Source organism: Spinacia oleracea, chromosome 4 (genome assembly GCF_020520425.1).
Source record: "Spinacia oleracea cultivar Varoflay chromosome 4, BTI_SOV_V1, whole genome shotgun sequence".
NCBI lineage: Eukaryota > Viridiplantae > Streptophyta > Magnoliopsida > Caryophyllales > Amaranthaceae > Spinacia > Spinacia oleracea.
This window is the reverse complement of record NC_079490.1, coordinates 80,246,356-80,318,444: the sequence shown is the minus strand read 5'-3', so window position 1 is coordinate 80,318,444 and position 72,089 is coordinate 80,246,356. Positions and strand designations below refer to the sequence as shown.

The window sequence follows — 72,089 nt, the reverse complement described above, 5'->3', positions numbered from 1 at the left end:
AAGAACTATTCCTATGTACCTTTTCAAGTACCATAAGTATTCTTGATCTCAATCCAGTTGATCTTCACTTAGATCAATAGAGATTGGTATATGTTCGTCATGCCTAAAGTCATACGATACGTTTTTGGCGATCCTCATATTATATCATACATGATAAATTCTTTTGCAGAATAATTCCCAATTGAATTCTATTCATGTAACTTTAGCTCATTCAATTTCAGCAGATACTGAATCCAGCTAAATTCTTTGACATATAATATAGGTTAAGAATCTCATTTAGACTCTTTGATGTTTAACTTAGTAAATGCTTATACATAGTTCAAACATCCTTTACTTAGATTTATTCACATGGGTCGAATATCTCCAATGGAGACTTTCGTGTTTGATTTAGTAAATGCCATTACTTAATCCAATATCATAAGATTTTTGTAAATAGATCTTAATACCCAGTATGTACTAAGTTTCGCCATGGTCCATCATTGATGAATAATTTCAAATCTAAGTCATTAGCATTTGAATGTTATTTCACAATAGAGAGATATGTGTGTAATACACATAGGACCAATTAAGTTTTAAGTACTCCCACTAAACTTCTTATATATCTATAAGAATCATGTATATTTTATGAAACTAAAATACTTATTAGCTTCACTAAAATACAGTTCTAATTCCCAATTGCTTGCTTAAATCTGGACTTAGATTTCATAAGCTAGCTTTCCTTTTCAAGCATTTATTTGGATCCACAAATCCTATGACATACCATGTACATAGTTTATTCCAACATTTGATTGAGGAATACGTTTTGTCATCCAATTGCCATATGTACCAATATGCAATCATTGCTTGAATTATAGACTTAAGCATTTCGATTTTGCATGAGGTTTCAACACAATCCATGCCATGAATTTGCTTGTAACCTTTAGCAACTAATCTAGCTTTGTGTGTGAACACAATTCCATGTTTGATGGTTTTTATCCTTAAAACAAACTTGCAACCAATAGGTGTGAAACTATTCTTGCAAATCAACAAAATTTCAATTTTGTCATCAAAACATTGAGTATGTTTTATGGCCTCTAACCATTTAAAACATTTGAGTCTATATATGGCCTCTAACCATTTTAGGGAATCTAGGTTTCGTCATAGCTTTCTTACAAGTCATAAACTCATTAATCTACATGATAATAGTTTGACTGCAAGTTGTAGGTTTCTTCACTATCGAATAGAAGAATCTCATAGTTTCATTGACCAGAACTCTATGTTTCCTTACTATCTAATAGAAGAATCTCATAGTTCCAGTGACTTGAACTCTATGCCTACTTGGGTATAGAACATCAAACAATAGAATATCAACAGGCACTTTGAGAGTCCTTTGAATATTCTATTCTCCTTGAAGCACTTGTAAAGTCTTCTAAGAGATGTCTATTCTTTAAAAGCTACTTCTAAAGTCCTTTCAGAATAAGTTCGGATTTTCTGAAGCACTTCGAAAAGCCTCCGGAATGTCCGTTTATGTTTGTTGTTCGCCTCGAAAACTTTCGAGGTCTATTTTCTCCCACTTGTCATTTTGGAAACGAATCTCCAAAAGGACATTATTTCGAGCAAACAAACATTATGTTCTCAAAAATTCGTGGTAGAAACAATACCCTTGTGTCTCATTTGAATAAATCACAATGAAACATATATCTAGACTTGGGCCTTAGTTTGTTGAATAACAAACACTAAGCTCCCACTGAGTTTAGCAACTCTTTAGATATATATAATTGAAAAGATATCCTGAAATTACTTTTCAATAGCTTTGACGAATTTGGTTTAGTTTGGTGGTAGTTGAGCATTTTGTTTTAGAAATTATAGGAAAAGTCTTTATGATTCATCATTGATCGTATCAAGTACTAATTGACTTCGATCATTCCAACGTAGATATGCCATATCTTATGGAGCTAGATTGTGAAATTACAACACACAATCATTGATGATCATATTTGGTCTCAAGTAATCATCAACATGATCTAACCTAGATCTTTATGATTTCTTGCCGAGTGGATTTTATACTTCTGAATCTTTGAACTAGCCAAACAGATTCAACTTATATCACATTTGAGTAAATAAACCTATATTCACTCAAATCCATGTGAAATAATAAAGTCATAAAACCTTTCTTTAGCTTTGAACTCTATCGTCTAGGCGTTCTAACAATAGTTCATATTCTTTGTTACTTTCAACAAGTAAGACTAGCTAGTCTTAAGTTGATCTAGAAATCAACCAACTTTCAAAAGTCCATCAAAATAGAGCTTATGAATGTTAACTTGTTGATATGGTCTAAGCAACAATGCCAAAAATTTAATGGAACTCAAATCAAGGGTTTGATTTGAACCTAGTAAAGTTCTTTAAAGAGTTGTTTGTTTTAATCAAGCATATTGACTCAACCAGTAATTGACCATTTCATTCAAATAAACAAACAAACAAGCATTGTTTTTGTTCTTCTGAATGTGAGTCTTTCTGTGTTTGAAGCAGAAATTTAGGTATGCTGATTATGGAACAAAATAGCCATTAAGTTCCAGCCTTTGAAAGGACTTAAAACAAACTTGATGACCCTACAACTAATGTAGCATTGCCATGCTTCATTTCCCACTTGTAGGTCATTAGTGTATCCTAGCTTCCATTATTTGAGTTATTACCGAAGTAAGAACCTCAAGCGGTATATGATACCAAGGAAGTTTGATTGCTAGGTCACTTCTCTTTAAACATAAATTTATAGGTAGAAACGGAATCGTAAATTCCTTTCATTTGTTCCTCGTTTTCCTATTTCTTGTACCCTTTCTTATAGTCTTAAGAATTGAATTCTTTAGTGTTGACTTTTATACTTTGTTAGACATGTCCAATGTCACCAACAAGGTTCTTTACCATTTATGTTGAATATTTTGTTTCAACTAGATGATCTTACCAGAAGTTTCTAAAGTTCTCTAAGCATCGATCTATTCGAATGTCTAGGGACTAGACTCATTCGAGAATTAAATGGAAAAGGATATTAGGTTGTTAACCATTGGTAAAGCTGAGCGTGTTAAACTCAATGCTTCATGATCTCAAAACTACAGTGTATTTTGAATTCACAAGCACCAATTGGTTTGCCATTCGATTTTGATATTCGAAAACAACCATAAAAGTCGCTATAAGAAACGTACATTTTAAATTGCTCACTTTCTCTCATTTCCGTGAATCGTTCTTGGATTCACTACCAATCGAGGAAATTTACTGTTACCTTTCTAAAAGGATTTATTGCAGTGCAAGATATTTAATTATAAACAATAATTAAAACATACATTGAAGCATGCAAAGTCTAAACATTTATCATGAATAATAACTTGAAATTAAAGCAACCATGCAATTCAAACAAGTTATTAGCATTTTATTCGATTTTATTGTTCCGGCAGGTGTGAATAAAATGATTCCAAGATCCTAAAATCATTGAAGAACTAAGCACAGTTTGTCGACTTAATCCTAGAACATCTTAGGTAAGCAAAAGCCTTTTGCTAATAGTCTAGAAACTATTCTTGGTTGATAGGTACGTCTAAGAACTTATTAGGTAAACCTATCGAATTTGCCACGACATAAAAGGACTCCTTACTTATATCGTTGAGTTTCACCAAAACTAACATGTACTCACAATTATTTGTGTACCTTGCCCCTTTAGGACCAATAAGTAACACCTCGCTGAGCGAAAACTATTACTAGATTGATGTAAAGGATATCCAAGCAAGTGTATATTTTGGCATGGCACCTTTTAACTCAATTTTTAAGTTTGGAACTTAAGGCTCTTACTATGTTGGTTAGATTTTAAGTGAACTAAAATCCTTAATCATGCAACATAATCAAGCTTTTGATCTCATGCATTTTAAGACATATTTAAAACAATAAATAACTTAAAACATGCATAAGATATTTGTGATCTAGTATGGCCCGACTTCATCTTGAAGCTTTGACTTCAAAGTCCGTCTTGAAAATCTCCGTGGGAGGCACCATTTTCTTCAAATAGGATAAACTATAACTAATTACAACTATTTGATGGTTCGCAGACCATATTTGAATTGAAAAATAACTTTGGTACTTTAGACCAATTACATTCAAATTAATGGTACGCAGACCATATTTTCTATCCTATTTGGGCCATACTAGTCACTTCATAACCTGCAAAACAGTACATATACAATATATACCATTCACCCATTCATTATCATGAATGGCCCACATAGCTGGTTAGTAAAACACATTATGCATCACGTAAACATTTGCAGCAATTAATCAAGGGCACCAATAATCTACCAATTATTCAGTCCTTATTAATTCTAATCAAGTTGTTTTAACCTTAAGGATTTGTAGACCTAATCAAGAGTTTATGACTAAAAAGCGCTCCCACTTAAACCAATAAATTCATATGCTTTACCAATTTTAAACATAAAAATGTATTTCTAGTCCAACCGGAAACATACAAATTTAATTAAAATTTAAAGCTCATATCAATTTATAATTGAATCCAAAAATTTAATTTAATTTCAGTCGTATTTAAATTAATTCATGATTTTAATTTTAGTAAAATAATTAGAATAAATAACATTTATTATAATTATAATATTCAAAATTAAAATCCAAGAAAATAATTCAAATTATTAATTTTAAAATTAATTAAAATTACGTGAACTGAAAATTTTCAAATTAAACATTCAAAACGATCTAATCGTAACGCAAACACCCTACGCGTTGCACGCCCATGGACCGTACGCACACAGCCATTGCTGGCCATGTGCGCGCAGCCCATGCGCTCGTCGCATAGCTGCTGCTTCCCTATCGCAAGCCTCCGCACACATTGTGCTCGCTGCGCGCGCCAGCGCTCATCGCACGCGAGCTATCGCTCGCAGTGCGCGCGCGCAACATCGCTCGCTGGGCGCGCGACATCGCGCGCTGTGCGCGCGAGCCATCGCTCGCTGGGCGCGCGACATCGCTCGCTGCGCGCGCGAGCCATCGCTCGCTGGCGCGAGCCATCGCTCGCTGGGGCGCGACATCGCTCGCTGGGCGGGCGACATCGCGCGCTGTGCGCGCGAGTAATGCTGGGCGCAGCGCTCGTGGCACGCGAGCTTGCGCTCGCTGCGCGCGAGGCTGCGCGCTCTTGTGCGAGGCAGCGCGCGCTGTGGCGCAGCTCGCTTGCTGCCCACACGCGACTGCCTTGGCTCGCCCTTCGCCCATGCCCATTCGTTCATTGCTCGTGGCACACGACACAAGGCAGGGCTGCTGCCTTGTGCTCGTGCACTACGCCCTTGCTCATTGCATTCGTGCCGCACGGGCGACGAGCTCCCTTGCTCGTCGTCGCATGCCCGCATTATACAACACCCCTTAAGGGTAACACGAAGCGTCCATTGCTTCGTGCGTGCAAGTTATATGAACGAATCGCATAAAAAATTTAAAATTTATATTTAAAATTAATGACAAATTAATAAATAATATTAATTTCATAATTTTAGGGCGAAAAAATCGAAAATTTATTATCCAATTGATTTCCGATTGTTATGGATTCAAGTCTAGGTCATAAAAATTTAAAATTTATCGTAAATTTACAATTTTTATGGTGGTTTTTAATCATAGGTTTCTAATTAAATTACAATTAATTATGAAAATCAAATTAATTCTAAATTATTCTAATTTTCAACAAATTAATCATAATTACAAATTAGATTGCATAATTAACAAGACTAGGCATTCAAACTTGTTAAACATATGCAGTAGGTCAATCAAAAATTCAAGATTTATCAACAAGAATCGCAAATATTTAATTTAACATCTTAAATTTACGAAATTTTGCATTCGAAAAACTAAAACCTTCGAAAAGTCATAGTTAGGCTTCGAATTTGAGAATTCTGGGTTCGGCAGAAAAATAATATTTTTGTCAAAATTTTAGAATGCCTTTTACATGCGGAATTGACCCAAAAATCACTCAATTCGGATGAGTAATGAAGAAACTGCCGAAAAACTGCGTACGTATAATTAAATAAACGCAATTTGCAATTAATTATCAATTACGAAAATTAATCACCCCTTTTAATTCTTGCAAATTTGTAATATTTAACCATGTTCATGCAATTTAGATTATGAAAATAATAAGGGGCTCGTGATACCACTGTTAGGTTATGATACATATGACAATTCATAAATCATGCGGAAAAACCATAAACCCAGGAATACATATTATTTACACATAATCATTTAGCATAGTTTAGATGCATACTCTTTGTTGCGTGCCTTCCCTAGCTGCGCCCGAACCGAACAAGAACAAGTCTTTAGGACTCCAAGTGTCGTCCCTCCGTAGATAGTCCACAGCACGTCCGGATCCGCCTTAAGATTGACCAACTAGAATCGCCCTTAAGGTTCTAATATTTTCGGTTAGGTAGGCAAGAATATTGGCTGATTTTTCTGCTTAAAAATCTTAGTTTTTGAATACTTAAAACTTGTTGTATAAATAATGACCCCTAGGCCTTTATTTATAGAGTTATGGAAAAGGAATCGTAATCCTAGTAGGATACGAATTAATTGAAATTAGAATCCTACATGAATTCTATTTAATTAATTTATCCAATTAGGAATAGAAATTTAATCATACACTGACTCTTGTAGATTTAGGAATCACGCATGAGCACAAACTCACACACACACGGCAGCCACAAGGGCTGCCCATGCGCGTGCGAGCAGCAGCCCACGCAGCGCGGCCCACGCATCCGTGGCCTTGGCGCGCGCTGGGCCTGCCTTGCGGTAGGCCTGGGCGCTGCCTTGGCTGGGCTTGTGGCGTGCGTGCTTGCTGGGCGATGGCCCGGCTTCGTGCTGGGCCTTCGTCCGGCAGGCCTCGTCCGATGCTAATTCGTACGATACGCTTCCGATTAAATTTCCATTTCCGGAATCTATTTCCGATACGAACAATATTTAATATTTCCGATTCCGGAATTAATTTCCGTTTCGAACAAATATTTAATATTTCCGTTTCCGGAATTATTTTCCGATTCCGGTAATATTTCCGATTCTGACAATATTTCCGTTTCCGGCAATATTTCCGATTCTGGTAATATTTCCATTTCCAATAATATTTTCCGATACGTACCATGTTTCCGTTTCCGGTAACATCTACGACTTGGATAATATTCATATTTCCGATACGATCCATATTTCCGTTTCCGGCAATATCATCGTTTCCGGAGTATTCATTTCTTGCCTGTGACGATCTTAGCTCCCACTGAAACCAAGGTCCGTCGGTTCCGAATATTCATAGATGGAGTATTTAATGCCATTAAATACTTGATCCGTTTACGTACTATTTGTGTGACCCTACGGGTTCAGTCAAGAGTAAGCTGTGGATTAATATCATTAATTCCACTTGAACTGAAGCGGCCTCTAGCTAGGCATTCAGCTCACTTGATCTCACTGAATTATTAACTTGTTAATTAATACTGAACCGCATTTATTAGACTTAACATAGAATGCATACTTGGACCAAGGGCATTATTTCCTTCAAGATTGGGTCATCACAGGATCAATAAGGCATAGCCATGATCAACATGCACAAGCAGAAGCACGTAATCAGCAAAGCTGAGTACTACATACTGAAACAATAATAATCCTAGCATGATACTATTGAACGAACGAACCTAACATGATACTAATAAAACACGAGTAAGGGCAGACAAAGCATGTTAATTTGACGACCACACTTGACTAGACTAGGCTAGATTGGACTAGACTTTTATAACAGTAACATTATTTTAATTGAAATAGTCAATGGACCGAGTTGCTACTAGAAACTTCTTCTTCTTCACTAAGGAAGACGAGGTACGGGCGCGACTCCGTAAACCCCAATGACCTGCGATATCGAGGGACTTTTGAATAAAATAGAACTGGTGATCAATCCGGCCCCAGAAAAATCCATAGGCTACCCATGACCCCAACTCCTGATTGTCCGTCACTTTAGACGTGCACAGTCTAAAGCTATTGCTACTCAGTTTCACTTTGCATGATTTATAAATTAAACTCTGTTATGACTCAACAATCACATAAGTCATACAATCAACGATTATTCACAACTGTTTTTATCTTGGAATTAAGTATGTGATCACAAGGCATCAAGCATGACTCATTCCAATTAAATCCAACCTTTCCTTTATACTGATCAACCCCTCTATATGGGTATAAGGTTTCAACTTACTAAACAAGGTCCACAGCCCTCATAAAGTAGTGAAAAGCTAAAAGGGAACAATGAACAATCGATCTGAATTAATATATAATAATCTAATGTTCCCAACCAACATGTTCGCATCAATCATCCATACAAAACATGCTATAATTCTCATAACGAAATATATGTGCTTAACATGTCCATCCAACAATATTAAACATGCACTTTCAACATAACCTAGTTCATCAACAATTTCAACATAACCAAGTTCCTCAATCATTTCAACATAACGAAGTTCATCAATCATTTCAATATGGTTTCAACAAATCACACACATTCCAAGCACATAGGTATGTACGTACCTTGTGTAAACAAACTGATAGGCCACTTTAACGAATTCAAAAGTCGTCTACAAAGAATTCTCCGCCTAAAAACAACCAATAAAATTCCCAATCAATATCCAACCATTTACAGCAATACTAAAGTACTCTAAATACATCCTAAACATATTTTGAACCATCCCAAATATCGAAACTTAACTAAATAAGTTCCAAGCATAATAACTATTAAACTAATGATCCCAAAACGTTCTAAACTCCAATAAAACATCCCTTTTAAAATTTCCAGCAATATATAATAATTTCAAACGTCCACAAAACATAATCAACGTTCTTAAAATCATAAAAATAATAGCTTTAATAATATATAGTCATTCTATTATGATTTTAGAATATTAAAACCTTAAAAATCCATGCTTTAATAATTAAATTCCTTATTTCAATTTAATTACATAATCTGAAAATTAAATTTATTATTTAGACATAATATATAAGCTGAAAATATAATTTAATCATAATTACTTATAATTTACATTCAATAATCATGAATTAAATCACTAAACTAATTAAAACCCTAACTTATATATTAATCAACCAAAACCGAAAATAATTAATTAATAACATCAACACCAAATCTGAAAATTATAATTTAATTATAAAGATTAATAATTTAATTTCAAGAAATATAATTTCAAATTAATAAACTTAATTAAAAGATTTAAATAACTTAGGGTTTAAGAAATAACCAAAAGTGAGGGAGAGAGAGAGAGCTGGCCGGCGGCAGGGGCGGCGGCAGCGAGGAAGTTGAGCGGCGGAGGAAGCTGGGCGGCGACGGCTGTGATCAAGGTGGTTGCGCGGCTCCGGCTGTGGAGCAACGACATCACTCAACAATGGTTGAAAAATCAAGAACGAAGAGCAAGTAATTTTAAAACGAAAAAGGAACGAAAGAGAACTACCGTGCTCGGCGGTGGTCGAGGTTGCGCTGGTGGTTGCGCTGGCCGAGGGAAGCTCACGGAGTAGCGGTTGCTGCGTAAAAACCGAGCAAGGGGAGGGGGAGTAAACGGTAAGGAAAGACGCAAAGAAAAGGTAATGAAAGAGAAGAAGGAGGACGAAGGAGAAGAGAGGTTACCCGGTGGCGAGGAGGTCCGGCGGTGGTGGCGGCGACTGGGACAGCGACGGTCGTGAAGGGAGGAGAGAAAAACGGCAGTGAGGGAGGAGGGTTTGAGTCCACGTGAATTTGAATGAGGGAGAGGAGGGTTTTGTTTTCTTGCTTTTGTTTTTCACGTAAATCAGTTTTGGGTAAGGGTTTGGGTTCCTTTTTGGGTTTAATGGTTTGGGCTTTACCCAATTGGGCTAGGAGTAGGATTTGGGTTGTTGAATCCAAAATGGTTAGGATTGCTTCCTAATTTCAATCGAACGGAATTTCGTAATTCGAATTCGTTTTAACTTAAAATTCTAAAATCATTTTCAATTTCGTAAACCGTTGAAAATATTAAAATGTAATAAATAAATATACGTTAATTATATATTTATTACTAAAATTCATAAATTCTATTTAAATATAAATAATATACGTTAAAATATATTAATAAAATTTATAAATTTACAGGGGATTACAATCTACCCCGCTTAAAAGAAGTTTCGTCCCGAAACTTGACACGAAATTTCCCACATTTTCTTTCCACCTTTTCCCCAAAAGCTTTTAACTTATTCTCACTAGAGAAGTACTTGTGCCACCTATGTGCACTCTTTTGCCAACTCAAAGCTGTTTGTGTTACTAATGAACACCTTTTCTTATGCGGAGAGTCTATTTGCTTTGCCTAAACTTGTAAAATATGCTAAAATAAGCATAAAAATGCATAAAAGTGCCATAAAATAGGTAAAAAGCGCGAATTCCTATCGCATTCTACCCCCCTTAAAGAAAATGAGTTACGCCCTCGTAACTCACCTCAGGGAATAGCTAACCAAAATTCTCTTTCGACGAATTCTATCCTCAAAATTCATATTTCAACAAAACTACCAACTTTAGACTTTTCACAACAGATGACGAAACAAAAGAATAAGTCACCACGAATTAAATAATGCTTAACTTGCGCGGAGTTAATAGAAAAGTACCAGAATCTATATCGGCAGATCGTTCATTCTCATTCTGATTCATTATGTACAACTTTCCTGGAGCCTTATTCGGGTTGTTGTTATCATTTGCATGCTTATTATAGTTCTCTTGATTGCTTTGTGCCCCTCCAGGCTTTGAATTTTGACCTCCAGATTGGTTAAACCTCACTTGGTTTCCACTTCCATTACTATTTTGTTCCTTTCTGTGTTTAGTGAAGCACTCATACTCCCTATGTCCCCTTTTCTGACAATAGTTGCAGGTCACTAATTCTCCTTTGCAGTTCTTACCAGGGTGATTGTTACTGCACATCTTGCAATGATGCACTCTCTCAGATGGGTTCGAGTTGTTGTGGTGCCCCTGATTGTTTCCTCTTTGGAAATTTCCATTTCCATTCCCATTTCCGTTTCTATTCCTTTTAAAGTTTTCTTGGTTACCCCCAGCATTAAAATCCTTTCTCTTTTCCCCAATTATTACAGTTTTCTTGTCCTTTCTAGACTGCGGACCATAAATATGAGCAGCTCTCCCATACACTATGTCTAAGGAAGTAAAAGTTTCCCCACCTAATCCCAGTTGAATTTCATCAGTCAGCCCTTGCTCGAACCTTTGAGCTTTCAGCTCCTCAGTAGCTACAACCTCAGGTGCAAACCTCGATAAAGCTATAAACTTGCTATAGTATTCAGCAATAGTCATATTCCCCATCCTAAGGTTGATGAACTCCTGCGCTTTCTGCTTTCTCATAAAAGGAGGATAAAACTTCCCCCTCAAGGCAACAATAAATGAATCCCAATTGAATCCCTCAGCAGCACTTAGTCTATTTCCATTTTCCCTCCACCAAAGGTCGGCCTCATCTTTCAGGTAAATGACAGCTTGACTTACTCTCATACTCTCAGGGCAACTCACAGCCTCAAATAGTTTCTCAAATTCCCTAATCCAGTTTTCCAAGAAGGTAGGGTCTGCTTGCCCCTTGAAATACGGTGGCTTAACCTTAGAAAGTCTTTCAAACATTTCCCCTGCAGAATCAGGGCGCTCAGTTCTCTCCTGGGTTAGCTTTTCCGCCAAGAGGCGAATCGCAGCAGCTAGATCATTGTTGTTGGCCATTCTAGAACGCGACCTGCAATTAGTATACTCTACTTTAGGTTTGAAACACCACTTATACGTTATCCCATACAATTTAATATTTGAATTGACCATAAAGATCGCCTCAACCAACAATGTTCACATTAATACACATCATTTACGAAGGCACGACAATCGTTTACGAAGGTGCAACGATCGTCTACAAGATGCAATAATCATTGAAAAATAATCATCCTCGATAATTCACGAAAGACATTCACACACTGCACATAAGGCATAACATTTTGAATCATATTGGTCATGAGGGTCTAGATTGGCCCTCACTTCCTCTATGTACTCAAATCATTTAATATTTTTGTGGCGATTAAATTGATCCACAATTCACACTGAGTATGCAACCAATAGAAAAATTAATCCATGACGTACTACCAAGAGGTTGGGGTATTATGGAATCCTCAAAATAGAATAAAGAACAATTCTTTGAAAACTTTAACTTTTATTGCTAACTCCATAGAGGTTTATTACATCCTTGAAAATAATAAAGAATATTTCAAACTTCAATAAACTTAAACCTTAAACAGTTGTAGCTTTGCTACTTATTCTTTAAAACATAATAAAGCTAATTAACTATTTATGACTTCAAAATATTTGTGGCCTCTTGCCTATCCATTGCTCCTGAAACTTGCGAAGTGAAATTTAGATCTCAAGATTATCGAACTCTTCTTCAGGGTCTTCATCGGGGTCTTCCTCAGGGTTTGCATCTTCACCCATGTCTTCATCTTGATTAGGCTCACTTGCCATCTCCTGTTCACTTTCGAGCTCTGCATCCGAATCACTAGAGATCTCAATGGTTGGCTCATGAGCCGCTGGGTTAGGATTCTCTGCCTCAACACCTACATTCTCATTCTCCACAGCTACATCATTTTCCTCTAGGTCATTATTTACACTAATTCCCATAGGTTCTTCTATAACTGAATCCCCAACATGACTCCCTACGATTTTACCGTCTCTAAACCCACTTTCTGCCGCTTCAATAATGGTGGTCAGAATTTCTGAATCATATTTCCATCTACCATCCCAAGTTCCATACTTAGCCAAGTTTGGAGTTCCATTATCAGAATGCATGTCTTTAAACTTTTCCTTGAGTTCTAGGTATGGAAATTTATTAGGTAAGCAATTAATGATAGTGGCTGCTATGATATCCTTTCTCATTAAGATAGGTTGCCCTTGAACTTTAGCATAATATTCACATCCAAACACAATTTTCTTCACGTAAATATCAGGGGTTTCTATATCAAATTTCTCGAAGGATCCTATGTTGGTATACTTGGAAAGAAACATTTTATTCGTGAAATAAACAATTCAAGGTCTCACTAACGATTTTCCAGCCAAAACATAAACAAGGTTCAATAATCAATAAGTTTGGTGGAATCAAACAATTCTTTATGCACATGTAAATGTAACACTTAAACAATTAGCACATGCACATACAAAACAATCAATTTCTTATCGTTGACTAGCTACTAATGCACATATAATTCTATCTTATATGCCCTTCTTATATTACCCATCTCTCATAAACTAAAGCAATAGAATAATTTAAATAGCAAAGTAAAAGGACGATAATATAAGAAAATTATAACATAGAATAATAACATAAATAAAAATATAAAATAAATAAAGTAAAATGAGTTAAGGAAATGCGTAGCGAATAAATTCGAAAATAAAGTTATTAATTCGAAAAAGATTTTATATTTCCTAACTAACGAATTCTAACTTTTGAAACAACTAAAAAAAAAATTGAACTCCTTTTTTTAAAAAAAAAATGTATTCATATTATTTTTATTTATTTGTTTGAATAATAAATAATACGAAAAATAAAATGTCGAAAGTATCACTTTAACTTGGAAAAATAATTTGATTTCGAACGTAAATAAGGAATATCGTATACTTTCAAACAAGATAAAAGGAAATCGGCCCCCCAAAAAAAAGTACCAATTTTTGAACACTATAATACGTAGAATCTCGATTTTTAAGAAATTTATTTTAAATAACTAGATAGTTAGGAGCCTAAAAATTTATTAAAGTAAAACCTTAGCTTCTAAATACCACTTTGTAACACCCCGACAATTCTCTCTTTTCTAAAATAATCTTTTAATATAAAACGTAGAGAATTATCAAGGCATTATCGCCTGTGTGAAAACGTAACGGCTTATTCAGAATTTTGCAGCGGAAAACATAAAACTAACTTTAGGTTTATAAATAATCGATTACAGGTTTAGTCCCAAAAACCCACCAACGAAAATAAGGGAATATAAATAGTACGATAAGTTTAAAGTCCAAATTAACAAACCAAGTCACTTAGCAAAACAAAACTAAATACAAGCTCTCTATTCCCGATCCCAATGATGCAACATCTTCAAACCTGCAGATGGACAATGCTTATTGATCCTTAGAGACTGCTCACCAAAGATTGGGTCATCACATGATCAATAAGGCATAGCCATGATCAACATGCACAAGCAGAAGCACGTAATCAGCAAAGCTGAGTACTACATACTGAAACAATAATAATCCTAGCATGATACTATTGAACGAACGAACCTAACATGATACTAATAAAACACGAGTAAGGGCAGACAAAACATGTTAATTTGACGACCACACTTGACTAGATTAGGCTAGACTGGACTAGACTTTTATAACAATAACATTATTTTAATTGAAATAATCAATGGACCGAGTTGCTACTAGAAACTTCTTCTTCTTCACTAAGGAAGACGAGGTACGGGCGCGACTCCGTAAACCCCAATGACCTGCGATATCGAGGGACTTTTGAATAAAATAGAACCGGTGATCAATCCGGCCCCAGAAAAATCCATAGGCTACCCATGACCCCAACTCCTGATTGTCCGTCACTTTAGACGTGCACAGTCTAAAGCTATTGCTACTCAGTTTCACTTTACATGATTTATAAATTAAACTCTGTTATGACTCAACAATCACATAAGTCATACAATCAACGATTATTCACAACTGTTTTTATCTTGGAATTAAGTATGTGATCACAAGGCATCAAGCATGACTCATTCCAATTAAATCCAACCTTTCCTTTAATACTGATCAACCCCTCTATATGGGTATAAGGTTTCAACTTACTAAACAAGGTCCACAGCCCTCATAAAGTAGTGAAAAGCTAAAAGGGAACAATGAACAATCGATCTGAATTAATATATAATAATCTAATGTTCCCAACCAACATGTTCGCATCAATCATCCATACAAAACATGCTATAATTCTCATAACGAAATATATGTGCTTAACATGTCCATCCAACAATATTAAACATGCACTTTCAACATAACCTAGTTCATCAACAATTTCAACATAACCAAGTTCCTCAATCATTTCAACATAACGAAGTTCATCAATCATTTCAATATGGTTTCAACAAATCACACACATTCCAAGCACATAGGTATGTACGTACCTTGTGTAAACAAACTGATAGGCCACTTTAACGAATTCAAAAGTCGCCTACAAAGAATTCTCCGCCTAAAAACAACCAATAAAATTCCCAATCAATATCCAACCATTTACAGCAATACTAAAGTACTCTAAATACATCCTAAACATATTTTGAACCATCCCAAATATCGAAACTTAACTAAATAAGTTCCAAGCATAATAACTATTAAACTAATGATCCCAAAACGTTCTAAACTCCAATAAAACATCCCTTTTAAAATTTCCAGCAATATATAATAATTTCAAACGTCCACAAAACATAATCAACGTTCTTAAAATCATAAAAATAATAGCTTTAATAATATATAGTCATTCTATTATGATTTTAGAATATTAAAACCTTAAAAATCCATGCTTTAATAATTAAATTCCTTATTTCAATTTAATTACATAATCTGAAAATTAAATTTATTATTTAGACATAATATATAAGCTGAAAATATAATTTAATCATAATTACTTATAATTTACATTCAATAATCATGAATTAAATCACTAAACTAATTAAAACCCTAACTTATATATTAATCAACCAAAACCGAAAATAATTAATTAATAACATCAACACCAAATCTGAAAATTATAATTTAATTATAAAGATTAATAATTTAATTTCAAGAAATATAATTTCAAATTAATAAACTTAATTAAAAGATTTAAATAACTTAGGGTTTAAGAAATAACCAAAAGTGAGGGAGAGAGAGAGAGCTGGCCGGCGGCAGGGGCGGCGGCAGCGAGGAAGTTGAGCGGCGGAGGAAGCTGGGCGGCGACGGCTGTGATCAAGGTGGTTGCGCGGCTCCGGCTGTGGAGCAACGACATCACTCAACAATGGTTGAAAAATCAAGAACGAAGAGCAAGTAATTTTAAAACGAAAAAGGAACGAAAGAGAACTACCGTGCTCGGCGGTGGTCGAGGTTGCGCTGGTGGTTGCGCTGGCCGAGGGAAGCTCACGGAGTAGCGGTTGCTGCGTAAAAACCGAGCAAGGGGAGGGGGAGTAAACGGTAAGGAAAGACGCAAAGAAAAGGTAATGAAAGAGAAGAAGGAGGACGAAGGAGAAGAGAGGTTACCCGGTGGCGAGGAGGTCCGGCGGTGGTGGCGGCGACTGGGACAGCGACGGTCGTGAAGGGAGGAGAGAAAAACGGCAGTGAGGGAGGAGGGTTTGAGTCCACGTGAATTTGAATGAGGGAGAGGAGGGTTTTATTTTCTTGCTTTTGTTTTTCACATAAATCAGTTTTGGGTAAGGGTTTGGGTTCCTTTTTGGGTTTTAATGGTTTGGGCTTTATCCAATTGGGCTAGGAGTAGGATTTGGGTTGTTGAATCCAAAATGGTTAGGATTGCTTCCTAATTTCAATCGAACGGAATTTCGTAATTCGAATTCGTTTTAACTTAAAATTCTAAAATCATTTTCAATTTCGTAAACCGTTTAAAATATTAAAATGTAATAAATAAATATACGTTAATTATATATTTATTACTAAAATTCATAAATTCTATTTAAATAAAAATAATATACGTTAAAATATATTAATAAAATTTATAAATTTACGGGGGATTACAAGCATGGTCGAATTTAGATGACAAATTAATGAATTAAGGATGTTAACCTGCCTCCGTGCGCTACTGCAAACGGTTAAGTAGGAGCGTCCACCCCCCGGTGTTCACAATGGAAGTGATACGGGGCCACTTGATTAATATTTCCCTTAAACTGACCTACGAGGGGCAACAACGTCTTGAGGAACTACTCCCACTGGCTCTTCTGAAGGCCTTGGAGGTTCTTCACCTTGAACTGCTTCTAAAAAGTTCTTGGTTTGTTGTATGTCTCGAATCTCTTCGAGGTCTATTATTCTCCCACTTGTCAATTTGGAAATATGATTTATTTCCAAAAAGACACCGTCACGAGCAACGAATACTTTGTTCTCTAACTTGTTGTAGAAGTAATACCCCTTTGTTTCTTTTGGATACCCAACGAAGAAACATTTATCAGATTTAGGTTCGAGCTTGTCCGAAATTAATCCCTTTACATATACTTCGCAACCCCAAATCTTCAGAAAAGACAACTTTAGAAGTTTCCCAGTCCATAATTCGTATGGAGTCTTTTCAACAGCTTTTGACGGAGCACGATTCAGTGTGAGTGCTGCTGTTTGCAACGCATGTCCCCAAAATTGTAAAGGAATTTCGGCTTGACCCATCATTGACCTGACCATATCTAGTAAGGTCTTGTTTCTCCGTTCCGACACTCCATTCCATTGAGGTGTCCCCAGAGCAGTCAATTCAGAAAGAATATTGCATTCTTTTAGATGGTCATCAAACTCGTGGCTAAGATATTCACCTCCTCGATCTGATCTTAGAGATTTGATTTTCTTGCCATGTTGATTCTCTACTTCATTTTAAAATTCTCGAAATGTCTCAAACGATTCAGACTTGTGTTTCATTAAGTAAATATAGCCATATCTACTGAAATCGTCCGTAAACGTTATGAAATAGCTGAAATCACCTCTATCTTTCGTACTCATATGCCCACATACGTCCGTATGTATTAGCCCTAGTAGTCCGCTTGCTCTTTCTCCCACCTTTGAGAAAGGTCGCTTTGTCATTTTGCCAAGTAAACAAGATTCGCATTGATCAATCTTCTCTAAGTTGAATTATTCTAGAATGCCCTTCCTTTGAAGTAATTCCATGCATTTTGTGTTTATATGGCCTAATCGACAATGCCACAGATGTGTGAGATCGGAATCACCAGTTTTATCCTTTTTAGTATTTATGTATAAATGTGTTTGCTCGTATCTAGCACATATAGACCATTTTCTTGTTATGCTGAACCATAAAACATTCCATTCAAAGAAAAAGAAAAACTATTGTCTTTAAATTGAAAACTAAAACCTTTAGAATCCAAACTTGAAACGAAAATGATGTTTCTGGTGATACTAGGAACATAGTAATAATTTTCTAGTTCCAAAACAAAACCACTAGGCAAAGAAATAAAATAAGATCATACGGCTAATGCAACAATCCGTGCTCCATTTCCCGCGCGTAGATCCATCTCGCCTTTATCAAGCTTTCTACTTCTCCTTAGTCCCTGCGAATTGGAACATAAGTGTGATCCACAGCCAGTATCTAATACCCAAGAAGTAGAATTAGCAAGATTACAGTGTATAACATACATACCTGAAGGAGAAGCAACGTTTCCGTCCTTCTTCTCTTCCTTTAGTTTGGGGAAATCTCGTTTGCAATGACCAATTTCATTACAATTAAAGCATTGCGATGTTGAAAGAGAAGCGTGCTTCCTCATCTTGCTCTTGGAAGGCGCCAGTTGCCCTCCAGGAGTGGATGAAGATGCAGCCTTGCTTTTCTTCCCCTTGCACACTTTCTTGAATTTAGTGCACTTCACATTCAAAGGGTCTTGCTTGAACTTAAGGATTCTCTCGAATTTCTCGAGCAATACCATAAGTTTACTGAATGTGTTCTCTTTCTGGTTAAAGAGATATTGCATCTTAAAACCTTCATAATCCCTATGAAGAGAATTCAGCACAAGTGCAATAGCTATTGGCTCTCTGATGGAACAACCAAGTCTCTCAATTGTGAAGAATAATCCAGTCATTATATTCACATGAGACCGAATTGGTGTGTTTCTGTCCATCTTAGTTGAGTAAATGTGCTTTTGTGCCTCTAGAAGCTCGTTCTCTAGACACGACTTGTGTGGGGTAATGAGTTTGAGATTGCTCATTGAATTAGCCAATTCATCAACCCTGTTGCCACCAATTTGGCCCTTGGGTTGATACCTCACACGACATCTATCCCTAAGTTGACTTAGGAGAGCATGAGGCTCAAAGGTAATGAACCTCCCTCTCCAATTTTCGGGAATAGACTTTAGGATAAACTCCAAGACAAGGTACTTGTGAAGTGCCCAATTTCTGTACTTTTCTGGAGTCATACCCCGCACATAATGGCTAGGAAAAGGTTGTTCGATGACATAGCGCATGTCGTTAACATTTAAAACTTCAATAAGTTTCCTTTCCCATTCAAGAAAGTTAGTCAAGTTTAACTCGACATCCAGAATTTCCGATGATTTGATTGTTGTTTTGTTTGCGGCCATTTGATTACTACATTTGAAAAGAATTTGCAATAAATAACCATTCATAACTTAATAACTTTAAAATAAATGCTAACATGCAATCATTAAAGCTATTAAACATTTCATTCATGCAAAAGCAAAATATGGTCGAAAAATGAATGAAACGATTCCAAGACCATAAAAGTCCTAAATCCTTAAGAAGCTTTGGCATGTCTTAAGTCTTTTAAGATTCTAGGTAAGCAAAACCTATTGCTAGTAATCTCCAAATTACTCTTGGTTAATAAATTAATACCATAATTTATCCCATTGCCACAACATATGCCATTGCTGTTTGAGTTAAAACCACAATCAACGTGTTCCTTTGGGATACCTTACCACCTAAGTCAACTAAAATAGCACCTCGCTTTGGCGGAAACCTACTACCTTAGATCCTTAGATTTTTGTAAGTGCCTGATTTGGAAGGCAATTTTAAACTCAATATTACGTTGGACCTAGTTGTTTCTATGTTGGTTCGATTATTTAGTGAACTAAAACTAATCGAGCATACAAACAACATTCATGCATAATATTTTCATACATTCACAATATATAGTGCATAAATAAAATTGGTGAACTAGTATGGCCCAAAACTCTTGTCTTGAAGCATCCAATCTTCTTCACCATCTTGTTAGCTTGGCATCGTCTTGAATCTCATTCAATGCTAACTTAAAGTTCTAAACTAGAAATACTTGAAATAATTAAAAATTACATCAAAATTTCAATGGTACGCATACCATATTTAAAACTTTACATTCAAAGATAAAACGGTTCGTAGACCGTATTTAACTATCCTAGATTGGCCATACTAGTCACTTTGAGTACCTGCATTACATAAAATATACATTCTATGCATTCATCCATTCATCCATTCGTATCCTAAAACGAATGGCCCAGTTAAATATGCAAGTATTTACGTTATTTATTTAAAAATCACGTTCACATAAACGCGTCCTAAAAGATTAATCAATTCCGAATTATTAATCCTTAGAATTTATTCTAATCAAATTTAATTTAATTAAAATAAAGTGCCCTACGAAAATAATTAAAATAATTATTTCATTTTAATTTCATTAAGCGGCTCCCACTCAAACCAATATTTCATTTCGGATAATTTAATATTAAATATTTGATTAAACTCACGGCCCGGCCCAAGTTAAATAAAATAATTAATTAATTATCCCCGTTAGCCATTTTAATGCAAATATTAAATTTTAAAGCCCAACGAACAAAATTAGCCAAAATTGTGCAATGCGGGCTAGTCTTGCGCCCAGCCCAGCATTTCCATCTGCGTTGTGGCCTACGAGGCCACGAGCTCATCGCCCATGCCCTGCAAGCCCATCGCACAGCACGCAGCCATCGCTGCTCGTGGCTCGTTGTGCTCGTTGCTCGTCGTATAAGGCAAGGCAGCAGCGCCCCTTGCTTGCTCGGAGCTCGCAAGCCAAGGCCTGCCTGCCTTGCTCGCTCTCTCGGCCAGTGCGCGCGGCACGCCAGCTCGCTTGCTGGCTGCCCGCGTTGTGTGCCTGTACTGCGGGGAGGCAGCACGCATGGGCTATGACGAGCCACACGCACCGCACACCCCTTGTTCGTGCCTTTGGTTCGTGCCATACGAACCAACTAATTAAAAAAAGAAATCAATTTCACGAACCATATTTGCATTAGTTATTTTTCACGAAATTAACAAATTAATCGTTTTTATTTTCGAAAAATAGATTTAATTAATTTTTACAACAATCCAATTTTGCAAAATTTATTAAATCTAGGCTAACAATATTCAAATTTAATGAACGAACAATGTCAACAAAAATTTGAAGATTTTTGATAATCGAATCTACAATTTTAAATCGTTCTAAACATTCAAAATTCAGATTTTTACCAATTTGGTTTAAGTAACGATTAAAATTAACGAATCTAATCAAAATTTTAATCCAATAATTTTTAAAATCTGCCACTTTATATGAAATTATATTCCATTTCCCAATTAACCAAATTTCCAAATCTAAATTATTTAAAAAATCAATTAGCGATCTAAAAATTACAAATTTGGGGAAAGTGAAATTAGGGTTTATACTTAACATTTATGGCCGAAAATTTTACCATAATTTTAAAATATACCCAAGAACAGTAGGAAAAATTTTCAATCAATTCCTAGTAGTTTAGGTTGACCAATTAATTGAAAAACTTTCCCAATTTGTTAATTTTAATTCGTTAATTAACAAAAACGCACAAAAACTCATACTTCGAGGCCTGTTTTTGCGATTTTGTTCTCATGAGTTGATCTTAGAAAATCGTTTTCAATCAGATTAGGGTCAAAAAAAATTGAAATTTCGACAATTTTAATACATAAGTCTCATGATACCACTATAGGGGACTACAGTTAAATACATATAACATGTGCGGAACAATCCCCAAAGCCAGGAAACATGTATAAAGCACAGATTAAGCAAACTTACATTCAAAGCGTGTTTCCCTGAGTTTATGAGTCACGAACACGAACAAAGAACTCCTCTTCGTTCCTCCATTTGGTTCACTGACACGTTCAGATCCGTCTTGGTAATCATAGGTTAGACAATATTCAAGAGTGTTTGCTTTTTGGGAAGAACAGTTTTGTGTAGAGAGCAAAACTGAAACTACGTAATATTAGAATTAGGTTTCAGATTGGGAAAACAACTAGGGAGTGTGTGGAATATAACCTAACCCTAAGGTTATATTTGTGTAACCGGCCAAGGCACAAGGCCTTAACCGGCCACACGCATGCCCACACTCACACGCAAGCCGAGCAGCAGCCGGAGCCCACAGTAGCCGAGCAGCAGCAATGAGCCGCGGGCCTTGCTTTCTATGCTCGCTGCGCTGCTGCCCCTTGTGCGCGCACATGCTGTGCCGCGGGCTGGCTTGCTTGCTGCACGCGAGCTTGCTGGCTCGTTGGGCCTTGCGCGCATGTGCGCTTGGCTCGATGGGCCGACAGCTCCGTTGTGGCTCGTATTCGCGACTAACGCCTTACGGCTATTATTTATCGTATCGTACACGACGAATCACCGTCGTACGATACGATATTTGTTTCGCCTAGCTTACGAATATTCGCAATACGATATACGATTCCGATGCAAGGTCGTATCGTATATTATGTTTTTCCGAACTAATTCCTTAAAAGCTATTAAATAAATTTCCAATTCATTTAATCCAGTGATCTGTTACATGCCATTGGTGTGACCTTATAGGTTCAGTCAAGAGTAAGCTATGAGCCTAATATAGATTAGAACTCACTGATCGGAAGCATTGCTCCAGCTAGTTGTTTCGATTAATGTTGTTAGAATCGCGATCCGGATCGTAGGAATATGAGTGATCCATTTTTTGCAAAACGATCCAGATCGCAAGCAGAATCGCAGGGATGGTGGGATCGTAGCAGGATCGGTCAGGATCGTAGCAGGATCGGTAGGATCGTATAGGATCGGTGGGATCGTAATAGGATCATAATAGGATCGTAAGATCCTACTTTTCACTAAGATTGGTGCAGGATCGGTCAGGATCATACAGGATCGGAGCAGGATCGTATAGGATTGTACAGGATCGTGTTGGATCGGTCGATCCTACTTTTATACTTATTAAAATGAACCTTAAAGCAACTAATTTTCTATTTAAGCCTAAAAATTGATAACCCAACTTCATAAACGAAAATATTTCTCTTCTCTAATCTATGTAACTATTACAACGCCATATTGGCTTTATAGTATCAATATTATGTGAGAAAAAATATGTATTTAACATCCATGCTGTTTTAAAGATATGTATTTATTCATTTAGCAACATTTTTCTTACTCTTTTTTACAATTTGGTAGGATCTTACGATCCTACGATCCGATTCTACCGATTCGATCCTACCCCCCTCATCGATCCAAGGTGGGATCCCGATCCTAACAACCTTGGTTCCGATCACTTGATCTCACTGAATTAATTGTTCGTAATTAATCTGAACCTTGGTATTAGACTTAATGCACCTTGGGTGAATGACACATTTCCTTCAGATTTGAGGAGTAAGTTTAAGATAATTTTTAGGCCCGACGTTTGACTTATGTGAGGAATCTTTTCCAATATTGAAGTTGCTTATATTGTTTCCTCCTAGAGAGTCTTCCCCTAAGTTGATTACTTTGGCTTTCGAGATTATTGTGGTATTGGTATCCCAAATTTTGGCCCCCAAAGCTTTCCCTTCCATATTATTTATCACAATAGTTTCAACCTCCTCTACTTCTAGCGGCCCAAATCTCGATCCTACCTTATCTTTCTCACTAGAAATCCGCCTTTGTATGATTTTCCCCTGTTGACCCGCTTTGTTAGAAGAATTGTTGACTTTTGAGGTCTGGTGAGCTTTCTCCAACCTTGGAGTTCTTTTCCTTACTGGCTTCTAAACAAGCATCCAAGAACCGAAGTCACCATCTGCATCTTGGACATTATTAACGCTACCATTGACATAAATTCATTTCTCATATTGACATTTAGAGTATCAACGTTCATCTCATTGTTAGCTTCCATAGGAATACATTCCTCTTTGACATGGACATGCTTTTCGCATTTAAAGCATACCATACGCAAACCTTCGTATTGAATACGCCACATTCTTCCTTTAAGCCAGAACTTAGATAAGAGTGGTTTATCGAGGTCAATTTCCACTACTATTCTTGTAAACTGACCTCTTTCTGCATAAGCTGTGTTTCTGTCTACCCTTAGTACTTTTCCGATTCTTGAGTAAATTTTTAACAGGAACTCCTTATCGAAGTACTCTACTAAAAGGTTTGGTATATGAATCCAAGCCGTGAGAACTTTAATAGGAGAATCATATGGGATAAAGTTTAGAAGCCATTTCCTTATCGTAAGGTAGCTATCATTTATTAGCCATGGACCTTGAGTTAACACAAAGTTATAATCATCTTGACTCGTGAATCTTGCAGTGAAATACTTACTTCCTATATCATAAAACCACTTCCCCCCTTAATTGCCACATCTTCTTAAGCCTCTTCATCAATCTCATGTAGCCTAGTTTTCCATCAAACATTCTGATTATGAGAGTGTTTTTTCCATGGCTTATGCATACGTTTCTTCTCTTCCTTAGATAATAGAATGATAAGGCATTGATAATTACCTTCAAAATTTGAAGGTGGTTCATCATCATCCGAGACTTCATCATCCTCATCTTCGATAAATGCAGTCTGCTGGGTGGTCTGCCTTGAGCCTCCGTTCAACATGTCTCGGAAGGATGTTGTTCCACCCTTGATAACTCTTGGACTGCTTGTGGGGATAATGTCTGCGCTCCCTTGTAACACCGGGATAAGATGAGATTTAACCTCCATTTCAGCACCTCCGATGTCTGTGCTATCTTTCGAAAAAAAAATCTAATATGTGATTTTGCGTTTGGCCTTCTTATTTGAGCGTAAAATTTGATCTTGCACTTGAATTACAGGGTTTTCATTGCGAACGTTTGAGATCATTTTCTCTCTCAGGTTATTCATTAGCGAATTTTTATTATTCATAGTAATCATTTATGGTTATGATTACTGTTTATTATTGTTATAGTTACTCATATAGTTAGAATCCCTATATTTTTTTTTGTTAAAGTTACTCATTTTGTTATAGTTATTCTCATTATCATTACTCCATTGCCTCAAAGAGGCTCCCGCAAGAAGCGGGATAAGGGGGGGTCGGATGTACGCAACCTTACCCCTGCAAGGTTATTTCCAATTGACCCAAAAGCAATAATGAATCGCAACGGGACGATCATCTTCTACTTCATGGAAAGGAAGAGAATAGGTTTCAAGAGTCATTTTGATTTAGTCCATTACATCCCACAGCTAAAAGAACAAATGAATCTTTGGCTCCATTGAAAATGGACAACTTTGTTATAGTTATTCTAATTAAACAAAATATAAGATGCGAATAAATAAGGTTAATATATCCTTAGTAACGTTACTATATTATATAAATAATGACTATGTGAAGATGTGTGAGCATGAGCGGGAAGAGAAATGGGCCGCACGTGTTTTTAATTTCACGTAATATGACAGGTAGTTGGAGTATTTTACACGCTAATTTTAGAGTGAAACTAGTGTGAGACCCGGGCGATGCCCCGATCGCTACATTGAACAGTTAAAATTTTAGATTTTTCTTGAGCTCAATATTTGACGAAATGCATGTATACCATAAAGTGAAAACATCTATTAAGTTTGTCAACTACACGGACACATTACGTCATTTATCATGCCAAGTAATTTTTCAATCAGATCATCTTACAATTTGTATAATTTTCTTTCTAGTGGAACTAAGTGTTTCAAATTAATAATACCAAATTAGATATAAGCAGCCATGCATGGTATTTCTATACATGATGCTTATGAGATTCATGATATCATGTTTCTTCATAGTTGTCTTAATTCTTTATTTTTGTTTTTTCAAAATATTCCATAGAAAATAAAAAATCAAATAAAAATTTAGTTGGTTTAGACTTCATGTTAACATTTATTTATAAATTAATGTGAAGAAATAAACCACAATTGGTGGTTGGTTAAGATGGTAATGAAAATTCTTCCCCTCAAAAAAAGATGGTAATGAAAATTATCATTCAGGTAAAGGGAAGAGTACTATGTGGCACATAGACGTTTTCCACAACGCCTTTTAAATATATTAGTATAGATTGGTCCATACAAAGTATCTTGTAGTGTAATTTAGCTTGAATTGACCAAACAGTGACGTTGCCGGGTCAAAGCACTTGTATTCGTATGAAATGTGGATCACTTGAATTCATAAACACTTGTTAATTAGGGGTGCTAAGAAATCCCAAGCAATTAGTGAATTGATATTTCTGCGAAAAAAATTCAACCCAGATATATTCTTCGTTATAGAAACAATGGTTTCCCATGCAAATAGTCAACGTCTCTCCAAGGTTTTGGGTTATGATCATATTCATGTCATAAATCCAAATGGTCATTGTGGAGGAATGTGGGTTTGTTGGAATGATTCTAATATTGATGTTCAAATCGTATCTACTCAACATCGAATTGCTTATTTATTGATTTCTGATAAATGCTCACAATCTTCATTTGCACTTTTTGGATTGTATGCGCCAGCTCAGGAATGTGAAAAACTAGAATTTTGGAATTATTTTAGTTCAATAGTTCAGTCTTGTACCATTCCTTGGTGCATCATAGGGGATTTTAATGAACTTTTAAGTTTAGCAGATAAGAAAGGTGGGTGTGCTCCCACCTTGCGTCGGTGTTTGAAACTACAACGCTTTGCCCAACTTCACCACGCAAATGACATTCCGCCTATAGGATCAGCTTTCTCTTAGAAAAAACAAGTTAGAAATTATATTATATATGAACGTTTAGATAGATGTTTAGCAAATGATATGTGGTTACGACTATTTTCACACGCAGCGATTTCATATGAATATTTCTCATGCCCCGATCATAGTCCGATTTGCTTATATTTAGACAACTCAGGGCCCCCTAAACTATCAACTTTTAGATTTCAAAATGCATGGACTTTAGATTTTGAAGCTCAACTTTTGGTTGCAAAAAATTGGGCACATAAACATTCTGGATCGAGATTTTTTTGTATTACTCAAAAGTTATCTCGTCTTAAAACCGACCTAAAACAATGGCATTCTCGAAAATACGGGAATATACAACATAAGCTTTCAGTAAATCAAGATAAACTGAAAAATGTAGAATCTCAATTTCAACTTTATCCAGAAAATCGACATGTTGAACAACATCTTCAGAGGCTTGTTAAACAAAGAGAGAGATTACTATCCTTTGGTAAAAATTTGTGGGAAAAGTATGCTCTTAAGCAATGGCTAACACAAGGTGATCGCGGATCCCATTTCTTCCATGAAAAAATGAAAACTAGAAAGCGGCATGTCCAAATTTTTAGGTTACAAAATGACTTAGACCAATGGGTGGACTCCCCAGAGGATATAACAAATTTATTCTTTCAAGAATTCTCTAATAGATTCAAATCAGCTCACTCTAATCCAAGAGATATTTTTATTCCTTGGATACAACCTAGCATCTCTCATGAAGATAACAAGAATTTAACTCAACCTTTTTTAGATGAGGAAATAAAACAAGCGTTCTTTGACATGTCCCCCTATAAAGCACCTGGTTCAGATGGTTTTGGGCCAAAATTTTTCCAACATTATTGGCCAATCATTGGACAAGATATATGTAAAGCTATTCGGGGATTCTTTGATAATGGTATTTTATTACGTCAACTAAATCATACGATTATTACTTTGATCCCAAAGGTGAAAACCCCAAGTAAAGCACATCAGTATAGACCGATTAGTTTATGTACTACTCTTTACAAAGCGATAGCCAAGATACTAGTCAATAGAATCAAACCACTGTTAAAGAAGATAGTAGGGCCATATCAAAATGCTTTTGAACCAGAACGAGCAATCCAAGATAATATACTTATTGTACAAGAAATTCTAAATATGTTTAACAAGTCTAAAAATAAGACATGTTGGCTAGCACTCAAATTGGACATGGAAAAAGCTTATGATATAGTAGAATGAGACTTTCTTTGGGCTACTTTACGAGCATTTGGTTTTAATGAAACTTTGATTAATTGGATTAAAGCTTGTGTCACTACAGTTTCTTATTCCCCCGCAGTAAACAACAACTCAACGAATCTAATTACGCCAACGAGAGGGTTACGACAAGGGGACCCTCTTTCCCCTGTACTTTTTGTTATTTGCATGGAAGTATTGGCCAGAAAACTATTACTACATGCTCAAGACAAAAATAGTGGTATTGGTATCAAAGTAACACCTAAAGCTCCAATTATTCCATGTTTACTTTTTGCCGACGATAGTTTATTATTTTGTAAGGCTAAGTCTTCAACTTGTGCTAACCTTAACGATATTTTAAATGAATTTTCAAATATTCCAGGACAAATGGTTAATTTTCACAAGTCTTCACTTGTATTTTCAAAATTTGTGGCCAACACTAGAAAACAACAGTTAGCTAGCTATTTTAACATGACTCCAAAATCGTGAAGGAAATAATGCCCTTGGTCCAAGTATGCATTCTATGTTAAGTCTAATAAATGCGGTTCAGTATTAATTAACAAGTTAATAATTCAGTGAGATCAAGTGAGCTGAATGCCTAGCTAGAGGCCGCTTCAGTTCAAGTGGAATTAATGATATTAATCCACAGCTTACTCTTGACTGAACCCGTAGGGTCACACAAATAGTACGTAAACGGATCAAGTATTTAATGGCATTAAATACTCCATCTATGAATATTCGGAACCGACGGATCTTGGTTTCAGTGGGAGCTAAGATCGTCACAGGCAAGAAATGAATACTCCGGAAACGATGATATTGCCGGAAACGGAAATATGGATCGTATCGGAAATATAAATATTATCCAAGTCGTAGATGTTGCCGGAAACGGAAACATGGTACGTATCGGAAATATTGTCAGAATCGGAAATATTACCGGAATCGGAAAATAATTCCGGAAACGGAAATATTAAATATTTGTTCGAAACGGAAATTAATTCCGGAATCGGAAATATTAAATATTGTTCATATCGGAAATGAATTCCGGAATCGGAAAATTTAATCGGAAGCGCATCGTACGAATAAGCATCGGACGAGGCCTGCCGGACGAGGCCCAGCACGAAGCCAGGCCATCGCCCAGCAAGCCAAGCGCGCCGCACAAACAGCCACGCCAGGCCCAGCGCAAGGCCAGGCCCAGCAGGCTGCGCAGCGCGCACAGCGCGCACAGCACGCGCAGCGCGCAGCGCGCGCGGGCGCTGCGTGGGCTGCTGCTCGCGCGCACGCATGGGGCCCATCGTGGCAGCCGTGCGTGTGTGTGCAAGTGTTTGTGTTCGTGCACGTTTCCTAAAACATGCAGAGTTCGGTTAATGATTAAATTCCTAATTCTATTTGATAAATTAATTAAATTAGAGTTCTTGTAGGATTCTAGGTTTAATTAATTTGTATCTGAATAGGATTTCGATTCCCTTTCCATACCCCTATAAATATGAGGCTAGGGCTCACAATTTATAACAAGTTTCAAAGTATTCAAAAGTGAGTTTTTTGAGAGAAAATTAAAACACACATCTTGCTCATAAAAGTGCCGAAATTTTCTAGTACCTTAAGGGCGATTCTAGTTGGTCAATCTTAAGGCGGATCCGGACGTGCTGTGGACTATCTACGGAGGGACGACACTTGGAGTCCTAAAGACTTGTTCTTGTTCGGTTCGGGCGCAGCTAGGGAGGGCACGCAACAAAGAGTATGCATCTAAATTATGCTATATGATTATGTGTAAATAATATGTTGTCTTGGGTTAATGGTTGTTTCCGCATGATCTATGTAATGTCATATGTATCATAACCTAACAGTGGTATCACGAGCCCCTTATTATTTTCATAATCTAAATTGCATGAACATGGTTAAATATTACAAATTTGCAAGAATTAAAAGGGGTGATTAATTTTCGTAATTGTTAATTAATTGCAAATTGCGTTTATTTAATTATACGTACGCAGTTTTTCGGCAGTTTCTTCGTTACTCATCCAAATTGAGTGATTTTTGTGTCAATTCCGCATGTAAAAGGCATTCTAAAATTTTGACAAAATTAGTATTTTTCTGCCGAACCCAGAATTCTCAAATTCGAAGCCTAACTATGACTTTTCGAAGGTTTTAGTTTTTCGAATGCAAAATTTCGTAAATTTAAGATGTTAAATTAAATATTTGCGATTCTTGTTGATAAATCTTGAATTTTTGATTGACCTACTGCATATGTTTAACAAGTTTGAATGCCTAGTCTTGTTAATTATGCAATCTAATTTGTAATTATGATTAATTTGTTGAAAATTAGAATAATTTAGAATTAATTTGATTTTCATAATTAATTGTAATTTAATTAGAAACCTATGATTAAAAACCACCATAAAAATTGTAAATTTATGATAAATTTTAAATTTTTATGACCTAGACTTGAATCCATAACAATCGGAAATCAATTGGATAATAAATTTTCGATTTTTCGCCCTAAAATTATGAAATTAATATTATTTATTAATTTGTCATTAATTTTAAATATAAATTTTAAATTTTTATGCGATTCGTTCATAAAACTTGCACGCACGAAGCAATGGACGCTTCGTGTTACCCTTAAGGGGTGTTGTATAATGCGGGCATGCGACGACGAGCAAGGGAGCTCGTCGCCCGTGCGGCACGAATGCAATGAGCAAGGGCGTAGTGCACGAGCACAAGGCAGCAGCCCTGCCTTGTGTCGTGTGCCACGAGCAATGGAAGAATGGGCATGGGCGAAGGGCGAGCCAAGGCAGTCGCGTGTGGGCAGCAAGCGAGCTGCGCCACAACGCGCGCTGCCTCGCACAAGAGCGCGCAGCCTCGCGCGCAGCGAGCGCAAGCTCGCGTGCCACGAGCGCTGTGCCCAGCATTGCTCGCGCGCACAACGAGCGAGGACTCGCGCGCACAGCCAGCATTGCTCGCGCGCACAGCGAGCGATGTCGCCCGCCCAGCGAGCGATGTCGCGCGCCCAGCGAGAGATGGCTCGCGCGCCCAGCGAGCGATGTCGCGCGCCCAGCGAGCGATGTCGCGCGCGCACTGCGAGCGATAGCTCGCGTGCGATGAGCGCTGGCGCGCGCAGCGAGCACCAATGCGTGCGGAGGCTTGCGATGGGGATGCAGCAGCTATGCGACGAGCTCATGGGCTGCGCGCACATGGCCAGCAATGGCTGTGTGCGTGCGGCCCATGGGCGTGCAACGCGTAGGGTGTTTGCGTTACGATTAAAGATCGTTTTGAATGTTTAATTTGAAAATTTCAGTTCACGTAATTTTAATTAATTTTAAAATTAATAATTTAAATTATTTTCTTGGATTTTAATTTTGAATATTGTAATTATAATAAATTTTGTTTATTCTAATTATTTTACTAAAATTAAAATCATGAATTAATTTAAATACGACTGAAATTAAATTAAACTTTTGGATTCAATTATAAATTGATATGAGCTTTAAATTTTAATTAAATTTGTATGATTCCGGTTGGACTAGAAATACATTTTTATGTTTAAAATTAGTAAAGCATATAAATTTATTGGTTTAAGTGGGAGCGCTTTTTAGTCATAAACTCTTGATTAGGTCTACAAATCCTTAAGGTTAAAACAACTTGATTAGAATTAATAAGGACTGAATAATTGGTAGATTATTGGTGCCCTTGATTAATTGCTGCAAATGTTTACGTGATGCATAATGTGTTTTACTAACCAGCTATGTGGGCCATTCATGATAATGAATGGGTGAATGGTATATATTGTATATGTACTGTTTTGCAGGTTATGAAGTGACTAGTATGGCCCAAATAGGATAGAAATATGGTCTGCGTACCATTAATTTGAATGTAATTGGTCTAAAGTACCAAAGTTATTTTTCAATTCAAATATGGTCTGCGTACCATCAAATAGTTGTAATTAGTTATAACTTATCCTATTTGAAGAAAATGGTGCCTCCCACGGAGATTTTCAAGACGGACTTTGAAGTCAAAGCTTCAAGATGAAGTCGGGCCATACTAGATCACATTTATCTTATGCATGTTTTAAGTTATTTATTGTTTTAAATATGTCTTAAAATGCATGAGATCAAAAGCTTGATTATGTTGCATGATTAAGGATTTTAGTTCACTTAAAATCTAACCAACATAGTAAGAGCCTTAAGTTCCAAACTTAAAAATTGAGTTAAAAGGTGCCATGCCAAAATATACACTTGCTTGGATATCCTTTACATCAATCTAGTAATAGTTTTCGCTCAGCGAGGTGTTACTTATTGGTCCTAAAGGGGCAAGGTACACAAATAATTGTGATGACATGTTAGTTTTGGTGAAACTCAACGATATAAGTAAGGAGTCCTTTTATGTCGTGGCAAATTCGATAGGTTTACCTAATAAGTTCTTAGACGTACCTATCAACCAAGAATAGTTTCTAGACTATTAGCAAAAGGCTTTTGCTTACCTAAGATGTTCTAGGATTAAGTCGACAAACTGTGCTTAGTTCTTCAATGATTTTAGGATCTTGGAATCATTTTATTCACACCTGCCGGAACACATAACTTGAATAAAATGCTTAATAAACATTGAATTATGCATGTATGCTAGAATTTAAGTTTATTAAGAGAAACTGTGAATGGTTATTTATTTGTTTATTCTTTTCAATTGTAGTTTTTAATATGGCAAACAACAATTCATTCAACATTCGATCAATTCTCGAAAAGGAGAAGTTGAACGGGAAAAACTTCCTTGACTGGCAAAGGAACTTGCAAATAGTTCTTATGCAGGAAGAAAAGGAGTATGTCCTGGATGAGGCGATGCCCGAAGCTGCAGGCGACGGGGTCACTCAGGCAGCCCTCAATCGTTGGATTGATGCCAACAAGGATGTGAAATGTCTAATGCTCGCCACCATGAGTGCGGATCTGCAGAAAACGTTCATCAACTCAGATGCTTTCACAATCATCAGTGAGTTGAAGAACATGTTCCAAGATCTGGCTCGAGTCGAAAGATTCGAGACTCATAGGAAAATTCTTGAGACCAAGCTTAAGAAAGGCGAGCCCGTAAGTCCACATGTTCTCAAAATGATTGGACTCATTGAGAATATGAGTCGGCTGGATCAGCAATTTTCTCAGGAAATGGCTATAGACACCATCCTCCATTCTCTTCATAGCGGGTATGATCAGTTCAAACTGAACTACAGTATGAATAGTCTGGACAAAACGCTCACTGAGCTTCACGGTATGCTGAAGACCGCTGAAAAGACGCTCAAAAGTGATAAGCAGGATGTGCTTATGGTGCGTGGGGGGAAGTTCAAGAAATCTGGAAAGAAGAGGAATGCTAAGAAAGGTGGCAACAAGGCCAGCCCAACTAAGCAAACTGGCGCCAAATCTGCAAAGAGGAAGGTCAGTCAACCCACTTCTGAATCCGAATGCTTCTACTGCAAGAAGAAGGGGCATTGGAAGAGAGATTGCTTGAAGCTAAAGGAAGATCAGAAGAACGGAACAGTCGTTCCATCTTCAGGTATTTTCGTTATAGACTGTATACTTGCTAATTCAACTTCTTGGGTATTAGATACAGGTTGTGGCTCACACTTATGTTCCAATCCACAGGGACTAAGAAGAAGTAGAAAGTTAAGCAAGGGTGAAGTCGACCTACGAGTGGGAAATGGAGCACGGATTGCTGCATTAGCCGTAGGAACTTACTATTTGTCGTTGCCCTCCGGGCTAGTTTTGGAACTGGAAGAATGTTTCCATGTTCCAAGTCTTACTAAAAACATCATTTCAGTTTCTTGCTTAGATGCTAAGGGATTTTCCTTTTTAATAAAAGACAATAGTTGTTCGTTTTATTTTAAAGAGATGTTTTATGGATCTGCTAGATTAGTCAATGGACTTTATTTATTAGATCACGACAAACAAGTATATAACATAAATACCAAAAAGGCCAAAAAGGATGATTCAGATCTCACCTATCTGTGGCATTGTCGATTAGGTCATATAAACTTGAAACGCTTAGAAAGACTTCAAAAGGAAGGAATTCTAGAACCATTTGACTTAGAGGATTATGGTAAATGCGAATCATGTTTACTTGGCAAAATGACAAAGCAACCTTTCTCTAAAGTTGGAGAAAGAGCAAATGAACTATTGGGTTTAATCCATACAGATGTATGTGGACCAATGAGTACAAATGCTAGAGGTGGTTTCAGCTACTTTATCACTTTCACTGATGACTTCAGTAGGTATGGTTATGTCTACCTAATGAAGCATAAGTCTGAATCCTTTGACAAATTCAAGGAATTTCAGAGTGAAGTAGAGAATCAATTAGGCAAGAAGATTAAGGCACTGCGGTCTGATAGAGGCGGTGAATATCTGAGCTATGAATTTGATGACCATCTGAAAGAATGTGGAATTCTATCAGAATTGACTCCTCCTGGAACACCACAATGGAACGGTGTGTCAGAACGGAGGAACAGAACCTTGCTAGACATGGTCAGGTCAATGATGGGTCAGGCCGAACTTCCATTAGAATTTTGGGGACATGCACTAAATACAGCTGCACTCACTATAAATAGAGCTCCGTCTAAAGCTGTCGAAAAGACTCCATACGAATTATGGTTTGGAAAGCCTCCAAATGTGTCTTTTCTTAAGATTTGGGGATGTGAAGTATACGTCAAACGATTAATTTCAGACAAACTTCATCCAAAATCTGACAAATGTATCCTTGTGGGCTATCCAAAGGAAACAAAGGGGTATTACTTCTACAATACATCTGAGAACAAAGTGTTTGTTGCTCGAGATGGTGTCTTTTTGGAGAAGGATCACATTTCCAAAATGACAAGTGGGAGAAAAGTAGACCTCGAAGAAATTCGAGTCGAACAACCAGGATGAAACTCAGAGATCTTTAGAAGAATCTGGTGAGAATCATGGTCAATCTAGAAATGTTACCCCGCGTAGATCGCAAAGATATAGATCTCAACCGGAAAGGTACTTAGGTATTTTGACGAACGAGAGCTATGACGTTCTATTACTTGAAAGTGATGAACCTGCGACTTACAAGCAAGCTATGACGAGCCCTAGCTCCAAGCAGTGGCAAGAAGCCATGCAATCTGAATTAGACTCCATGTCTGAAAACCAAGTATGGGATTTGGTCGATTTGCCAGATGGCTACCAAGCCATTGGAAGCAAATGGGTTTTCAAACTGAAAAAGGACAAGGATGGGAAACTTGAAGTTTTCAAAGCTAGATTGGTTGCAAAAGGTTACAGGCAAGTCCACGGTGTGGATTACGATGAAACCTTTTCACCAGTTGCAATGCTAAAGTCTATTCGAATAATGTTAGCAATCGCTGCATATTACGATTACGAAATATGGCAGATGGATGTCAAAACTGCTTTCTTAAACGGCATTTTAACAGAAACTGTGTTTATGACACAGCCTGAAGGTTTTGAGGATCCAAAGAATGCTAAAAAGGTATGCAAGCTAAAGAAGTCAATCTACGGATTGAAGCAGGCATCCAGGAGCTGGAATATACGTTTTGATGAAGCAGTCAGTGACTTTGGTTTCATCAAGAACGCGGACGAATCTTGTGTATACAAGAAGGTCAGTGGGAGCAAAATTGCTTTCCTAGTATTATATGTCGACGACATATTGCTTATCGGAAATGACATTCCTATGTTGAACTCTGTCAAGATTTGGCTTGGGAAATGTTTTTCGATGAAGGATCTAGGAGAAGCACAGTACATATTGGGCATCAAGATTTACAGAGATAGATCTAAGAAGATGATTGGACTTAGTCAAAGCACTTATATCAATAAGGTGCTTGATAGGTTCAAGATGGCGGACTCCAAGCGAGGCTACCTACCCATGTCTCATGGAATGACTCTAAGCAAGACTCAGTGCCCAAAAACACTTGATGAGCGTAGACGAATGAATGGGATTCCATATGCATCATTGATTGGTTCAATAATGTATGCTATGATATGTACACGCCCAGATGTTGCGTACGCACTCAGTGCTACGAGCAGATACCAGTCAGACCCAGGAGAGGCGCATTGGACTGCTGCCAAGAATATTCTGAAGTACCTGAAAAGGCACAAAGATGACTTCCTGGTCTATGGTGGAGATGATGAATTAATTGTTAAAGGCTATACGGACGCAAGTTTCCAAACCGACAAAGATGATTTTAGATCACAGTCTGGGTTTGTCTTCTGCCTCAACGGAGGAGCAGTAAGCTGGAAAAGTGCTAAGCAAAGCACCATTGCGGATTCTACAACTGAAGCGGAGTACATTGCTGCACATGAAGCAGCAAAGGAAGCTATATGGCTAAGGAAGTTCATAGGCGAACTTGGTGTAGTCCCCTCCATTAAAGGACCAATAGCCCTGTATTGTGATAATAACGGAGCTATTGCACAGGCAAAAGAGCCTAGACACCACCAGAGAGTCAAGCATGTACTTCGTAGATTTCACCTTCTACGAGAGTTCGTTGAAAGAAAAGAAGTCGAGATAAGCAAAATTGGAACTGATGACAACATATCAGATCCATTAACTAAACCTCTGCCGCAGGCGAAGCACAACTCGCACACTGCAGCTATGGGAATCAAGCATATTGGAGAATGGCTTTGATGTCTCTGTTTAATGTTTTAAAGTTTTAGAGTTTAAATCTTTGTAAAACATTATTGGTTAATCATTCACAATAAATGAAATGAATTCATTTTACCATTTAATTTGTGGTTTATTAAATGATGAGTCCCTTCAATTTGACGATATTCAAGATAGACTGTCAGGACCAGTCCTGTGACTAAGAAATGTCTATCAAGTGAACTTGAATGTCAAAGGTTGAAAATGGTCCCTAATCGGAGTTTTCTATAAAATTGGACGCATAGAAAACGTTAGACGATTAGAATGCAAGATGACTAGTAGTTCTGTTTCTTGAACTATGTGGACATGGAAATGTCATAATCATTTGCATAGATACTTACTTTGGGAAGACTAGTATCGGACAAGACCTATGAAACTTTACTGTAAGAGATGAAAATCTGTCATGAGTAAATTTCATTAAATTATTAGACACTAAATCCTCAATACCTGAGTGATTTGAGATTACTTGTTTGAGAACTGGTTGCTTTGACGTTGACCAACCGTCGCACCGTAAAAGGAGGCTATAAAGGCAACGCTCAGGTAATCACCTATCAAACGAAGTCTAATCTCAAGATCGCAAGATTGGGATTGTCCTCCCATAAATCGGGATGAGATGCTTAAAAGTTGTACAAGGCCACTCGGAGAGCTAGAAACTGTGAAATGCATGGCCGTGCTCGGATGAATCATAGGCTATGATTATCTGTTTATTTGATCAGTTGAACTCTGAAACCGAGGAACACCTCTGGACGTAATAAGGATGACAACTCTTACCTTATGTTCAAGAGCAAGCATCGAGCGACAAAGGAATTAGGAAATGCACACTTGTCCCTAAGGACAAGTGGGAGACTGAAGGAAATAATGCCCTTGGTCCAAGTATGCATTCTATGTTAAGTCTAATAAATGCGGTTCAGTATTAATTAACAAGTTAATAATTCAGTGAGATCAAGTGAGCTGAATGCCTAGCTAGAGGCCGCTTCAGTTCAAGTGGAATTAATGATATTAATCCACAGCTTACTCTTGACTGAACCCGTAGGGTCACACAAATAGTACGTAAACGGATCAAGTACTTAATGGCATTAAATACTCCATCTATGAATATTCGGAACCGACGGATCTTGGTTTCAGTGGGAGCTAAGATCGTCACAGGCAAGAAATGAATACTCCGGAAACGATGATATTGCCGGAAACGGAAATATGGATCGTATCGGAAATATAAATATTATCCAAGTCGTAGATGTTGCCGGAAACGGAAACATGGTACGTATCGGAAATATTGTCAGAATCGGAAATATTACCGGAATCGGAAAATAATTCCGGAAACGGAAATATTAAATATTTGTTCGAAACGGAAATTAATTCCGGAATCGGAAATATTAAATATTGTTCGTATCGGAAATGAATTCCGGAATCGGAAAATTTAATCGGAAGCGCATCGTACGAATAAGCATCGGACGAGGCCTGCCGGACGAGGCCCAGCACGAAGCCAGGCCATCGCCCAGCAAGCCAAGCGCGCCGCACAAACAGCCACGCCAGGCCCAGCGCAAGGCCAGGCCCAGCAGGCTGCGCAGCGCGCACAGCGCGCGCAGCGCGCGCGGGCGCTGCGTGGGCTGCTGCTCGCGCGCACGCATGGGGCCCATCGTGGCAGCCGTGCGTGTGTGTGCAAGTGTTTGTGTTCGTGCACGTTTCCTAAAACATGCAGAGTTCGGTTAATGATTAAATTCCTAATTCTATTTGATAAATTAATTAAATTAGAGTTCTTGTAGGATTCTAGGTTTAATTAATTTGTATCTGAATAGGATTTCGATTCCCTTTCCATACCCCTATAAATATGAGGCTAGGGCTCACAATTTATAACAAGTTTCAAAGTATTCAAAAGTGAGTTTTTTGAGAGAAAATTAAAACACACATCTTGCTCATAAAAGTGCCGAAATTTTCTAGTACCTTAAGGGCGATTCTAGTTGGTCAATCTTAAGGCGGATCCGGACGTGCTGTGGACTATCTTCGGAGGGACGACACTTGGAGTCCTAAAGACTTGTTCTTGTTCGGTTCGGGCGCAGCTAGGGAGGGCACGCAACAAAGAGTATGCATCTAAATTATGCTATATGATTATGTGTAAATAATATGTTGTCCTGGGTTAATGGTTGTTTCCGCATGATCTATGTAATGTCATATGTATCATAACCTAACAAATCGTTCCTTGGGCGTTATTTAGGAGTATTTTTAAACTCTAAGACCTTCACTAAACAGAACTTTCAGCATCTAATCACAACAGCAGAGCAAAAAATGAATAGCTGGTCTTCAAACTTGATATCCAAAGCCGGAAAAACAGTTTTGATTCAAAGTCATTTAGAGGCTCTTCCTTCCTTTGCAATGACAACGACTCGTCTACCAAAAACTATCTCTAATTCTCTAGATCAAATTAATCGAAATTTTTTCTGGAAACAATCGGCAGAAAAGAAAGGCATTCCTATGATTTCTTGGGATAAAATTTGTCAACCTAAGAGTCAAGGTGGTCTCGGCCTACATAAAACCGATGCAGTAAATTCTGCGTTTTTGGCAAAATTTGGATGGAAAATCATATCGGATCGTTCAAACTTATGGGTTCAAATAATTCATGCAAAATATTTGCAGAAACATTCGTTTTTTGAATGTAGGCCTCAAACTAAAGATTCTTGGATATGGAAAAAAATCTTACAAATTCGACCCCTACTTCTTAAAGGCATAAAATGGAAAATATGAACCGATTCTAATGTCTTATTTTGGCTCGACAATTGGTGTTACTCCACTAATTTGGTGTCATTATTAAATTTAGATACCTCTGCTATCCAACATTTGGATATCACGGTAGATCAATTTATTACTCCAGCTCGCACATGGAATGAACATGCCCTTGCAATGGTGGTTCCTTCCTCGGTTGTCCAAGTTATCAAAGGTATTCCCTTACCTGTCTCTAATTTGCTAGATGAACCATGTTGGGGATTGTCTAGTAGCGGAGAATTTACTGTTAAGTCTGCCACATGGCTAGCTCATAGCAACGCCTCTCCTATTAAATGGGAATACCAATGGATCTGGAAATTGGATATTTCCCCAAAGTTAAAATTATTTTTATGGCAACTTTTACATAACGGTCTTCCTACCAGGAGTAACTTAGTTTACCGTAACATTGATATTCCTAGTTGTTGCCCTTTTTGTGCCACTAATATCGAAACCCAAGATCACTTGTTCTTACAATGTCATATCACTAAAGAATTTTGGAACTCTTCTTTAACTATTCGTTGGCTAGGTACTCAACTTCGAGCAAATTCAATTTTCTCTTTGTTCCGTACCATGAGAAATAATGTTGGCTTACCAATTAAGAAAATTGTAACTTGTTTATGGAGTATATGGAAAGCAAGAAATTCTACTATTTTTAAACAGACCCCTTTCTCTATGGTTAACCTATACACTAGAGCCTTTAAAATGTATAATGAATGGAATATGCGAACTTGTCTTGACTATTTGGAAATGCATTCAAATATAAACACTTCTAAATGCCCGCATCGTTATATTCAGGTTACTTGGGCACCTCCCGCTCCGGATACTTGTAAACTCAACTTTGATGGCTCTGTTCGTCAAAACTCTGGTGCCGCGGGGGTGGTCATTAGGGACCATTTTGGAAATAATGTTGCTAGTCGCTCCTACAATCTGGGAGACACACCGGTCTTTCTCGCAGAAGCTACTGCCCTTCGCAACGGGTTAATTTAGCAATTGAAAATAATATTAGACATATTTTCATAGAAGGGGATAATTTGCTAATTATTCAAATTTTGCAGCAACATGCAACTTGTCCATGGAAGATTAAGTTACTCATGGACGACATCAAGCACCTACTTACACAATTTGATAGTTATACTTCGAGTCATGTATACCGGGAAGCTAATCGTGCAACAGACTATGTTGCAGGCATTGGCCACCACATTCAGAGTTACCAAGATATAGACCCTATCATTGATATCAAATTTTCTTATTTTATTTCCTTAGATAAATTTGAGAGAAGACTATCCTGATTTCTGTTTACTTTTCCTCCTTAAAAAAATAAAATAAACACTTGTTAATGACGGAAGATGTCGACAGCAGCGATTGCTCGGTCGAGGTCTAAAGTCACCGTGCTCAACCCTCAGGCTTCAGTTTTCCTCTCTTTCTCTCTCTCTCCAGTCTCCCTCCATCTTAAGGTTTGGAAATGGCGGGAACAATCATAGCTCAACATTACAGAATCTCACTTACTCCCTCACACTCATTTTCACTCCCCCCTCCCCCATTTCCTTCTCAACCAATATACTTCAATTCGGAATTCCCCAAAATTAATTTCCAATCATGCCTCAATTCCTTCAATTCTGTTCGCAATCAATCAATTCATCACTCGCATCGACTATATTACTTATCGCCTATCCGGGCCGCGGTACAGCCTATCCTTAAAACTCTAAAATGTTGTTGAATTCTTTCTCATTTTCTTTTGCTCATATAATAGTTGGTTTGTAATTAATTTGTTTATTTTTCAATCAAAGGCAAATGATGGAGAAGGTAAACAACATGGTAATGTGTTGAAATGGGCAAAACCGTTGCTTGAGTTTAGTAGCAACAACTTTCTGCCATTAGGTAATGTCAACTTTTCTTCATATGTTTCTGTTTTTGTGAAAATGTATCGTTTAGGGTAAGGTTATGATTATATGGAACTTTTATTATTTCGATAAATTATTGATTCATTTCTACTCCCCCCGTCCTTGAATAACTGTCTAATACAATAATCCTTGTTGGGATGTGCCAAAATATTTGTCAAATTTGTATGCTGAGAAAACTAAGCAGTGAGCACTAGTTTTTTTGTTGAGGGGATAATTTAGAATCTTTCATTCTTTGAAAGGTGAAATAACAATGTCAAACGACATAATAAGCCACGCTTTGTTTTAATTTTTCATTAATTATTTTTACTTACATTAAAAATGACATTTGCATATTAGATCTGTTCTTCAGGGTGTGGGTATAAAATAGTGTATGTTAATGTTATTTATCTTGCTGGCCTTTATATTTCTACAATTATCATTGATTGAGGTTAGATGTTAGATTTCTTATTTTAGGAGATAAAGGATTCTTTCTATTTTTGTGTTTTCTAGGCTCATATTGGTTTGAATTTGGTTTAGGTTTGTTTCTATTGTTAACTAGTGATCAACTATATGTTAAGTAAGTTGGTGACTTTTCAGAGGTCGTTAACTTTTCCTTTGGAATGGCTTGTGAGTTGCGGCCTCTATTTTTACAATCCGCGATCATGTGCGACAACCGAGACACAATGTGCGACCACCGAGACCGTTCCGTTACTGCATTTTTTATCTATGGGTGTAGTTGATGAAAGTGTTAACCATTCAAGTTTCTAGATGCTTTTTTTTATTTTTTGGAAATCCTATATGGCACACTTGATGTTTTGCACTCACTATTTCGTAGACAAATACTTTTGAATTTTACGTAATAACCTTTCCTATTGTTTAGAAAATTTTCATGATCCTAACATCCAATTTGGTAGCTGGTAATAAATAGCAGAATGAAGAATCTATGTGTATTTGACAAGAAAAGTAACATCATTATGTTCATGGTAATACAATCTCATCCTAAACTTATTGTTTTCTTCATAAATTTCATTCCCTCCCATTACCACTCACAAGTGGTAGTGGATGGTAATGAAGGTTTGTGAAGACAATGACATACTTGAGGCGAGTTAGCATTACCATGGGCATTAGTAAATGCATTTTCTCACAAATTTACAAAATAAATCCATTAACACTGTTTATTACCGCCATAAAACAAAAAATGGAAAATAATTGTTTAGTCAGAAATAAGGAAGAACATTAAAGTTAAAGTCCAAACACTAATATACTACTGCTCACCCCCTCCACAACGCATTAGGCAGGGTAGCTTTGGATGTTGGATGCCAGTAGGACAGAGAGTAAGGAGAGATTTGGACATTTTGTGGTAGAAGGTTTAAATATTTTTTATTTTTAAAGAAATTTGATACAGTATTATAATATGTTTGAAGGAAAGGGGAGTGAATAAAACATGGGTCATGGTGTGCCATAGAGATGGACTTAACCACAAAGAATGGGGGCCTTAAAGTGAGAATTAATACAATTCCAAATCTCACATCTTCCAGTGCGATTTGACTGGCCACATATTGTACACTACGTGATATGTTCAAGCTTCTTCTTAATCACACCATCATCATCATGTAGAGAGGGGGAGAAGATTGATTGAGCGGAAAGGAGAGGGGGGGGGGGGGGGGGGGTTGACAGCTGGGAAAATTGTGTAGCCCATTCATGGTAGCTGGGCAGTCTGGTTGTCGGAAAATCCCATCAGAGGAGAAAGTGCAAAAACTGAGGGTGCCATAAAAGTTCCTTTTAAAAGAAATTGTTTTCATGTTAATTTTGTTCATGGATATGCCCCTTTTCAGCTCAAAATGCTGCGTATATCTCTGCACGGTTCATTTCTGTTTTAGTCATTTTCATATGAAGTTAACATGGGTGAAGTTGGTTGGAAGCTGACCATTTCTTCAAAACTTTGCAGCTCTTATTGGCGGGGTTGTTCTCGGACTTGCAAACCCGGGCCTTGGGTGTGTCGCTGATAGGTACTACTTGTCAAAAGTGAGCACATTTTGTATATTTATAATTTCAGGTGAGTAAGGATTGTTACTTTTAGTCCTGGAGCTTCATGTCGTTTTGTTGATGAAATATTCGCATTTCTGATTTTATAGGTTTGACACTACGTAGTAAAGAAATTGGAGCAGCTACCGAAGCATGGCCTGTTGGGATATATGGACTGGTATGTCCCTTGAATGACTGAGTACTGTATAAGTGGTTGTCTGGTTGGATTAAGAAGTGTCAAAACCAATTGTTTGGTTATAGGAAGAACTTTTTGCAAGGAGTTTTGCTTATTTGGCAGAGGTTAGGTAATCAGCTTCACTCTGAGGCCAGCTCATAGGAAGTCATAATTTCTGTATCTTTGGTAATTGAAAAGTTCAATCTTTGGCATTATTTAGGAATTATAGATAAATTACAAGTTAGAATGTAATTTGAAAAAATGTTGGATTTGATTCTGGAACACTTCTTTTCTAACCACCTTTTTGGTTTTCCTTTTGTTTGTATTATCTGTTAATTTAATTTTAAAGTCAATGAAAACACTTGTTGGGATATCTATAACCCTTTTGGATTAAATTGATTCACTTCATGGCGATACGCTGACACTTAACTGAAGTTTTATAATTTTTGGTACCAATTGAACATGCAGGATTTTGATCAGTTTCTTATTTTGTGATTTTTTGAAATTGCAGGCTTCTATTTTGCTGTTGACACCAGCATTTGCAAGGCTTATTTTGCAACTTAATCTTCAGCCTCCTGAATTTGTTACTGGTACTTATTATTTTGAGTTGGTCTTGTGAAGTATTACATTTACTTTTCTAGTGTCTACTTGTATATAATCAGAAGCATGTTTGTTCCAAGAAAGTAAAATACGAACTAAAATGTAAGTCAACGGGACAGAGACTTTACTGGGTTTGACCCAAGATTTCGTTTCTTATGTTGAATGATGACCTGTTGAAATAGTTGCAAAGACGTTTAATGAGCGAAGTAGGTGTATTCTTTGGGTGGGCATAGTACTCTTATTTGAATCCTATTTGTTGAGCATCCCTTTGTTAGAACTCTCTTTCGCCTAGTTATAATCAGATCTGTCTTTTCTTTTAGATTTTGAGTTAGAGCTCCCTAGTCAAATCTTATTCTACTGTGGTTCCAGCTAGCCTCTCTTGCTTTGCTTGTAGGGGATAAGAAAAGGTAGAGTTCCCCTAAAAACCATTCGCAAAAAAATCGATTACTGTGCCTGGAAGTCTACAAGGTAAAAGTGTGAAAGTGGTAATTGGTGGAAAGTGATGGTTATCTTGCAGAGAGAGAGAGAGAGAGGGTTCCTCATAATTTTATATGTATCAAGGATTCGTTTTGGTGTCACAAGGAGTCTTTACGCTTGAGAGCATGTCTACAGTCGCTAAATGGTTAAGATGGTTCCCTTTTTTAAACCTTCTGTTGGCTAAAGTTGCACCGACAGGTATTGTTTTGAGAGGAACCAATGGAACGTCTTTTCTGGTATAGGTACCTCTGGTTGTTATTGAAATCTCTGCATCCCATTCATGAGAACCTCAAACTTGTCTGGGGCAAGATCAAACTCACATTAGTCACTAACTTAATGGAAATTGGTGTCTCATATATCTTTTCTTTCTCATGGCTAGGTGTAAATTTGGTGATGTGTATGGCATACCGTTTAGAGTGGATTTATTATTGGTGAGGGAGCATCTTTTTTTTGAACATTAATACTGGATCCGGTGACTGTTACTCAAGCACTGCGCGAGGAATAAGACTTACGGAGTTTAAATCACTTGCCAACTTAACTGAAATGACCAAGGGGATCAATGCATGAAGGTAACTGAAGAGGGGTGGTTAGCTTATTCAGTAGATAAATGTTGAAACTGTGATTGTTCATTCCAGGTGACATCTTATATACAAAAGACGAAAAAGAGTCAAAGCTAAAGAGTCATTATTTGGGAACAAATGCAACAAAGCTTAAAGCAAGGAAAAGAGTTGCTGTCAATGTTAATGGCCAGTGGAAAATACTTGTGTTACATTCACGACTCAGCAGCTTTAACAACTTCTGAAGCGATTTCCTCCATTAAGAAAATCTAATCAGAAATGAAAATCGATGGAAATGTAATAGGTTTGGTCTGTATTGGATGAATTAATTACAGACTTAGGGGCATCTGATCACATGACATTAAGTTTCAACAAACCGATTGAGCCTTTAGATAGGCTTAAGATAAAACATCCTAGTGTTAGGACATCTAGCCATTTTGTGTAATGGTTGATTAAAGAAAAGCTTTAGTGGGATGACACTCTTGAGTGGCACAAAACAATTCTAGTGATACTCTGTTGCAGAAAAACATTTGTCCCGGTCGCCTAGCTAACTGCAGTTTGATAGTTGCTTGCTATAGTTGCAATCAAAACCTAGATTATTTACCGAACAGATTTTGGAAATGCATTTCATGTGACTTCGGATGTAGTCATTGAGTTACCGGCAGGCTATGCAGGTCCTGGAATTAACATGGTTACAAAGACAAGAGGTTCCACTTTAGGCTTGATATCATCATACACAAAATTGCAAACTTTAAGGAACACTATAAGAGTTAAATAAGCACCGTGACAATGTTCCTCTGCTCAACGATTTAGCTTCAGTCAATCCAAGGGAAACTTTTCTCTTTCCAAAAATCGTCACGTAGCAACTTTGTAGTTGTGCTCGTATAATTAGATGGCTTAGTGATTGGCTGTTGACAAACAAGAGCGATTACAAGTAAAATTCTCTCAATCATTCAAGTTTCAGATGAAAGATCTAGTACAACTGAGATAATTGTGGGGTTTGTGGATAGGTCATCTAAAGGAATCTACCAAAGAAATATGTTTCCTGAAGATATTGGCAGGACTGCGTGAGTAATGTAAGCCGTTGAAGTCAACAATAGGTTCTGATTTGAAACTCACATCTGATTTAGGAATTTTAGGTAATCCACTGCCAAATCCATTTAATCTTATATGGTGAATTTTGCCTCACTCATTTATTTTTCAGTTTTATGTCGCTATCATCAAGATGGTTTTGTACTGTGTCCACATGTAGTGCATGGGAAGAGTCCATGAGTGGGTAAGGGGATCATATAATGCATTGATCCTCCTTTTCTTTCCGATCCAAGTTGTCAATATGCTTCCATGGTGCTCAACATTAATTGTGGTTGTGGCTGTCCTTGTTATAGTTCAGATATTGTTAGGTTTATTGTAACACTGGTGCATGCTATTGTAGTCACTTCAATTATAGAACTTACCTCCTCATCAATTCATGGTCACAGTCCAGTATGCTAATGGATCACAATCACAATATCACATGCATGTGGACTTCAAATCAATTAAATACTTGGATAACGCCCAAAATTATTTTAGCCCTGTTTTAAGGTTGACGATTCAATAAGAATTAGAAGAGAAGTGGAGAAGAAGAAAAAGATAATTTAGTGAGAGAGAGAGAAAGAAGTAGAGATGGCAGGAAGCTTGATTGTATGATGATTGATAATTCTTAGAATGTTTGAGGATCTCTTTAGAAGAAATCAGTTAACTCTTACAAACAATCAGCTAGCTAATTACCGAAGTCAACCAAGTAACTTTCTCACGAAAGCTGTTTAACTAACTTCTAACAGTTTTCCTAATTTTCAGCTAGCAGGATTATATTCCTTCCTCCTTATGAAATATTTTCCCCAAATTCATATACTATTAATACAATATTAAGTTATCCTAAACTCAATAAATCTTTGCTCAAAGCTCTTAGCCATCTCCCAAGTAACTTCATAAATAGGAAATCCCTCCCATCGAATTAAATACTGCACTTTAGCTGATTGTGGTGCTTCACTACCCTCATATCAACATTAGCACATGGATACACAACAACATCATCAGGCTTGCCATGAAACCAAGAGGATTATGGGCTACAGCAGGAAGTTCATCTCTAAATGATTTCATTTGAGAGGCATGAAATATCGAGCCGAGTGAGGTAGTTTTAGCTTATACGTTGTTTTTCCAATTGCCTCAATCACCATAAAAGGATCAAAATACTTTGAAGACAACTTGTAGTCCTCATCCAAACCCATGTGCCAACTTCAAATTTCCTGTCACCTCTCTTCAAGTCTGCCTCTGCCTTCATTCAGTCTTGAGCTATCCTGAACTAGAACTTCCATGTTTTAATAGTCTCCCTCTTCTGCATTGACCTATCTACCTCAGCCACATTTGACTAGCCATATTAGACCCACCATGCAAGTAGAGAGTGGGTGGCTGATTATACACCACCTCATGGTGTAATTTAGGGAAGCTGTATGAAAAGTGGTGTTATATCACCAATCTACTAGAGGCAACCTGATGACATCAGGCTTGAATTGAGAAAATAGGGCATCAGGTTCAAACTTCTCATTGTTTAAAATTTTAGAGATTTTCAAGACATGTATAATTGTATAGTAGCAACTTGATGCTTTAGGTACATATAGTTATATGAGTTTTATAATATTGATAATTGTCCCTGGCTTGTTCAAATATTTTAATCTATACATTTTACAGGATTAGCCCTTTTTGCGTGCATGCCAACTACATTGTCGAGTGGGGTATCACTTACTCAGGTATACTATTTGATGTTCGTAAAATATTATAATTTTATCCTTTTTGCTTTTCTGTTTGATGTCATTTGTTTGGGACAAGTGCAGTTAGCCGGGGGAAATTTTGCATTGGCTTTGGCAATGACCGTGATATCTAACTTACTAGGGATCTTAGTTGTGAGTTTCCTGAACCTATTTTACCATCATGTAGTTTCTCATTCGTTGGTTTCTACTTGTATATGTTTGTAATGTAGATTGCAGCCTTGAAATTTCATGTCTTAGAAGCCTATAAAATGACGATTAACATTTTCCCCTCCTAATTCTATCAGCATCTCCAGCACATTAGCCCTTTTTTTGTTTATGGTTATTGCTGACCATCAATCGATATTAGGGCTGAGAGGCATGCTTGATTAGGTGAGAGTGTCTTATCACCAGTTTAATTTTTTTTGTCAAAATATGCAGTTTTTTAAATAAATTATGATCTCAACAGTTGACTCAAACATGAGTGCATAACTCCATAGTATATCTAACTCCTGATTGCAGATATTACGTTTTGAATCAATTTAAGTAAGATATTCGAACATTTGGATCAATTTGGAGAAGGCTGATTGACACGACTGTAGTTGCTTGCAGGAACATCAACCAAAATTCTATGTCTTTGCATCTGTGTGCATGTGTGTCATTACATCATTGCGTATGCATATTTTGAATTAATCTTTTTGCCAGAAAAGTGTTTTGAGTTTACTGCTGTTATTACTCTTTAGGTGCCATTTACAATCACAAAATATGTAGCTGCTGGTGTTGGCATATCCATTCCGACTAAGCAATTACTTCGGAGCCTTGTCATCACACTGTTGATTCCGTTGATATTGGGAAAGGTACTTTCCTCCTCTCCCTATTTTACTGGACATCTGAAATGGTTGATTTAATATGGTAACAGCAGGTTTAAGGGATTCATGCCATTTGCATACTTTTTATTTTTGGCAAGTCATTTTCTTAAATTCGCTATGCATCGTATTATTAACGAGGTTCGGATTGCTAATCTTCATGATTGATAAGAATCAAACTTACTGTAAATCGAAGTGTTTACTATACTGTAGCTTATTTATAATATTTGAGTACTTCCGTGTGCCTCTTGTAAAGATAAAATTAAATGTACATGAACATTGATGAAATGAAGGGGGAAAGACTCTGCTAAGGAGAGAGAATGGTGGATGCTAATATTATTGAATGGGTCCACTTTTCCCATTTGCCTTTTTTCTTCTTCATATAACCAATGTCGTTCCTACTTAAGTAGTTTGACTTCTTGCATATCTAAGACGGAGCACTTGATTTCCCTGGAAAACTAGGTGGGGGAAGGGGGTAGCATGTACGTGTTTTCCCTCCTACATAACAAAGAAGTTGTTTCCAATGACTATTGATCCAAAATGCAATTATTATCTTCTTGTTCGCGATAGCGGGTTCTAGTGGAACAGAACTAAGGATGTCGAGTCAAGAGCATAAAAACTGATTTTGAGTTTAATTAGGCATTTCGATCTAGTCTATTGTAATCTAGGGCTAAAAATGTGAATGTTTTTGCTCCACTGAAAGTGTACATGATGGATCACCGGCATGAAAAAGAGGTGAAATGTTCTTTTTAGAGTAGACATAAAGATCTGGCATTTCCTCATGAATAGACAAATGAGAGCCAGGGTGTTCTTGTTAGAATTAGGAGTTGCTAAGTATCTACTTCTGGCTTTTGGTTCAGAATTCATTGTTTTTTCGGTTTTTTCATGAAATGCCCCTGAGGTTTCACGAAATTCACCAAATACCCCTGCGTGTTTCAAAATACATAGTATACCCCTATTTTTTTCGTACTGTTCACCAAATACCCCTATTATGACTTTCCGTTAGTCCTCCGTTAAGTCATGTTTATAATTCACCAAATACACCTAATTATAAACCTATTGCACAATATACACCTATTATTAAACTTATTTGCACCAAATACCCAAACTGCTTTTAAATATGCAGAATTTAATTCTAACGGCTAGTTTGCATTTCTAAATTTCCTAGCAATAAAATAGAGCATTTTGTAATACTTCTAGCAATAAATCGGGATTATATTCCAAAAAAAGCTGATTACATAAGATATAACCATCGTGGACTTCGTCACAATAAAAATAACAATTCTTACAAATTTAGTGTTCTCGTTGAACCAACTGCGTATGTTATCAGTAATTTTATGTTTACATCAAAATCTAAATATGCAGGAAGTTCATTATAAGCACCAAGATTCACCCTCTAAAGAACTCCTGACCCGGTTTATACTTGAACAAAATGTGTGTTCATGTTTGCTACAACAGGTCCAGCACTCAAATGGCGAATCATTCAATACTTAAAAAGTGCCAAGATCTGAAGATGTTAAGGCAGACAGAAAAATAGTGAATATTGACTGTCTCATATAGAGAAGTGTCAGTTTGGGGAGGAATGGCAGGAAAGATAGATAAAGATTGAAGGAATTGAACCGGGTGACACAGAACACACACAAGTGCAGCTCTAATAGCTAGCTGCCTACCAATGACTGACCCGGCAACCCGCACAAGTGCAGCTCTAATAGCTAGCCGCCTAACAAGGAAAGCTAAACCAATGACTAGTTATGTCTTGGAAAAAAGCAGCCTTGCACGATTGGCAGTTGTAGCATAGTGTGTTTGGATCGTTTCCACATCTATTGCAGTCGACATTGTAATTGGAGTAAGATCTGTTCATTGGCTCTACCCAAACTGTTGGACTTGTGTACTCAAAGTTACAATCTTGCGGGGCTTGCAGCAACCAGACTATCAACAACAAATGAATCTAGCTAAATTGCAGTATGATAGCTAAATGATTATATAGTAAGCCTAAGTTGGATCGTTCTTTCACCCCTTTTATCTCTTCGACTCTCATTAGTCCAGCCAAACAAAACTCTCAACCTCCAGCTTCAATGGCGACAAAACAACAATTCGAAACCCAAAATCCCCAATCACTTTAACTCTAATTCACCATTTCTAATCAAAACTCTCACCTAATCACAAAAGTCACGCAATACAATCTTAATCCCTTATATATATATAAAAAAAGAGGCATGTTTTCGGCAAATTTAATCACATCTTCTTCCTTAATCACACCCTCAACTTCAACTTCAATACCCCACTTCCTCTCTCCTCGGTTTATTCACACCCTCTCAATCCAATCCCGTGCACCCGATTTCCCGGCAGCTTCCTCCTCTTCATCATCTTCTTCTTCTAATTGGTTTCAAATCCCCGACATTTCTAGACCTCGAGGGAGCGACGCTGTTTCAGGGAGCGATGCGGTTTCAAAAATGAGTATATATATATGTTTAACATCAATTATACATTCCCAATTACATTAAACAAATAACAAATTAAAAACCCCAAATTCGAAATCAAGGGTTTGGCTTGCAAAATCGACTCAAAATTCAACAATTTTGAACGAATTGAAATAGAGACAAATTTGAACGAAATTGTGTAACAGATTGAATTTAAATGGTAAGAAATTACTCTCCCACAAAATTTCTAGGTTCAAAGAGAAAATAGAATTTCTGGGTTCATGACGATGATATCGACGATCGACGATGATGATGATATGAGGAAGATAGTGCACTGGGTTTTGGGAGAAATAGAGTTATGATGATATGAGGAAGAGAGTGCAAAATCTCAGAAGAATTGTGCAAGTTTGTTCCATTGAAATCATTAAGAAGAAGAAGAGGAAGAGAGAAATGATGGCAGACGTGTTGAACAACAAAGAGGGGAGGAGATAGAAGAAGAATAAGAAGAGAGAAAATAACTTTTTTTTTTAAGAAATAGTTAAATGTGAATAATGGGTGAGTAAGGGTATAAAGGTAAAGTAATGCTAACGGAGCACTAACGGCCGTTAAGTCTAGGGGTATTTGGTGCACTTTAAGTTTAAATAGGGGTATACTATGTATTTTCAAACACGCAGGGGTATTTGGTGAATTTCGTGAAACCTCAGGGGCATTTCATGAAAAAACCGTTGTTTTTTTATGGGCTACTCTATATGTAACTGGTTGCTTTTGACCTGAAGTGATTTTTTTTACCTGAAGTGATTATGTTCAAATTGTAGCCAACTTCATGTATTTTTAAAGCTCCAAAATGCTTGTTCATCTTGTGCAGATATCTCGAGAATTATTCAAGGGTGAGTTCCATGATTATCTTTGTGAGCTTTCCTCTATATGTGTGTCACACTCTAATTCAATCAGATAATGTTCCTTTCTGTTCCACTGAGGATACCTTTTACTCCTTCTGTTCAAGAAATTAGAATGCTTTATCTTTCTTGTTGAAATATTTAAATACAAATATATGTACTACGTACTTTGATTTGGTTTATATGTTTACTATTTCGGAACTGTTAAAATGTTTTTTCTCCATTACAGCAACAGTATAAATCAATACTAATACATTTTGGTCTTTGAAAGTAATGCTAGTCCCTACCTTCCCAAATAAAGTTCCCAATTTCAGACGAAATGCTTGTCCCCACTTCTCCGTTTGAGTTGTGTGCACACAATACGAAAACATTAAGCTGACCCACTACATGTTTTTGTTCCACCTCTAATCAACTTATCAACCCCACTTCCTATCACTACATATTAAAAAAAGACATCAAAATATACTTACTAACTTCTTCTTTTTGCGCTTTTAATCTAAAAAAAACAGACTACAATTTATCTCCTAAATTCTTGGTGTCCAAGAGAAATAAGAACTTTCATTTGAGTACAGACGGAGTACCTTTAGTGATTTTGTAGAACTTTTAGTTTTAATGCCGGACGTTTTTGTTTGTCTCGAAATTCAATAGCCGTCTGTTTTTTTCGTTTAATATGCTTATTGGATTACCAATTGCCATGTGTATTAAAATAAAATGTTGGGTAAGCTTGTGATTTCAATGACCAGTTCATGGAGAATATTATGTGTAAAGCTTCAACTCTTTCCTTTCTGAAAAATATATGGCGTGCTCTTAATATTGGTACATTCTCTATTGCTAATTCTCTTTCATTTATAAGAGTGAAACAGCTGTAAATGCATCGCTTTTCTACTCCTTTTAAAACACTATCTTCTTAAGCACACAAGAAGGTGAATATTTGTTATATCTTGGGAAGATTTCTGTCGAAAGCTTTTGCACTACTTAAGAGGACAATGTTTTCCCTTAAAGACAGCAATTTTTTTGATGTCCTAGTTTCTCTTATAATTTTTTTTTTCATGCCGTAGCCTTCATTTTCTATTTTTGTTTGTCCTGTTTTACTGTTCTCTTTCATTATTTTATGCATGAATTGACTACCAGCTGCTAGTGTCTTCAATGCGTGATGATCAGGTGTGGCAGATTTTGCTGATAGTAACCGCAAGCTTCTGTCAAACATGAATGCACTTTTTCTTGGTTTTGTAAGTTTGAATCTTCACCTTATCTCCTCATATGCCCTCAAAATTGATGGAGACTACTAAAAAAAGTTTGCTTTTAAAGATTTTTATTTTATGCTGGGATATGGAATCTGATTGCATGTGATATTGTTTTTAGTACCCCTGCATTATAACAAAATGCATTACGGAATGCTAGTTCAATAAACCATAATGATAGACAAGGAAAATGTAAAGCATGTACTCCATCCATCCCTTTTTATTCTTTACGTATTCCGTTTTGGGTGTCCCTTTTTAAGCTTTACGTTTGGACTATTTCCTTTTACATTGTAACATAAATGCCCCTAATGTTATGTCAAAAATCATGACAAGTGATTATTTTAATCAATCAAATTCACCGGGGCATTATATCTTTCACACTTTCCCACAGAGTATTAAATCTCTCTCACTTTTCCAGTATCTGATTTTGGATGAAAGTGAAACATTATTAATAAACATAATATACATTGTTTAAGTAAGGAAGAAAAAGGAATCTTTATTCACATTAATTATTTGTGAAGTTACAGGCATGATACCAAACGCAAAGATTAAAAAGGGACGGAGAGACTTAATATCTCTAGGTTATGTCTTTTGTTCAACAAACCATAATTTCACCGTTTAAAAGCATGTGTACCAGCACTTGTGTAATCTCCACCCTCAACTCCGTCTATGGACACCATTCTTGTGAAAACATATTAGAGCTTCTGTAATTTTAGAACCGTAGTCCTTTGGATTTGGCCATTTGTAAACTCCAGCAGTTCAGCTTCTACTTTGGTCTTTGGAATATATAATTAAGGTTCTAAATTTGCAGAAGACCTAAAATATTTTAATAGAAAACTGTCCTAGGTCCTGGTCAATTAACCGCTCAAACAAAAATCTTGGAGGAGCCACGGGTGAAAACTTTCAACAATATAGGGTAAGCTTTTTGGCCTCTTGGCAGTTGTGAATACCATCGAATGAGACAAAGCTGGTGGTGTTGCATGTCATTTGGGGAATGTTGTGAAATTCTGGTGTTCTCTTGGGAGTAACATGTTACATGTGGTCTTAGTGATAAAGTTGATGGTAGATGTTAGTTAGAAGGGGAAATGGATTTGGGTTGGATCAGGTGGAAGCACCGGGAGAGGCTTAGTTCGTTTGAACACTGTTTTATCAATCATTCCAAGCAACAGAACTTGGGAGATATAAAAAGGTCCTGAAATTGAAGTAACTGATATAGGTTTAAGTCAAATAAGTATGTATGTACAAGTAAAAAAAATCACCATTAAGTGAGGCACATCGTTAATAAATTATGGGTGTCGATTACGGGACGCCTAGACAAACCATTTTTAGGGGCGTTTGCCTTAAAAGATAACTAATTTTGCAAATTCATGATAAGGGGGTCAGTTGGACTTTTGCCTTTTTGCTAAATTCTCTGAACCATTTCTATACTGATTACCTCTTAGCAGAGTAAGCTAATCACCTCATAAATTTAGCACACTCAATGCAAGTTATCTTCAAATACCTAAGTTCTCCTCATTAACCCCCCTCCCCCCAAACCCAAATATCAAAGAGAAAAAAAAGCCCCAATATAATGACGACTTCTAGGCGTTTTAGGTGCTTGGCTCTAAACTTCCATTCAGCTTTTTTATCTCAATTCTTAGTCTTACTTTTGAAAGTTCATCACAGAGATTACCAAGCGCTTCTGCTTCTATAGATATACCCTCCCCCCCCCCACCCCCCCCCCCCCCCACCCCCCCCCCCCCCCCCCAACCCCAACCCCCCCGATGTTCGCACCACCCCCCTCCTAATTCTGAAGGTCCTTCTCCGCCATTGTCCACTTATGCTATGCATAAAGAATAGATCTCTGACTTCTTCTTCACATCTTTCCAGCTCCTCGTTATTACCCTCGTGTCTGTTCTTGATTTCTATTTTAGATTCTTCATCTACTGGTTTGAGGTCTATGATTCTATGAAGGTGTTGATAATGAGTAAAGGGGCAATGGATGAAGAAGCCCGCTGATAGAAAAGTAAAGTATGAGCAGATGGTGAATGTCTTTATGGGCTTTATCTGCCATCGACCATGTAGAACTGTGTGGTCAGGTTTTTTATTTTTGTTCTCTTCATCTAATATTTTAAAATTTCAACTTTTGATGCTTAATCTTGATAACACTGCTTATTAGGTTATAATTCCACCCGTCCTGAAAAATATCTGCATAAAGGGCACCACATATTATTCTGTTACTATAGTATCGGGTGAAATAACAAAGCCAAAAGTAGGGACACTTGAGCAAAATAAATTCCAGATTGGAGTATATTTAACTTTTCCCAGTTTATGTCCATATTACAGTCAGATTTAGTTTCTTATTGTCACTAGTATCATGTATCCTGATTTTAACATGAAATTCATCTCAACAGTTACAGTACCTTTTGGTTTATAGCTGCTGAACAGATATACACATGAAATTAGAAGTTGAGGTTGGCTCCTATCTCAACAATGTACTAAATACCTGCATATACTTTATTTTTCTTCTCCATGATATCAGGTTCCATGGATACAAGTGAGCAAATCTAGGTCGTTGCTATTGATGGTTAACCCTACCGACTTTCTTTTAGCTATAGGCCTTGGAGCGTAAGTAACACAATCTGAGTTCACCTTCTAAGTACATAGATTCTTATTCCATGACTTGCTGCTGGCTTTACAGTGTTCTCTCTGTTTTTAGCCAGTCACTGGTAGTGCTGGTGCTCTTTATGGTTCTTACCGAAATGATAATCAATACCTATTATTGCTGACTTAAATATTTACTGGATAGGTGTTGCTTGGTGATAGCTTGTTCTTGACCTGTTTGTCTGTATGATTTTTTGTTTTTTTGGTTGAAATTTGTCTGTATGATTCGTAAAGTGAATTTTGTTTCCATAAATAGTACATATTATGCAAAGTGTGATAGCCCTGTACGGCTATAATATCTTTTGCACTGATCAACTTGATGGACAATATACGTTTAAAAGATTAAAGCCGAAGATACACAAACTTATGTGGTAGGTCAGTCAGTCCCCTTATTTTTCCTTTAATTGGAAACATTATGGTATTTACAATTTCAAACAGAAAGTTTTTACTCTGGCCGTGAGCTATTAGTTGCCCCCTTTTCCATGTATTTCTAGTCATTCCAATCGGCTAAAATTGTTCGGCCATAAGTCACCTGGTTGCTGTTCAACCCTGCAGTCATCTGCTCATACTCTATATTAACAAATGTAATATAAAAGCCTAAAATAGTGATTTATTACAAAATTTACGTTGATTAGGAAATTAATTGGTATTTATCTACTGTGCTTTTGTAGAAGCTGACAATTTTAAGACTCCCTTGTAATATTACTTTAACAAAAGGGTTAAAGAGATAAATTACCAATGGCAATCGTGCTTGAACAATGTCGGGTTGTGTATGTCAGTATCAAATTTGAGAAAGTTTTCCAACCCGAGTTGACCTGACAACTTGAAATGACCCGACCCAAATAGATCCATCGGCTGTCTTCCAAGAGATTGTCCCTTGATAAAAAAAAAAAGAAGGAATTGTTTATGAGAATTGTATGGCAGATGGTATTCTTCACTATTCAGTGGCTTTTGCATTTTGAATCAAGGACTTATTGGCTATTTGCTGTTCGGTTTGCAGTCTCCTCCACTTTGTTCTGTTAGCTTTTAATGCTCTTTCCATAAAGATTATATCATCTATATCCGGTGGTAGCAAATCTGTCTTCTCCAAAAGACAAAACGCCATTGCTCTGCTTTTAGTTGCAAGCCAGGTGAGTCTTCCTTCAATTATCCAATGATGATTAAATTCAAAATTTAAGGACTTAAGGCTTGAAATTGATGCAAAATCAGTTGATGGTTCAGTTCTTAAGGTGTTCTCTTTGTTTTTAGCTTGATATTGTGCTTGTTTTTCGGATGGGTAGAAAACCCTGCCTGTCATGGTTGCAGTTGTAGATCAGCTTGGTGGAGCAATGGGTGCTCCTGGTTTGCTGATTCTCCCTTGTGTTGCAGCACATCTAAATCAGGTTGCTTAGTGTTTTGTCTTACTTACGTGGCTCTTTTGACTTTTGAGGGAACAGAAGTAACTCTTGGTTTCAGCTTTACTAACACCGAGCCTTTTGGGCAACATTTCATCATGCAGATCATTTTGGATTCTTTTCTTGTTAATTCTTTGCTTCGAAGAGATCAGCACATTCATCTTGCAAAGGGAGCCTAGTTTCCAGGACACGAGGATGTTACAATTTACAACATCTACAAGATAGTTTCAAGGTGCAAACTTAATAGTTACGAGGATGTGGCATTACTGGACTACTTTTTAAGGTCACACTTTGAAGTTTTGGGAGCCTTTCTATACTAGGATTCCGACCGCTCGCTATCGCGCGCGGATGACTATCGAAAAAAACGATGAATTTTGGTCTCTAAATCAAACACGATAAAAACAAAGAGAGACGGTGTTTTTTTTTTGCAATTTGTTGATGTTATCTTCTATGAGCCGACCAAGAGTCATATATAGCAATTGTTTGGAGTTTGAGGACTTGAATAGTAGGCAAATAAGATGGGAACATCGTTACTATCTTATAAACATGGAGGGTAATGCTTGAATGGTTCAGAAATTATGTAAAATAGTCTCATAGCCAACACATATATGTATATTTCACGGAGGTTAAATCCCTATATGTATATGTCAGTATGTGTAACAAAAACGTACGAGGTTGTAAATGTCATTTATGTATCTAATAAATTGTGGTTTTGTTGCTCTTTCACATACTATATGTTCCTCCGTTCTCTGTAATTTTTTTTTGTATTCATCTACAAAATCATTAACAATAGAGATGAATATCACGAACAACCTCATTTTCACGAACTAATGAAGCCTGTGTATTCGATTTTGATTTTCAGCAAATTGTCTTTATAGATTATACAGTTTTGAAGATCAAAATCGAATACGCAGGCTTCATTTTCACTTACCAACTAATCGAAGGTGTGTAGCAAAGAACACACTCATGCGTGTCTTAACCAACTTATAACCTCCTTTGCGTATCTCAAGTCCTTCAACAAGTTCAGCACCATTCTTGTCCTTTTACTGCAGGTCCCCCTTTTTCACTATACAGGTGCCTTCAGAAGAGTTCAACATCCCTCCCTAAGGTATCATGCTCCTGAACCTGCAAACCAACAGTTTCGTGTCTAGGAGTTATTCAGCTCAATCTTAAAATAAAAAAAATAGTCCATAAAGACGGAGTAATTACTAATACACAGACGATCAATAGCAAACAAACCGTAAAAACTTGATATACGATATGGTCCATATCACTTGATATGGACCATAATTTAATAGGTTAATCGCGAAATTTTTTATAATGTAATCAATTAATCAATCAATACTACGGTGTAATATAGTATTATATGCCAGGAACCAAATTCGAAAAGGAGACCACAGAGGTTTCTCAACCACGTAAAACGAAGCCTTCTTTTATGTATATAAGACATCCCATATTCATTTATTGGGAACTAATCACCCTCCTCAGTATATCGGAAGAATTTCCAATGCATATAGCATGTGCAATCTGAAGATAGGGGCTTTTAGGATTTGCAGCTGGATATTTTTTTTGGCTTTTAGAATATGAAGATCATTTTTAGGATTTTAGGATCTTCGTAGCCCTTGATCTGAACAATATATGAAATCATTTTCGGGTTTATCTTGTAACAGATTTGGATATAGCTTGTGATTCTACTGGAATAGAAGCTTATTTATTTATAGCTTAAGTAAACTAATTAAAAAACAGAAGACCAATACATTGGCTTGGCCTGGCCTCATATCGTATTTAAATTTACCAATGTACATTTACTAATCCAAAAGTACTATGTATGACCAATATAATATAATATAAATGCAACATAACTAAGTCATAATAGCATGAATCTTAAAATTACACCAAAGAGGACAATCTACTAATAAACATATCAACAAACCTTGTGTTCTTCAGTGTGGATTGCAGTTAATAGGTGTATTCTCGCGTGGACTCCTCCCTTTACCATTGCAACGAATACCAGGACATATATGTTGGAACTTCATTTTGTAAAGTATCTCCTGCTTCCATTTCAAAACCTGTATACAAGGGAACTCCGTGTAAATAAGCTGAGAATAGAACACACATAGAGTACTACATTACTGTGGTTCAATAGCGTTTCATCATTTTCCTAAAGTACAGCAGAAATTAACTTTAACATACTGGTTGAGAGCTAAGATCAGTCTAAAATTTTGACAGCTTGAAGAGGTCTTACCATCTGTAAAGAAAATTTTGAGAAACTCCACAGAAAAGCTGGACTTCCTGGAACAAAAGAAAGGAGAGATAGTGTGCACGTACTGTTGGAACTGAGAGCTTTGGGCAGATCTTTAAAGTTTGCTATTGTTGTAACCCTCCTGTTCTGAACTCAGATATATATGTGACAGCATTTGGTCCTCTATTGATATCAAGTAAAAGGATGAGCATCCAGTAAAATCTGAGAACAGTCTTCGGTGTTTGTATAAGTAATGGACTATCCTCACTATTATTTTCCCAGCTCCTAAATGGACGATACATGAGAGTGCTCACATTCTTCTCGCCCTTCCTTGGATTTGCAAGAACACTCCCATTTTCATTTAGAGAAGCCATGTTAAATCCAAAATAACCAGTAATTGTTGGAACTCTTGGGCCTTGACTTGTGCCATGAATATCAATCTGCAAGGAAATGCACAAATTTTTGTTGAAGTAGAGCTTTACACAGCTTTGTCTAGGGGGAAACTTTACCTAAACATTGAATTAAATGTTGAAGGAAATAATTCCCTTGGTTCATGTATGCATTTAATGTTAAGTCTAATAAATGCGGTTCAGTGTTAATTATACAAGTTAATAATTCAGCGAGATCAAGTGAACTGTATGCCTAGCTAGAGGCCGCTTTAGTTCAAGTGGATTAATGATATTAATCCACAACTTACTCTTGACTGAACCCGTAGGGTCACACAAATAGTACGTAAACGGATCGAGTATTTAATGATATTAAATTCTCCATCTATGGATATTCGGAATAGACGGATCTTGGTTCCAGTGGGAGCTGAGATCGTCAAAGGCAAATAATGAATACTCCGGAAACGATGATATTCCCGGAAACGAAAATATGGATCGTATCGGAAATATAAATATTATCCAAGTCGTAGATGTTGCCGGAAACGGAAACATGGTACGTATCAGAAAATATTATTGGAAATGGAAATATTGCCGGAAACGGAAATATTGTCAGAATCGGAAATATTATCGGATCCGGAAAATAATTCCGGAAACGGAAATATTAAATATTTGTTCGAAACGGAAATTAATTCCGGAATTGGAAATGTTAAATATTGTTCGTATCGGAAATGAATTCCGGAATCGGAAAATTAATCGGAAGCGCGTCGTACGAATAAGTATCGGACGAGCTTGCTAGACGAAGGCCTAACGCGAAGCCAGGCCCACGTCCAGCAAGCCCAGCGCGCGTCATAGCAGCCCAAGGCAACGCCAGGCCCAGCACGCCAAGGCTGCGAGCACATGGCAGCGAGCTCGTATGGGCTGCGAGGCCTGCTGCGAACTTTGCGTGCACGCGAGCATGGCCTGCTCGCATGTGGGCCATGCTCGTGTGCGTGTTGGAGTTTGTGCATACTTCGAATCCTTAAGTGATTAGGATTAGATTAATTTTCTGATTTACTAGTTTAATGGAACTCTAATTCTAAAAGAATTAGGATTCTTAAAGTCCTAGTAGAATTCCAATACCATATTCCTACCCTATAAATAGGTGATCATAGTTCACAATTTATAACGAGTAATTCAAGTATTCATTCAACTCTTAGGCTTAAAACTCAGACTTTTATTTGTCATAAAAATCCGAAAATTACATAGTACCTTTGGCGGAATTCTAGTTAATTAAACCTAAGGCGGATCCGAGCGTGTTGTGGACTATCTACGGAGATACGACATTTGGAGTCCTAAACTTGTTCTTGTCCGGTTCGGGCGCAGCTAGGGAGGGCACGCTACAAAGTGTATGCATCCTAAATTATGCTAATTGTTATGTGGCAATTAATTTGGAATCCTGGCTTTTATGGTTTTTTCCGCATGATTTATATTCATTTATATGTATCATAACCTAACAGTGGTATTACGAGCCTCTAATTAATTCCATAATAATTTCTTAACATGGTTAAATTTTATAAATTTGCAAAGTATTAAAAGGGGTGATTAATTTCGTAATTGTAATTAATTGCAAATTTGCGATTATTTAATTATATGTTCGCAGGTTTTGGGCAGTTTCTTCGTTTCTCAACGAAATCGAGTGATTTTTGTGTCAATTCTGTATGTAAAAGGCATTCTAAAATTTTGACAAAAATAGCAATTTTTCGGCCGAATCCAGAATTCCCAAATTCGAAGCCTAACTATGACTTTTCGGAGGTTTTTGTTTTTCGAAAGCAAATTTGTAATTTTTAAGATGTTAAATTAAATATTTGCGCTTCTTGTTGTTAAATCTTGAATTTTTGATTGACCTACTGTATATTGTTTAACAAATTTAAATGCTTGAGCTTGTTAATTATACAACCTAATTTGTAATTGTAATTAATTTGTTGAAATTCGAATAATTTAGAATTTGATTTGATTTTCATAATTAATTGACGATTTAATTAGGTATCCATGATTAAAAACCACCATAAAAATCGTTATTTTTTGATACATTTTAAATTTTTATGACCTAGATTTGAATCCATGATAATCGGAAATTAATTGATTAATAAATTTTCGATTTTTCGCCCTAATTTTATGAAATTAATATAATTTATTAATTTGTCAATAAATTTGAATTAAAAGATTGAATTTTTATATAATTCGCTCATGAATTTTGCACCCACAAAGCAATGGACGCTACGTGTTACCCTTAAGGGGTGTTGTATAGTGCGGCCATGCGACGACGAGCAAAGGAGCTCGTCGCCCATGCGGTACGTATGCAGCGAGCAACAAGCAATGGCGCGCGCGCAAGGCAGTGATGCCTGGGCGTGTGTGCTGCGCGATGGGCGATGGGGGCAAGGCACAAGCCGAGCGAGCAGGCGTGCGTGGGCAGCGATGGATGCTGCGCCACAACGCGCGCTGCCTCGCCCAGTGAGCAGACCAGACGCGTCGAGTGAGGCGGGCTGCGCGCATGCGTGGTTGGGCTGGCTGCGTATGTGTGTGGCCTGCTCGTGCATTGCCTTGCGGTCAGTCGAGGGGCGTTGATGCCTCGTCTTGTTACGATTGATGCGTTTTGAATTTATTTTTAAAATTTTTCAGTTCGGAAACGATTTTAATTAACTTTAAAATTCGGAATTTAAATTTTTTTCTCGGAATTTAATTTTGAATAATCTAATTATTATAAATTCTAATTTATACTAATTATTTTACTAAAATTAAAACCTTGAATAAATTTAAATTTATTTATTTAATTCAACTGAAAATAAATTAAAGGATTCAATTAATAATTTATATGAGCTTTAAATTTTAATTAAATTTGTACGTTTCCGGTTAGACTAGGAAATACAATTTTATGTTTAAAATTAGTAAAGCATGTAAATTTATTGGTTTAAGTGGGAGCGTTTTAGTCATAAACTCTCGATGAGGTCTATAATCCTTTAAGGTTAAAACAACTTGATTAGAATTAATAAGGATTGAATAATTGTTAGATTATTGGAAGCCTTGATTAATTGCTGCAAATATTTATGTGATGCATAATATGTTTTACTAACCAGCTATGTGGGCCATTCATGATAATGAATGGGTGAATGGTATATATTGTATATATACTATTTTGCAGGTTATTGAAAGTGACTAGTATGGCCCAAATAGGATAGAAAATATGGTCTTCGTACCATTAATTTGAATGTAAAATTGGTCTAATGCACCAAAGTTTTTAATTTAAATATGGTCTGCGTACCATCAAATAGTTGTAATTAGTTTAAATTATAGCTTATCCTATTTGAAGAAAATGGCGCCTCCCATGGTGAAATTCAAGACGAAGTTTCCAATCCATTTTCAAGACGGAGTTTGAAGTTGAAGCTTCAAGATGAAGTCGGGCCATACTAGATCACATTTATATCTTATGCATGTTTTAAGTTATTTATTGCTTTAAATATGTCTTAATTATGCATGAGATTGTGGCTTGATTATGTTGCATGATTAAGGATTTTAGTTCACTTAAAATCTAACCAACATAGTAAGAGCCTTAAGTTCCAAACTTTAAAATTGAGTTAAAAAGGTGCCATGCCAAAATAACACTTACTTGGATAAACCTTTACATCAATCAATATTAGTAATAGTTTTCCGCCTAAGCGAGGTGTTACTTATTGATCCTAAAGGGGTAAGGTACACAAATAATTGTGAGTACATGTTAGTTTTGGTGAAACTCAATGATATAAGTAAGGAGTCCTTTTATGTCGTGGCAAATATGATAGGTTTACCTAATAAGTTTTTAGATGTACCTATCAACCAAGAGCAGTTTCTAGACTATTAGCAAAGGTTTTGCTTACCTAAAATATTTTAGAATTGAGTCTAAATACATAATGTGCTTAATTCTTCAATGATTTTAGGATCTTGGAATCATTTTATTCACACCTGCCGGAACACATAACTTGAATAAAATGCTTAATAAATGATAAATTATGCATGTATGCTAGAATTTGAATTTATTAAGAGAAACTGTGAATGGTTATTTATTTGTTTATTCTTTTTCGATTGTAGTTTTACTATGGCAAACAACATTTCATTCAACATCCGATCAATTCTCGAAAAGGAGAAATTGAACGGGAAAAACATCCTTGACTGGCAAAGGAACTTGCAAATAGTTCTTATGCAGGAAGAAAAGGAGTATGTCCTGGAAGAGGCGATGCCCGAAGCCGCGGGCGACGGGGTCACTCAGGAAGCCCACAATCGTTGGATTGATGCCAAAAAGGATGTGAAATGTCTAATGCTGGCAACCATGAGTGCAGATCTACAGAAAACGTTCATCAACTCAGATGCTTTCACGATCATCAGTGAGTTAAAGAACATGTTCCAAGATCTGGCTCGAGTCGAAAGATTCGAGACTCATAGGCAAATTCTTGAGACTAAGCTTAAGAAAGGCGAGCCCGTAAGTCCACGTGTTCTCAAAATGATTGGACTCATTGAGAATATGAGTCGGCTGGATCAACAATTCTCTCAGGAAATGGCTGTAGACACCATCCTCCATCCTCTTCATAACGGGTATGATCAGTTCAAGCTGAACTACAGTATGAATAGTCTGGACAAAACGCTCACTGAGCTTCACAGTATGCTGAAGACTGCTGAAAAGACTCTCAAAAGTGATAAGCAAGATGTGCTTATGGTGCGTGGGGGAAAGTTCAAGAAATCTGGCAAGAAGAGGAATGCTAAGAAAGGTGGCAACAAGGCCAGTCCGACTAAGCAACCTGGTAGCACTAAGTCTAAAAAGAAGAAGGTGAGCCAACCCACTTCTGAATCTGAATGCTTCTACTGCAAGAAGAAGGGGCATTGGAAGAGAGATTGCTTGAAGCTTAAGAAAGATCAGAAGAACGGAACAGTCGTTCCATCTTCAGGTATTTTCGTTATAGACTGTATACTTGCTAATTCAACTTCTTGGGTATTAGATACAGGTTGTGGCTCACACTTATGTTCCAATTCGCAGGGACTAAGAAGAAGTAGAAGGTTAAGCAAGGGTGATGTCGACCTACGAGTGGGAAATGGAGCACGGATTGCTGCATTAGCTGTAGGAAGTTATTATTTGTCGTTGCCCTCTGGGCTAGTTTTGGAACTGGAAGATTGTTTTCATGTTCCAAGTCTTACTAAAAACATCATTTCTGTTTCTTGCTTAGATGCTAAGGGATTTTCCTTTTTAATAAAAGACCATAGTTGTTCGTTTTATTTTAAAGAGATGTTTTATGGATCTGCTAGATTAGTCAATGGACTTTATTTATTAGATCACGACAAACAAGTTTATAACATAAATACCAAAAAGGCCAAAAAGAATGATTCAGATCTCACCTATCTGTGGCATTGTCGATTAGGCCATATTAACTTGAAACGCATAGAAAGACTTCAAAAGGAAGGAATTCTAGAACCATTTGACCTAGAGGATTATGGTAAATGCGAATCATGTTTACTTGGCAAAATGACAAAGCAACATTTCTCTAAAGTTGGAGAAAGAGCAACTGAACTATTGGGTTTATTCCATACAGATGTATGTGGACCAATGAGTACCAATTCTAGAGGTGGTTTCAGCTACTTTATCACTTTCACTGATGACTTAAGTAGATATGGTTATGTCTACCTAATGAAGCATAAGTCTGAATCCTTTGACAAATTCAAGGAATTTCAGAGTGAAGTAGAGAATCAATTAGGCAAGAAGATTAAGGCACTGCGGTCTGATAGAGGTGGTGAATATCTGAGCTATGAATTCGATGACCATCTGAAAGAATGTGGAATTCTATCAGAATTGACTCCTCCTGGAACACCTCAATGGAACGGTGTGTCGGAACGGAGGAATAGAACCTTGCTAGACATGGTTAGATCAATGATGGGTCAGGCCGAACTTCCAATAGAATTTTGGGGACATGCACTAAACACAGCTGCACTCACTATAAATAGAGCTCCGTCTAAAGCTGTTGAAAAGACTGCATATGAGTTATGGTTTGAAAAGCCTCCAAAAGTGTCTTTTCTTAAGATTTGGGGATGTGAAGTATACGTCAAACGATTAATTTCAGACAAACTTCATCCAAAATCTGACAAATGTATCCTTGTGGGCTATCCAAAGGAAACAAAGGGGTATTACTTCTACAATACTGTTAGGTTATGATTCATATGACAATTCATAAATCATGCGGAAAAACCATAAAGCCAGGAAACATATTATTTACACATAATCATTTAGCATAGTTTAGATGCATACTCTTTGTTGCGTGCCTTCCCTAGCTGCGCCCGAACCGAACAAGAACAAGTCTTTAGGACTCCAAGTGTCGTCCCTCCGTAGATAGTCCACAGCACGTCCGGATCCGCCTTAAGATTGACCAACTAGAATCGCCCTTAAGGTTCTAATATTTTCGGTTAGGTAGGCAAGAATATTGGCTGATTTTTCTGCTTAAAAAATCTTAGTTTTGAATACTTAAAACTTGTATATAAATAATGACCCCTAGGCCTTTATTTATAGAGTTATGGAAAAGGAATCGTAATCCTAGTAGGATACGAATTAATTGAAATTAGAATCCTACATGAATTCTATTTAATTAATTTATCCAATTAGGAATAGGAATTTAATCATACACTAACTCTTGTAGATTTAGGAATCACGCATGAGCACAAACTCACACACACACGGCAGCCACAAGGGCTGCCCATGCGCGTGCGAGCAGCAGCCCACGCAGCGCGGCCCACGCATCCGTGGACTTGGCGCGCGCTGGGCCTGCCTTGCGGTAGGCCTGGGCGCTGCCTTGGCTGGGCTTGTGGCGCGCGTGCTTGCTGGGCGATGGCCCGGCTTCGTGCTGGGCCTTCGTCCGGCAGGCCTCGTCCGATGCTAATTCGTACGATACGCTTCCGATTAAATTTCCTGTTCCGGAATTTATTTCCGATACGAACAATATTTAATATTTCCGATTCCGGAATTAATTTCCGTTTCGAACAAATATTTAATATTTCCGTTTCCGGAATTATTTTCCGATTCCGGTAATATTTCCGATTCTGACAATATTTCCGTTTCCGGCAATATTTCCGATTCTGGTAATATTTCCATTTCCAATAATATTTTCCGATACGTACCATGTTTCCGTTTCCGGCAACATCTACGACTTGGATAATATTCATATTTCCGATACGATCCATATTTCCGTTTCCGGCAATATCATCGTTTCCGGAGTATTCATTTCTTGCCTGTGACGATCTTAGCTCCCACTGAAACCAAGATCCGTCGGTTCCGAATATTCATAGATGGAGTATTTAATGCCATTAAATACTTGATCCGTTTACGTACTATTTGTGTGACCCTACGGGTTCAGTCAAGAGTAAGCTGTGGATTAATATCATTAATTCCACTTGAACTGAAGCGGCCTCTAGCTAGGCATTCAGCTCACTTGATCTCACTGAATTATTAACTTGTTAATTAATACTGAACCGCATTTATTAGACTTAACATAGAATGCATACTTGGACCAAGGGCATTATTTCCTTCAGTCTCCCACTTGTCCTTAGGGACAAGTGTGCATTTCCTAATTCCTTTGTCGCTCGATGCTTGCTCTTGAACATAAGGTAAGAGTTGTCATCCTTATTATGTCCAGAGGCGTTCCTCGGTTTCAGAGTTCAACTGATCAAATAAACAGATAATCATAGCCTATGATTCATCCGAGCACGGCCATGCATTTCACAGTTTCTAGCTCTCCGAGTGGCCTTGTACAACTTTTAAGCATCTCTTCCCGATTTATGGGAGGACAATCCCAATCTTGCGATCTTGAGATTAGACTTCGTTTGATAGGTGATTACCTGAGCGTTGCCTTTATAGCCTCCTTTTACGGTGCGACGGTTGGTCAACGTCAAAGCAACCAGTTCTCAAACAAGTAATCTCAAATCACTCAGGTATTGAGGATTTAGTGTCTAATAATTTAATGAAATTTACTTATGACAGACTTTCATCTCTTACAGTAAAGTTTCATAGGTCTTGTCCGATACTAGTCTTCCCAAAGTAAGTATCTATGCAAATGATTATGACATTGCCATGTCCACATAGTTCAAGAAACAGAACTATTAGTCATCTTGCATTCTAATCGTCTAACGTTTTCTATGCGTCCAATTTTATAGAAAACTCCGATTAGGGACCATTTTCAACCTTTGACATTCAAGTTCACTTGATAGACATTTCTTAGTCACAGGACTGGTCCTGACAGTCTATCTTGAATATATCGTCAAATTGAAGGGACTCATCATTTAATAAACCACAAATTAAATGGAAAAATGAATTCCTTTCATTTATTGTGAATGATTAACCAATAATGTTTTACAAAGATTTAAACTCTAAAACTTTAAAACATTAAACAGAGACATCAAAGCCATTCTCCAATATGCTTGATTCCCATAGCTGCAGTGTGCGAGTTGTGCTTCGCTTGCGGCAGAGGTTTAGTTAATGGATCTGATATGTTGTCATCAGTTCCAATTTTGCTTATCTCGACTTCTTTTCTTTCAACGAACTCTCGTAGAAGGTGAAATCTACGAAGTACATGCTTGACTCTCTGGTGGTGTCTAGGCTCTTTTGCCTGTGCAATAGCTCCGTTATTATCACAATACAGGGCTATTGGTCCTTTAATGGAGGGGACTACACCTAGTTCTCCTATGAACTTCCTTAGCCATATAGCTTCCTTTGCTGCTTCATGTGCAGCAATGTACTCCGCTTCAGTTGTAGAATCCGCAATGGTGCTTTGCTTAGCACTTTTCCAGCTTACTGCTCCTCCGTTGAGGCAGAAGACAAACCCAGACTGTGATCTGAAATCATCTTTGTCGGTTTGGAAACTTGCGTCCGTATAGCCTTTAACAATTAATTCATCATCTCCACCATAGACCAGGAAGTCATCTTTGTGCCTTTTCAGGTACTTCAGAATGTTCTTGGCAGCAGTCCAATGCGCCTCTCCTGGGTCTGACTGGTATCTGCTCGTAGCACTGAGTGCGTACGCAACATCCGGGCGTGTACATATCATAGCATACATTATTGAACCAATCAATGATGCATATGGAATCCCATTCATTCGTCTACGCTCATCAAGTGTTTTTGGGCACTGAGTCTTGCTTAGAGTCATTCCATGAGACATGGGTAGGTAGCCTTGCTTGGAGTCCGCCATCTTGAACCTATCAAGCACCTTATTGATATAAGTGCTTTGACTAAGTCCAATCATCTTTTTAGATCTATCTCTGTAAATCTTGATGCCCAATATGTACTGTGCTTCTCCTAGATCCTTCATCGAAAAACATTTCCCAAGCCAAATCTTGACAGAGTTCAACATAGGAATGTCATTTCCGATAAGCAATATGTCGTCGACATATAATACTAGGAAAGCAATTTTGCTCCCACTGACCTTCTTGTATACACAAGATTCGTCCGCGTTCTTGATGAAACCAAAGTCACTGACTGCTTCATCAAAACGTATATTCCAGCTCCTGGATGCCTGCTTCAATCCGTAGATTGACTTCTTTAGCTTGCATACCTTTTTAGCATTCTTTGGATCCTCAAAACCTTCAGGCTGTGTCATAAACACAGTTTCTGTTAAAACGCCGTTTAAGAAAGCAGTTTTGACATCCATCTGCCATATTTCGTAATCGTAATATGCAGCGATTGCTAACATTATTCGAATAGACTTTAGCATTGCAACTGGTGAAAAGGTTTCATCGTAATCCACACCGTGGACTTGCCTGTAACCTTTTGCAACCAATCTAGCTTTGAAAACTTCAAGTTTCCCATCCTTGTCCTTTTTCAGTTTGAAAACCCATTTGCTTCCAATGGCTTGGTAGCCATCTGGCAAATCGACCAAATCCCATACTTGGTTTTCAGACATGGAGTCTAATTCAGATTGCATGGCTTCTTGCCATTGCTTGGAGATAGGGCTCGTCATAGCTTGCTTGTAAGTCGCAGGTTCATCACTTTCAAGTAATAGAACGTCATAGCTCTCGTTCGTCAAAATACCCAAGTACCTTTCCGGTTGAGATCTATATCTTTGCGATCTACGCGGGGTAACATTTCTAGATTGACCATGATTCTCACCAGATTCTTCTAAAGATCTCTGAGTTTCATCTTGAATGTCATCTTGAGCATTCTCTAGAGTTTGTTGTTCGACTCGAATTTCTTCGAGGTCTACTTTTCTCCCACTTGTCATTTTGGAAATGTGATCCTTCTCCAAAAAGACACCATCTCGAGCAACAAACACTTTGTTCTCAGATGTATTGTAGAAGTAATACCCCTTTGTTTCCTTTGGATAGCCCACAAGGATACATTTGTCAGATTTTGGATGAAGTTTGTCTGAAATTAATCGTTTGACGTATACTTCACATCCCCAAATCTTAAGAAAAGACACATTTGGAGGCTTTCCAAACCATAATTCGTATGGAGTCTTTTCGACAGCTTTAGACGGAGCTCTATTTATAGTGAGTGCAGCTGTATTTAGTGCATGTCCCCAAAATTCTAATGGAAGTTCGGCCTGACCCATCATTGACCTGACCATGTCTAGCAAGGTTCTGTTCCTCCGTTCTGACACACCGTTCCATTGTGGTGTTCCAGGAGGAGTCAATTCTGATAGAATTCCACATTCTTTCAGATGGTCATCAAATTCATAGCTCAGATATTCACCGCCTCTATCAGACCGCAGTGCCTTAATCTTCTTGCCTAATTGATTCTCTACTTCACTCTGAAATTCCTTGAATTTGTCAAAGGATTCAGACTTATGCTTCATTAGGTAGACATAACCATACCTACTGAAGTCATCAGTGAAAGTGATAAAGTAGCTGAAACCACCTCTAGCATTTGTACTCATTGGTCCACATACATCTGTATGGATTAAACCCAATAGTTCATTTGCTCTTTCTCCAACTTTAGAGAAAGGTTGCTTTGTCATTTTGCCAAGTAAACATGATTCGCATTTACCATAATCCTCTAAGTTAAATGGTTCTAGAATTCCTTCCCTTTGAAGTCTTTCTAAGCGTTTTAAGTTTATATGGCCTAATCGACAATGCCACAGATAGGTGAGATCTGAATCATTCTTTTTGGCCTTTTTGGTATTTATGTTATATACTTGTTTGTCGTGATCTAATAAATAAAGTCCATTGACTAATCTAGCAGATCCATAAAACATCTCTTTAAAATAAAACGAACAACTATTGTCTTTTATTATAAAAGAAAATCCCTTAGCATCTAAGCAAGAAACTGAAATGATGTTTTTAGTAAGACTTGGAACATGGAAACATTCTTCCAGTTCCAAAACTAGCCCGGAGGGCAACGACAAATAGTAAGTTCCTACAGCTAATGCAGCAATCCGTGCTCCATTTCCCACTCGTAGGTCGACTTCACCCTTGCTTAACTTTCTACTTCTTCTTAGTCCCTGTGGATTGGAACATAAGTGTGAGCCACAACCTGTATCTAATACCCAAGAAGTTGAATTAGCAAGTATACAGTCTATAACGAAAATACCTGAAGATGGAACGACTGTTCCGCTCTTCTGATCTTCCTTTAGCTTTGGACATTCTCTTTTGTAATGGCCTATTCCATCACAATAAAGACAGCTTGATGTGGACTTGTCCTGCTTTGATTTAGCATTGCCCTTGGACTTTCCACCTTTCTTGAATGGTCTCTTTCTAGCCTTGAGTAAATCTTTGGCTTCACAGTCCAGTACTATTTCAGCCTTTCTGACAAGGTGAATAAATTCTGCAACTGTTTCTTCTCTTGGTTCACTTAGGTATAGTTGCTTGAAGCGACCAAACCCACTGTGTAGTGAATTGAGCAAGACAGAGACTGCCATCCTTTCGCTTATTGGTGTTCCTAGTAGACTTAGGCGATCAAAATATGAACACATAAGATCCACATGGAACCTCAGTGGGATGCCTACCCTCTGTTTAGTGCGAAGGAGCTGAACATGTGTTTCTTGGACCTCCATCCTATAACACCTGTTGGGAGAACTAACCTTTAGACCAGACATTGATTCAATCAACTCATGGACGTTCAGGTCCCTGTCCTCCGTATTTCCACGACAGATATCCCTCAGATTCTTGATGAGCGTAAAAGGTTCATAGGCTACAAACCTTTT

At 37.2% G+C, this 72,089-nt stretch overlaps 1 protein-coding gene across 2 annotated transcripts; it reads left to right on the top strand.

Annotated features, from left to right (window-relative positions):
• The first annotated feature begins 40,682 nt into the window (after positions 1–40,682).
• Positions 40,683–58,011, top strand: LOC110793500 (probable sodium/metabolite cotransporter BASS4, chloroplastic). Of its 2 annotated transcripts, XM_056842506.1 has the most exons (14): positions 40,684–41,009; positions 41,116–41,206; positions 43,157–43,264; positions 43,344–43,411; positions 43,920–43,998; positions 47,770–47,828; positions 47,913–47,981; positions 48,569–48,682; positions 51,977–51,998; positions 53,169–53,236; positions 55,770–55,855; positions 56,892–57,021; positions 57,172–57,273; positions 57,390–58,011. In XM_056842506.1, the coding sequence occupies exons 1-14, from the start codon at positions 40,791–40,793 to the stop codon at positions 57,462–57,464; spliced, it is 1,290 nt and encodes a 429-aa protein (XP_056698484.1). In that variant the 5' UTR covers positions 40,684–40,790; the 3' UTR covers positions 57,465–58,011. The 2 variants fall into 2 exon arrangements, with proteins under 2 accessions (XP_056698485.1, XP_056698484.1); XM_056842507.1 differs by lacking the exon at positions 47,913–47,981 and having other exon boundaries at positions 40,683–41,009.
• The last annotated feature ends 14,078 nt before the right edge of the window (positions 58,012–72,089 follow it).

Bases quoted from the DNA above. Each gene is read 5' to 3' on its own strand.
- LOC110793500 (XM_056842506.1), top strand. From the start codon at position 40,791: ATGGCGGGAACAATCATAGCTCAACATTACAGAATCTCACTTACTCCC. The intron at 41,010-41,115 runs GTACAGCCTATC...TTTCAATCAAAG, and splicing joins TATCGCCTATCCGGGCCGCG to GCAAATGATGGAGAAGGTAA. The intron at 47,982-48,568 runs GTGAGTTTCCTG...ATTACTCTTTAG, and splicing joins ACTTACTAGGGATCTTAGTT to GTGCCATTTACAATCACAAA.